The 71,892-nt window shown below is 47.6% G+C and overlaps 1 protein-coding gene across 3 annotated transcripts; it reads left to right on the plus strand.

The window, feature by feature from the left end:
- Positions 1-17,351: 17,351 nt before the first annotated feature.
- HMGN3 (high mobility group nucleosomal binding domain 3) lies at positions 17,352-37,314 on the plus strand. Of its 3 annotated transcripts, none has more exons than XM_073589697.1 (6): positions 17,352-17,548; positions 21,937-21,987; positions 22,418-22,447; positions 27,655-27,705; positions 36,151-36,264; positions 36,372-36,772. In XM_073589697.1, the coding sequence occupies exons 1-6, from the start codon at positions 17,534-17,536 to the stop codon at positions 36,513-36,515; spliced, it is 405 nt and encodes a 134-aa protein (XP_073445798.1). In that variant the 5' UTR covers positions 17,352-17,533; the 3' UTR covers positions 36,516-36,772. The 3 variants fall into 3 exon arrangements, with proteins under 3 accessions (XP_073445798.1, XP_073445799.1, XP_073445800.1); XM_073589698.1 differs by lacking the exon at positions 36,372-36,772 and adding an exon at positions 36,779-37,314 and having other exon boundaries at positions 17,369-17,548; XM_073589699.1 differs by lacking the exon at positions 36,372-36,772 and adding an exon at positions 36,779-37,314 and having other exon boundaries at positions 17,381-17,548; positions 36,151-36,223.
- The last annotated feature ends 34,578 nt before the right edge of the window (positions 37,315-71,892 follow it).

The following is a 71,892-nucleotide window of genomic DNA, read 5'->3' on the forward strand; positions in this document are numbered from 1 at the left end:
CCGCAGCGCTTTACAGTTTGCATACATTTTCATCACTGTCCCCGATGGGGCTCACAATCTAAATTCCCTATCAGTATGTCTTTGGAGTGTGGGAGGAAACCGGAGTGCCCGGAGGAAACCCACGCAAACACGGGGAGAACATACAAACTCCTTGCAGATGTTGTCCTTGGTGGGATTCGAACCCAGGACCCCAGCGCTGCAAGGCTGCAGCGCTAACCACTGAGCCACCGTGCTGCCATCTTTCATCTTTCAGATCTTTCAGATCCAGGCCTGCCATCATACAATTGGGAAAGAGGAGCTTAATTGCGGATCTAATAGACTCCATCTTAAAACTATGATTTGTTATAAAGGTATTCAGTTTCTTCAGGTTAATTATCGTCCTGAAGGAGCCATCGGGTTTAGGTATCAGAAAGAGAGGGGAGTAAAATCCTCTCCCTTCCTGTCCTTTTGGCACCTGGACCAAGACTTTTTTGTCCAGAAGACTGAAAATTTCAGTCTCTAAGGCCCGCTTTTGGACTGGGGAGTTAAGGGATGTTACAATGACTGAGTTACGGGGCACATGATGGAAATTTAATTTTAGTCCTTCTCTAATAATGCCCAGGACCCAAGGGCTGGTCGTGATTTTCTCCCATTCCTGAAGGAAAACTTTTAGTCTCCCTTCCACTGGAGGGACTGGTTCTCTAGGTCCGATCTCTGCGGAAGGAGGATCCCCTAAACATAGCACCTTTTCCTTTTCCTTCTTTCGTGGCCCAGCGGTTCTGATTTTCTGTTGTTCTTCCCCTACCAAATGGTCGTCTTCTGAACGCTCTCCTATAAAATGGGAGAGAGGGGTTAGGGAACCCTTTTTTCCTTTCTTTTGCTTTAGCAAGGATTTCGTCCAACGCTTTTCCAAACAAAAACTCACCCTCACAAGGTATGGCACAGAGCTTTGCCTTGGATTGGGTGTCACTTCTCCAGCTTTTAAGCCATAGGCTTCGTCTGGCGTTATTAAGCAAGCCTGCTGTTCTGGCTGCCATGCGTAGTGAATCGGCTGATGCGTCTGCTATGTATGCCGCTGCGCCACGAATCAGTGGTATGGCTGCTCGTAGCTTGTCTCTGGAGACTTTTTGTTCCACTTGTTGGTCTAGCTGATCAAGCCAGACCAGCATAGAGCGAGCTGTGCACGTACTGGCTATTGCCGGCTTAAACGTGCCCGTGGCTGCCTCCCATGCTCTCTTTAGTGAGGCCTCCGCTTTCCGGTCCAGTGGGTCTTTTAGAATCCCTGCGTCTTCTACTGGTAAGGCCGACTGCTTTGAGGCTGAGGCAACTGCCGCGTCGACCTTCGGGACCTTAGACCACGTTAACAATTCCTCGTCGCTAAAGGGATACCTTCTTTTTGAAGCCGAGGGAAGATAACCTCTCTGATCATGCTTCTCCCATTCCTTTTTGACTAAGGCCTTTATTGCCGGTATAACGGGAAAAACCCTCTTCCTCCTATCTGTCAATCCCGCAAACATAATCTCTTGGGTCGTTTGCGGCTCCTTAGTGTCTGTGCAACCCATGGTGTTTCTTACAGATTTCACCAAGTTATCCATGTTTTCTAACGGAAAACATGAACGACCCTCCATATCAGAGGAAGAGGATGATGTAGACGTATTGGAGCTGTCAGAGACTACTGCTTCGTCTTCATCTGTATCTAAGCTAACTGCCGTTGGTCTGTTAGCCTTAGGTTTCTTGGATATGCCGCTTGACTGGGTTAGGGCTTGTAGTTCCTCCCTTATTATAGCCCTAATATCTGTGGCTGATGTTGAAGTCGGTTTTGTATTTTCGGAAATGCACTTTTTGCACAGCCTCTTTGTATAAGAGTCCGGTAAAGGACGTGTACAGAGGGCACATTCCTTGTTTTTTGATTTTTTCTTCCTTTTAGCCTATGATGGACATAGCGGAGGAGAGAGAGAGGGAGAGCGAGAGCGAGAGCGAGAGAGAGAGAGGTTCTTTAACAGCTTGATAGGCAGAGAGTCGTCCACTCACCCAGAGAAGCTGTAGGTACCGGTTCAGGAGGCTGAGAAGGGGTTCTTTTGGCATGACTTCTGTGGCTCCTATCCGAGGAGCCTCGCTGTTCCCTCTGCTGCCGTATCACCTGCTTGGGGATGCGTGTCCTGTCTTGGGGAAGACATGTCTGCACGCTCTATCATTATCCCCCTCGGTTTTTTATGCCACCCTTCAGTACCTGGTACCTCCCCCTCCCAGGTGCGCCTGCTTCCGGTGCATTCATTTAGCCTGCGCCCGGCCTGGAAACACCGTCCGGCGCCGCTATATATATATATATATTTTTTTTTTTTTCCCAGAGGGGGCGGGGAGTGCTCCTCGCTGACACCATAGCTGCCACTCCTCCAAGGTTTGCCAGAACTCCTCGCTGACACCATAGCTGCCACTCCAGGATTCTGACTGAGCTGCCAGGTACTCTCTCTAGCTCCTTCCTTCACCAAGGATGGTTAGAAAGCACCAATATCACCAACAGTGAATGAGAACACCTGACACACCTTTATAGTTAGGAGCCAGTCTCACACCTGTTACAGATTCCCGTGCAATAACACTCACCACCACCGGGGGCAAAATAGAACAAAAGACACCACTGCGTAATAACCCTAATGGCCACCGGGGCAAAACCAACTCTAAGCAACCAGCTCAAAGGAAAAAATAAGGTTACTTATTCAAAACCTGTCATATCAAACCTGGATCATGACATAGTGCTGGCTTCTTTCCCTTTTTTACTTGATGTGTGCAGACACAGTATGAGGAGTCAGAAGTATATGTGAGTAGGCAGTATAGAGAGAGGGTAAATATATGAGACAGTATAGGGAACAGGGGGATATGAGAGGAGACAGTATGAGGAGGGAGGGAAATAGTGTGAGGAGACAGTATGGGGGATAAAAGTGGGTGGGCACAGAATAGAGACTGAATAGTGTGGGGGGTGTAGCATGGGGGAACAGTGTAAGGGTACAGGCAGGAGGGGACAGTATACTAAGGAAGGGAAAGTGTGATGAGAGGGTACAGTATAGAGACTGGGACCTATAGGGAGGACACAGTTTGAAAGGACAGTGTGAAGCAGGGTCCAGTATGGAAAGGAGAGGTCAGTGTGAAGAGCAAGTACCATAAGAGGGACAGCGTGGGGTCATATTTTGTGCAGAGAATATAGTGAGGGGCAATTATTTATTCAGGGGCTGAGTATACAGCAGATATTTTTATTCAGGAGCATTATGACACTGCTGTCTTTAAGGGCATCATGTGGTGATTTGCTGCGGAAGACCAGAGAAGACGGAAGTCTGCAGAGACAGCTGTGAATGAGAAAAATCATCATGGGGTCTGGACAGGATGAAGAAAAGGAGAATGACTCCAGAGACAACGTCATCTATAAGGTACCTGGATATAAATATTATTTGTGATACTGACTAATTCTCATGTTTTTATTTATTAGGATCATGAAAACCTAGATACATTTCTGGTCCCCAGACCTTAATCCCATAGAAAACTTATGGAGGGAGTTGAAGCTCCGAGTTGCCAAGCAACAGCCTCAAAATCTTAATGATTTAGAGATGATCTGCAAAGAGGAGTGGACCAAAATTCCTCCTGACATGTGCGTTCATCAACCAAAAAAAAAAGTCTGACTGCTGTGCTTGCCAACAAGGGTTTTTGCCACCAAGTATTGTCTTGTTTGCCAGAAGGATCAATTCCTTAATTCTCACTGCAAAATGCAAATAAATTTATACAATGTGATTTTCTGGATTTTATTTTTGATATTCTATCTCTCAATGTTAAAATTAGACTGTTCATGTATTTGTCAGTGGGCAAACTTACAAAATCAGCAAGGGATCAAATAATAATTTCCTTCACTGTAAATCACATATTGCATTGAACTACTGTACCCAATTTATTATATATTTTAGAAGTCGATCCATTTGATACCGACTCCACGACCCTGATGGAATCCCCGGAACCATTGCAGAAACAGTGTTAACAGATCCTAAGGCTCCCTTAAAGAGAACCTGTCACCTGTTTTGGCCGCTATAAGATACGGTCAATGCTTTTCAAGGCTTATCTACAGCATTTTACAGCTGGTCTTGGTCTGGCACCTTCCATCTTCTTGCAATGCCTCCCCGGCCACATGCTCCTGCGCAGGCATACTTATCTGCCCTGTCGAGGGTAGAGCAAATTCCTGCAGTGCGCAGGCGCTGGGCCTCTCTGATCATTCCCGATGCCTGCAGACTGCAGTACTTTGCTCTGCCCTCAACAGGGCAGTACTTTGATCTGCCCTCAACAGGAAAGAGAAGTACGCCTGCGCAGGAATGTGATGCCGGGGAGCGATGAAGCAACAGGAGGGCGGCATCGCAAGAAGATAGGAAGCACTTGGCCCGGACCTGCAACACCCATCAGACCGGACCGCTCCTCCGGGTGAGTATAATTAAACCTATTATTCTTATCTTTCTGGGCAAACTGGGGGCTTATCTACAGTATTATAGAATGCTGTAGACAAGCTCTGAAAGGCAGTGGCCACATCTTATAGCGGCCAAAAGAGGTGATAGGTTCCCTTTAACACAGCATTTCTACCTACATTTGTTGGTCCCATCTGGATTCGGGCGTATGCACTGACAGTAAGTGTGTGCTTTGTCATGCATCACTTTCGGGCGTATACACATACAGGAGGCAGACACCCAAACGTCTACTACATGCGAGTTGCCACCTCCAGTGGGCATATATGCCCGAAAGTGATGCATGACAGAGTACACGTTGACTCCGTCAGCACATACCCCCAAATCTCGTTTGCAGGGGGATTTGGGCGTATGCCCTGCAAGCTCCAACACACTGTGTGAAGGGAGCCTTTCCCCTGACAAAGCCGTGGGTCCACAGCGATACACGTGAAGCTCACTCTTGCTCCTGCCACTGTCCTCCTGGGTATATCGCCATAGGTGCCGGTAGGTGTATATGTCGTCCCTCCTCACTTGAGGTGCGGCCAGTGTTCTCTTAACCCCTTACCTACAATTGACGTAATATTCCGTCCATGTGACCATGGACCTAATTACCATGGACGGAATATTACGTCATCGCGATCAGCGGCGCCCACGTGGTGAGCGCCGCTGATCGCGGCCGAGTGTCAGCTAATTATCATAGCTGACACCCGGCACAATGTGTCAGGGGCGGTCACGGACCGCCCCCGACACGTTAACCCCTTGCACACCGCGATCAAACGCGATCGCGGTGTACCGGGGGTTAAAGGGAAGCATCGGCAGGGAGGGGGCTCCCTCCGTGCTTCCCTGAGCCCCCCACGGCAGCGCAATGTGCAGCGCTGCTGCGGGGGACTCCCTTCCTCCAGGCCCCCGAATCCAAGCTGGCGACGGGGGCCTTCGGGGGCCTGAGGAAGCTGGCTTCCTCAGTGCCTGCAAAGCGCAGGCATGAGGAAGTCTGCAGCAGTGCCTGTGACAGATCGCTGATCTGTCACAGTGATCTGTGATGTGACAGATCAGCGATCTGTCACAGGACAGTGATGTCCCACCTGGGACAAGGTAATAAAGTAAAAAAAAAAAAAAAGTGTTAAAAATAATTTTAAAAAAATCGCTAAATAAATTAGTTAAAAAAAAAAAAATATATTCCCCAATAAATCCATTTTTTGAAAATAAAAAAAAAACAAAACAATAAAAGTACACATATTTGGTATCGCCGCGTCCGTAATGACCTGCCCTATAAAACTGTCCCATTAGTTAACCCCTTTAGCTAACTCCTTAAAAAATAAAAATAAAAAAAAGAAGCAAAAAATAATGATTTATTATCATACCACCGAACAAAAAGTGCAATAACGCGCGATCAAAAAGACGCATATAAATATCCATGGTACCGCTGAAAACGTCATCTTGTCCCGCAAAAAACGAGCCACCACACAGCATCATCAGCGAAAAAATAAAAAAGTTATAGCTCGCAGAATAAAGCGATACAAAAATAATTATTTTTTATATAAAATTGTTTTCATTGCAAAAAACCGACAAAACATAAAAAAACGACCTAAATGAGGTATCGCTGTAACCGTACTGACCCGAAGAATAAAAACGCGTTATCAATTTTACCGCACGCGGAACAGTGTAAACGCACCCCCCAAAAGAAATTCATGAAAAGCTGGTTTTTGTTCATTCTGCGTCCCAAAAATCGGAATAAAAAGCGATCAAAAAATGTCACGTGCCCGAAAATGGTACCAATAAAAACGTCAACTCGTCCCGCAAAAAATAAGACCTCACATGACTCGGTGGGTCAAAATATGGAAAAATTATAGCTCACAATATGTGGTGATGCAAAAACTATTTTTACAATAAAAAGCGTCTTTTAGCGTGCGACAGCCGCCAAACATAAAAACCGCCATAAATCGTAAATCAAACCCCCCGTTATCACCCCCTTAGTTAGAGAAAAATAATAAAACTAAAAGAAAATGTATTTATTTCCATTTTCCCGCTAGGGTTAGGGTTAGGGTAGGGTTAGGGCTAGGGTTAGGGTTAGGGCTAGGGTAAGGGCTAGGGTTAAGGCTAGGGTTAAGGCTAGGGTTAGGGTTAGGGATAGGGTTAGGGCTAGGGCTCAGATTAGGGTTAGGGGTGTGTTGAGGTTAGGGTTGGAGTTATAATTGGGGGTTTCCACTGTTTGGGCACATCAGGTGCTCTCCAAAGGCAACATGGCGTCTGATCTCAATTCCAGCCAATTCTGCGTTGAAAAAGTCAAATGGTGCTCCTTCCCTTCCAAGCTCTGCCATGTGCCCAAACAGTGTTTTACCCCCACATGTAGGGTATCAGCCTACTCAGGACAAATTACAAAACAACTTTTGGGGTCCAATTTCTCCTGTTACCCTTAGGAAAATAAAAAATTGGGGGCAAAGATATAATTTTGCGGAAAAAAATGTTTTTTTTATTTTCACGCCCAGGCGTTATAAACTTCTGTGAAGCACTTGGGGGTTCAAAGTGCTCTCCACACATCTAGATAAGCTCCGTGGGGGGTCTAGTTTCCAAAATGGGGTCACTTGTGGGGAGTTTCAATAGTTTAGGTACATCAGGGGCTCTCCAAACGCACATGACACCCGCATACCAATCCATCAAAGTCTGCATTCCAAAACGTCACTACTTCCCTTCCGAGCCCCGACGTGTGCCCATACAGTAGTTTTCTCCCACATATGAGATATCAGCGTACTCAGGACAAATTGGACAACAACTTTTGGGGTCCAATTTCTCCTGTTACCCTTGGGAAAATAAAAAAAATGGGGACTAAAAGATGATGTTTGTTGAAAAAATACGATATTTTTATTTTCACGCCCGGTCGTTATAAACTTCTGTGAAGCACTGGGGGGTTCAAAGTGCTCACCACACATCTAGATAAGTTCATTAGGGGGTCTAGTTTCCAAAATGGGGTCACTTGTGGGGGGTTTCCACTGTTTAGGTACATCAGGGGCTCTCCAAACGCAACATGACACCCGCAGACCATTCCATCAAAGTCTGCATTCCAAAACGTCAGTACTTCCCTTCCGAGCCCCGACGTGTGCCCATACAGTAGTTTTCTCCCACATATGAGGTATCAGCGTACTCAGGACAAATTGGACAACAACTTTTGGGGTCCAATTTCTCCTGTTACCCTTGGGAAAATAAAAAAATGGGGACTAAAAGATCATGTTTGTGGAAAAAATACGATTTTTTTATTTTCACGCCCGGTCGTTATAAACTTCTGTGAAGCACTGGGGGGTTCAAAGTGCTCACCACACATCTAGATAAGTTCATTAGGGGGTCTAGTTTCCAAAATGGGGTCACTTGTGGGGGGTTTCCACTGTTTAGGTACATCAGGGGCTCTCCAAACGCAACATGACACCCGCAGACCATTCCATCAAAGTCTGCATTCCAAAACGTCACTACTTCCCTTCCGAGCCCCGACGTGTGCCCATACAGTAGTTTTCTCCCACATATGAGGTATCAGCGTACTCAGGACAAATTGGACAACAACTTTCGGGGTCCAATTTCTCCTGTTACCCTTGGGAAAATAAAAAAATGGGGACTAAAAGATCATGTTTGTGGAAAAAATACGATTTTTTTATTTTCACGCCCGGACGTTATAAACTTCAGTGAAGCACTGGGGGGTTCAAAGTGCTCACCAAACATCTAGATAAGTTCCTTGGGGGGTCTAGTTTCCAAAATGGTGTCATTTGTGGGGGGTTTCTACTGTTTTGGTACATCAGGGGCTTTCCTAATGCGACATGGTGTCCGATCTCAATTCCAGCCAAAAACGTCAAATGGCGCTGCTTCCCTTCCGAGCTCTGCCATACGCCCAAATAGTGGTTTACACCCACATGTGGGGTATCAGCGTACTCAGGATAAATTGCACAATATCTTTTAGGGTCCTGTTACTTTTGGAAAAATAAGAATTGAGGGTGAAAAGATCATTTTTGTGGAAAAAATATGATTTTTTAATTGTACTGCTGTACGTTATAAACTTCTGTGAAGCCCTTGTGGGTTCAAAGTTCTCACCACATATCTAGATAAGTTCCTTGGGGGGTCTAGTTTCCAAAATGGGGTCACTTGGGGGGGTTTCCACTGTTTAGGTACATCAGGGGCTCGCCAAACGTGACATGGCGTCCGATCTGAATTCCAGCCAATTTTGCATTGAAAAAGTCAAACGGCGCTCCTTCCATTCTGAGCTCTGCCATGCGCCGAAACAGTGGTTCCCCCCACATATCAGGTATCAGCGTAGTCAGGACAAATTGCACAATAACTTTTGCAGTCCAATTTCTCCTGTTACCCTTGGTAAAATAAAGAAAATTGAACCTGAAGTATTTTTTTTGTGAAAAAAAGTTAAATGTTCATTTTTTTTTTAATATTCAAAAAATTCCTGTGACGCACCTAAAGGGTTAATAAACTTCTTGAATGTGGTTTTAAGCACCTTGAGGGGTGCAGTTTTTAGAATGGTGTCACTTTTGGGTATTTTCTATCATATAGACCCCTCAAAGTGGCTTCAAATGTGAAGTGGTCCCTAAAAATAAAATGGTGTTGCAAAAATGAGAAATCGCTGGTCAATTTTTAACCCTTATAACTTCCTAGCAAAAAAAAATTTTGGTTGCAAAATTGTGCTGATGTAAAGTAAACATGTGGGAAATGTTATGGATTAAGTTTTTTGTGTGCCGTATCGCTGTGATTTAAGGGCATAAAAATTCAAAGTTGGAAAATTGCGAAATTTTCAAAATTTTCGCCAAATTTCCGTTTTTTTTCACAAATAAACGCAAGTTATTTGAATGCAATTTTACCACTAACATGAAGTACAATATGTCACGAGAAAACATTGTCAGAATCACCAGGATCCATGAAAGCGTTCCAGAGTTATGACCTCATAAAGGTACAGTGGTCAGAATTGTAAAAATTGGCCTGGTAGTTAACGTGCAAACCACCCTTGGTAGTGAAGGGGTTAAGCACTGACAATTTTCTTTCACCACCTACTATCACGCAGAGGTGTGGCCAGTGCTCTCTCTCTTAAGCACTGACAATTTTCTTTCACCACCTACTATCCTCACCTAATTTCTATAGAAGGTAACCGAGAATATATCTTGGTATGTTTACGCCATTCTACATCGTAACTTTGCACCTTTTGGGTATTAGATTGGTTCACTACAGTATAGTATTTTCTATACCATATACACCAGGAGGCACTATCTACATGCCAGACATATGGACTTGTATCTGATTATATATCTTTGATATACATGTCTTAGTGCTATTAATAGAGTCCCAGTTAGCATTGTTGTATAGTCATTCATATAGTGGATGTGTCATCCGGTGCCACCCCCAGTTCCGGACATTCTTCGCCATTATATCACTGAGGTTATCTGCATAATATATTTGTTTGTGTACACTGTGGGTCTACTTCTTGACACACTGTTGCTTACTGAGTTTTTGAATATTCTTATGGTACATTTACCTGCTCTCTAGGTATATGGCTACAGACTATTATTGATTTTCTAGACGTTATTGCTATCTGCCATATAACTATACAAGCAACCTATTACAACTGTCCAACTGTCTGTATATACTCCTGTATTGTGGAGTTCATATTATTGCTTAGGGGATTGCTACAACATATAAAACTATTTAAAACCAATTACATATATAGTCCATGTTTCTATAATAAACTTTTTGTACATTTTATCTGCATTTGGGTGTGCTTGCGTAAGAAATGCACAAGGTGGAACACACCAGTCCCAGACATTGTGCTGAGCTTTGTACACGCAAGGGAATAGGAGAGAACGCCCACAGATCTAATATTGACGACCTATCCAACAAAGAGGTCAATTGTTTAAGGGGGTGTGTGTGTGGTAAACAAGTTATCTACTATTTGGTGGCGATAATTTGCTGATTGAAGTGGGTCCAGCCACAAAACAGGCAACTTTTATCCCCGAATGCGCAACTGTGGCACCATTCATTCTCTATGGGGCTACAGGAAGAAGACAAATGCAGCGCTTGGCAACAGGGCTGTGGAGTCGGAGTCGTGGAGTCGGTATAAAATGGTCTGACTCCTAAAATATATAATAAATTGGGTACAGTAGTTCAATGCAGAATGTGCTGAATATTTTTTCATAGGAATTTGGGAAAGTTATGAAATGTCCTATAAATGGCTGTTCTATTCCTGATCTAAGGCTACATTCACACACAGTGTTTTTGCTGCGTTTTTTGAGGATACGTTTTCCAGCTGCAAAAGCAGATCAGCTTTTTAAAAAACCGCATCACCTGAAAGGTTTTTGAGCTCATAATGTTTTCAATAGCAAAGGCAGATTAGAAATCTGCTCTATCCATTTATCCATATCTGTCTCTCCATATCTTATCTGTACCAAAAAGCACACAGACTAACACTCCTTTTTTTTTTCAGCACCAGCCAGGTACACCTCATAGCTGCCCAAAAGGACACCCAGGACAGGCATTGCTCGTCTTCAGTAACACATCAACATCGATTGATAGTTGGAATAAACAGACTGCATTCACCACATCTTAAGGTGCAGGCTTTATTTTCAAGTGTAGGGGTGTGCAGTATAAGGTTCTGCAGCAGCTGAGGTGTGCAGTATGAGATTCTGCAGAACAGTATGAGGTTCTGCCCCCCCTAGTTTTGATCCTGGCTAAAACCGTTTCTTATAGATATGGCGAACCCTCAGATAACCATAAATGAAGGTCAATGGACACAGGTGGCTGAATTGAAGGAATTGCTTAATTACCGTGACTAAAAAATTACAAGCTGAGGATTTAACTCCTGGCATTTTCATAAGGGACTGGAAGAACTTGCTATTTTGCCTGTCCCAAAGAGGAGATTTAATCGCAGATGGCATTTCTGCTTCAATGAAATGGAGAGGGACACAGCTATTGGAAAATAAAATTTTTCTGGCAGCTGTTTATGTGGACCCAAGTCATCGTATATTGCTTGATGATCAACAGCTTACTAAAGGAAAAGAAGCTCTGACTGAGGTAGCAGTTAGGATGAGTGGCCTATAGGAGGACTGCCAGGCGCAAGAGGACTTGGGTCCTGACAGTGCTACTGCTGCCATATCTTCATCCTCATCAGATGAGGAATTTGACTTTGACAAGTATTTGGATGATATGGAGCAGGCAAAGCGTTGCTGCAAGGAAAAAGATTTCACTCTGTCTCCTATAGCAAGCAGATTGACCATATTTCAGCAAAATGTTTCACTTGCTCTCAAAGAAAAAGAAAAATTAAACCGTTCATCAAAACTGACTGTGCATGAGGCAAATTCCTTTATACTTGGAAATCGTTAGAGATGTTGCCCATGTGGTTACGGCTTTGCCTCCAACCCAATTTAGTGTAGAGAGGTTGTTCTCTGGCCTTAAAATTATTAGGTCAGATTTTAGGTCACCTATGAAGGAGGATCTGATAGAGGCAATTCTATTTCTTAGAACAAATTCATAGACTGCACAAATGTTATTTAGTATGTTTTTGTTGAAAACTTTTTTGCCACTTACATAGTTTATTCCATAGTGTGTGTGTGTGTGTGTGTGTGTGTGTGTGTGTGTGTGTGTGTGTGTGTGTGTGTGTGTGTGTGTGTGTGTGTGTGTGTATATATACACACATACACACTATATATATATTACATAGTGTATTACATATTTACAATTTATTACAGGTTTTTGTGCTCTAAAGTTGCATTCCAATAAATATATATTATGTTCTATCTAAATATCTTGATTATTGTATCATACAAATGATTAAATGTCTGATGTTCACATTGTACTACAATAAATTTTTCACTTAAATATAAGCAATATATGTTGGTGTCGGAGTCGTGGAGTTGGTAGAAAGGAAATTGAGGAGTCTGAGACGCAGGTTTGGCTTACCGACTCCACAGCCCTGCTTGGCAACATGAGAATGAAAGGAACGACAACCAAGCATAAGCACTGTCGCTCCATCCTAAGGCGGCTTTTACACTTACCGTATTTGCAGGCCGATTTTGCAGCACCAATAGATTTCTATGGGGCTGCAAAATCGGCCCGCGAAAATTCGACGGTGCGCCGTACGGCAGTGATAAAAGATCGAGCTTGCTCGATCTTTTATACGGCGTACAGACACAGCCCCCATTATAAATCAACAGGGCCACAAAAACAAACGGAAGTTTGCTTTTGCGGCGCACCGTGACTTGCGGTTTTGTGGAACGCTTCCCCCCCCCCCCCCCCCCCCGATACAATTTCCATAGTATTGGAAGAAAAAAAAAAAATCAACGATCCGTAAACTTTTATGCAGTCCGTTATTGCGGGAGACCCCAAAAAATGTGGCGATACGGCACACATAAATGGGCCACAATAACGGACCGCAAAAAATGCGGTAAGGGTAAAAGTAGCCTATGTTCACGCGCAGGGGTGGATTAAGGGTAGCCAGGGCCCGGGGCAGTTCAGACTCTGTGGGCCCCCCTCGTCACGTGACGGGGGTCACGAATCGTAGAGCCACACTCTACATAGAGAATGGAGCCTCCAGCACCGACCTCCACCCGCAGAGCCGCACTCCACATAGAGAATGGAGCCTCCAGCACCGACCTCCACCCGCAGAGCCGCACTCCACATAGAGAATAATGGAGCCTCCAGCACCGACCTCCACCCGCAGAGCCACACTCTACATAGAGAATAATGGGGCCTCCAGCACCGACCTCCACCCGCAGAGCCGCACTCCACATACAGAATAATGGAGCCTCCAGCACCGACCTCCACCCGCAGAGCCGCACTCCACATAGAGAATAATGGAGCCTCCAGCACCGACCTCCACCCGCAGAGCCGCACTCCACATAGAGAATAATGGGGACTCCAGCACCGACCTCCACCCGCAGAGCCGCACTCTACATAGAGAATAATGGGGCCTCCAGCACCGACCTCCACCCGCAGAGCCGCACTCCACATAGAGAATAATGGAGCCTCCAGCACCGACCTCCACCCGCAGAGCCACACTCTACATAGAGAATAATGGGGCCTCCAGCACCGACCTCCACCCGCAGAGCCGCACTCTACATAGAGAATAATGGGGCCTCCAGCACCGACCTCCACCCGCAGAGCCGCACTCCACATAGAGAATAATGGAGCCTCCAGCACCGACCTCCACCCGCACTCCACATAGAGAATGGAGCCTCCAGCACCGACCTCCACCCGCAGAGCCACACTCCACATAGAGAATAATGGAGCCTCCAGCACCGACCTCCACCCGCAGAGCCGCACTCCACATAGAGAATAATGGAGCCTCCAGCACTGACCTCCACCCGCAGAGCCACACTCCATATAGAGAATAATGGGGCCTCCAGCACCGACCTCCACCCGCACTCCACATAGAGGATAATGGGGCCTCCAGCACCGACCTCCACCCGCAGAGCCGCACTCCACATAGAGAATAATGGAGCCTCCAGCACCGACCTCCACCCGCAGAGCCACACTCTACATAGAGAATAATGGAGCCTCCAGCACCGACCTCCACCCGCAGAGCCGCACTCCACATAGAGAATAATGGGGCCTCCAGCACCGACCTCCACCCGCAGAGCCACACTCCACATAGAGAATAATGGGGCCTCCAGCACCGACCTACACCCGCAGAGCCGCACTCCACATAGAGAATAATGGAGCCTCCAGCACCGACCTCCACCCGCAGAGCCGCACTCCACATAGAGAATAATGGGGCCTCCAGCACCGACCTCCACCCGCAGAGCCACACTCCACATAGAGGATAATGGGGCCTCCAGCACCGACCTCCACCCGCAGAGCCACACTCCACATAGAGAATAATGGAGCCTCCAGCACTGACCTCCACCCGCAGAGCCACACTCCATATAGAGAATGGGGCCTCCAGCACCGACCTCCACCCGCACTCCACATAGAGGATAATGGGGCCTCCAGCACCGACCTCCACCCGCAGAGCCGCACTCCACATAGAGAATAATGGAGCCTCCAGCACCGACCTCCACCCGCAGAGCCACACTCCACATAGAGAATAATGGAGCCTCCAGCACCGACCTCCACCCGCACTCCACATAGAGAATAATGGGGCCTCCAGCACCGACCTCCACCCGCAGAGCCACACTCCACATAGAGAATAATGGGGCCTCCAGCACCGACCTCCACCCGCAGAGCCGCACTCCACATAGAGAATAATGGGGCCTCCAGCACCGACCTCCACCCGCAGAGCCGCACTCCACATACATGGCTGCTCTCAGTGCTCTGTGCTGTGCGCACAGGACCTGTGATGAGGTCACAGGAGGGGAGGAGACAGGGGTCACATGATCGGGGGCCCTGACACCTTACCTCCTGTGATCTCATCACAAGCCTTTGCACGCTACCAGCAGCATCAGCGTTCACGCTACTTGTAGATGCTGCTGGTAGCAGAGCACATAATGCCGCCCCCACGGTCACTCACTTTTAGGTGGGGAGAAGATGGAGTGCCATTGCAGCAGCCAGCAGGAATGTGGTGGGGGCCCCCTTAGAAGCTCTTGTGGTGGGGGCCCCGGGGCTGAAGCCCCGCCTGCCCTGTCTATAATCCGGCCCTGCGCGGTGGCGGATTATAATGGGGCAATTTACTGGCCTGGGCTGTGGGCCCCTTAACCCCACTGGGCCCGGGGCAACTGCCCAAATTGACCTCATTATAATCCGCCACTGTTCACGCGTTGTGCTTTTCCAGTGGTTTTTATGCAAGTTTTCAGCAGCGTTTCACAGTACCAGCAAAGTCTGTGATTTCTAAAATCTCACGCACAGTTTTTTTTCCTGTTTTGTCAAAGAGCTGCGTTTTTGCAAAATACAGCATGCCATTTCTTTCAGCGGTTTTCACCCATTTCAATTAGCGCAAAAAAACGCAAGTACCAGGTTTTGCTGCATTTTTGGTGCTAAAACCTGATGAAGTTGAATCGATTTTTTTTTTTTTTTGCATACAACACTTAATCAGCATGCAAGAGACAAATGTACCCTGACAAAAACGCAGTAAAAAAAGAACAAAAAAAAAAAAATAGCAAAACCTGCTTTTTGTAACAGCTTAATCTAGGCATAAAAACAGCTGCAAAAACAACGCGTGAATCTAGCCTAAGGCGGGGGGTGCCCACGATCTTGAACTAGCAGCGCTTTGGATGCAGCGCATGTTTGCTTCGGAATGCTGCAGTCTAGAAAGGTGCGACGCATGTCTGTCGCCGCAGGTGAGCAGCATAAAAACCACAGCAATTCCTGATCACAGGCACGTACCCTAAGGGTATGTCTCCAAGGACAGTATTGGCAGCGCTTTGGACGCAGCTCCACCGAAAGCGCTGCCGGCTTTTGTACGTGCGGTGATTCCGCATGTACCATAGTGAACCATGCTGAATCATCCTATTCATAGACTGATATTTATCTTGCGGAGACTGAGCGTCTCCACAAGATAAATAGACATGCTGCAGTCTATAAAGACGCGCCGTATGTGCGTATACGCAGGTTTACCGCCTGCGTCTTTGAACACATAGTGGAGACGGGATTTACTAAATCTCCTCCACTATGCTGTAACATCTGGACGCTGCAGCTGTACACTGCATGCAATCAGCAGCAAATACTGAATGTGGAAACATACCCTAAGGCCTCTTTCACACTTCAGTTTTTTTGCATCAGTCAAAATCCGCCAAAAGGACGGATGCTGGATCCGTTTTAGAACTGATGACAACGGATGCCACCCATTCGTTTTTTTTGACGGATCAAAAGGAGGGGAGGGAGAGGGCTCCGTTTTGAAATCTTTGAGGATGGTGACGGAGAGCAACTTTTGGCGGATCCTCAAAAACAATGGATTCAACGGACAGCAATCCGTCACAATCCGCCATTAATGAAAGTCAATGGAGAAAAAAACGGATCCTCAAAAGAAAATTGAGGATCCGTTTTTTTCAAAACCTGGCGGATTGTGACTGATTGTAAAAAACTGAAGTGTGAAAGAGGCCTAAGGGGATAACATGCTCTGCCAAGTGACACAGGTCCAAGCAGGCAGACCACTATGAGCAACAAGTTAGCACCCATAACGTGTATATAAACAATCAGTATTCTGTGGACAATAAATTCTCCAAAACTTTACTAGGTTTAAACTGGATACGTCACGGACTAGAAATAACAATAGGTTATAGCATCGCAGGATCAGCTTCTCCTTCTTGTCGATCCCCACTCCTGACTAGCTATGGCTGTAAATGTATTGGACAACAGAATGTGAGGGGAAAAGAGCTAAGCGGGGCGAGCAGGAGCGGTACCGCGTGTCCCGCGATCTCCAGGGTATCAGCGTTACCGCTCGTGCGAAGTGTGGTGAACCCACTAACGACTATGGAGGTCGGGGGCTTCTAGGAGAAAACATCCCCCTCTTGGGCTTCTCTCAGCCGCCCATGCCCCACTACAGTGTAATGACACCAAACACACGGCCCCTCTGCCATACACGGCCGGGCTCACACACGGCCCCTCTGCCACACACGGCCGGGCTCACACACGATACATTGTGGTGGTTTCCGCATCTGCTGTAAAATGGCGGGTTATTACCTCAGGAATTAGCGCTCGTCACACAATTCAAAAATAAATAGCGCACTCCACAGAAGGGAGGAGCCAAGCGCACGCTACGCTCCTAACGGCTGAGAGGGGGGGAAAAAAAAAACCCGCCACGGACTGTGATTGGCAGCCGCTGGTTCACGCCCTGAAACTTCTCATTTGAACTGCTGAAGCCGAACCCGAAGCGCTTATTGGTCCGTAGAAAGGAGAAAGGCGGAGTCACAGGGCAGTAGTAAATCACCCGGGACGTATTAGGGCGGGTCACGCCCGTCTAGGGTCCGGCTTTAGGTGGTTTGCTCTGGGGGTGGGCGTGTCTTGTGGAATTTATAAACTGGGTTCCGCCAATGAGAACGCTGCAATGCAGAACGAACCAGGATTGGAGAGGGGGAGCCTGTAGTTGTGAGGAAAGCGGTTGTTAGGCTTCAGTCGCTGCGTTTCTTCCACAGACTCTGTTCTCTCATCTAAGTCCAGGCAAGACCGTCACCTAGCTCACAATGCCCAAGAGAAAGGTGAGTGTCCCCCGGCCTGCACGTAGCGCGGCCCCGGCCTTTCTCGCCGGTAATCCCCTTTCGCGCTGTTCCCGCTTCTTGCCGCGGTTTCCTCACACACCGCCGCTTTGCCCGCGCCTTCTCCTTCATAGCCCTGCTGGCCCCGGGGGGCGCTGTGGTGGGGGAGGGGTTCGCTCCTCCATATTTTTCTATTATTGGCGCCTCCTAGAAAGAGTGGAGAAGTGGCGTCCATGTTGTATCTTTCAGATGGCTGGAGTCACCGCAGGGCCGGGGCCCCGCATTCCTACACTGCCGCAAGCACGGAGGAGGCGGCGGCGGCCACCGAGCACGTTGTGTCTGTCATGGCCGCCGAGGCGATGGCCGTGCGTTCTCTGCACCGTGTGTGCGGACGGAGATGCGTCTATCTGCGGCCGGGGGGATAGAAAATCTATAGGCGTTATATTCTGCACGGCGGGGGGCGTACAATAAATAAAAAAAAAACATTATTTGTGTGTGTGGAGCTGGCTATTCCTAACATGAGATTTTTATTTTCTCCTGCATAGTAGTGAAACCTCCATCAGGAGACCACCTTATTTACAGACCAGTGCCCCCATGAGTTATGTGCACCAGCCCCATGTTTTTAGAAGGCCACTCTGCATCCTCTGGTCGTCCCCAGCGGACACGCGATACTCCCTCATTACTGTTGTCGCACAATTAGGCCTCGCGGTTTGGGACGTGTCAGGTTTTTTGGGACCTGTAGAAAATTCGAGCGACGACTCTTTCATATACTCTCCTATAGCTTGATGTGTGTGGACTCGGGGCTGGTCCTAGGGACATGGCATGTAACCGTTCTAGTGACCGCAACGTTCTCTCTGGGATTGTTCTGGTCATTTTTCTTTTTTTTTTTTTGGCGTGGTCTTTAAAACTGCCAATTTGGTGCTGAACAGTTGGCACGTGTGCTGGAGCAGGCATGTAATGCCCTCTATTGTTCACCAGGCTCTGACCCTCGGGCGGTAACGTCTGTCAACTTGTTACAGTTGAGTCGGAAAGCCAACACTTATGTATTGGAATATTTTAAATTATAGTCTGTAATTATGTGCCAAAATGTAAAATTTTAAAGTAATTTTCTTTATCTCCCCATCATCTTATTTTGTTCTATATTATAATTTGGACTTATCATTGTGTTATGGCCAGCGCAATGCACCTTTTGGGATGCTTCTGATTTTTCCATATTGTGGCTCATATTGGCACACACATCTAATACTTCAGGTTTTGCCAGAATTCTTACATAAAACATAATCCAACCTTTTTGCACGACATGTAATTGTGCAAACATCTTGCAGCTCTTGACATTTTAGCGCCAATCTTTGCCAGCCTGGCCAACATCTTCTGTAGCACTTGGTGGAGAGGGGTGAAGGTCGAGCGCAGCTGGCAAATTCTTCACAGAAATGTACTCGCTCATTTCTTGCAGAAGTCTGTGGCTGGAGAATGAACTTAGAATATCTATCAGTATAACCCTCTTGATGAATTTGGTGTATCCCAGTGCATAGCTCATCTGGACTTAGGGCGGAGAGACAAGGACGTTCTTTGCCATCGTACATCAATAAAGCCTTGGATTCTGTGTCAGCTTGTCACCTTTATAATTACCATTCCAGTAATATTTAGCTTAAAATTCCAGAGTTTTTGACAAGATATTGTTTGTAATTCCTGACAGTTTAATATTGCCGTTAAATTTCTTACATCATCGTTTTAATACAATAATTACTACCCAGTTCTGAGTCTAAAAAGCATTACGTCTCCTGCGTTGACGTATCGTAAAAGCAGAGCCACTGGCAGTCACAATTAAAAGTACACTTTCAGGTATATTCCTTTTTACTCTTTAGTCAGTGGAAACAAAGCATCCAGGCTCTGGGCTTTTCCAGCTAGCTGTGTGTGTGATTTAGTTGTACACCATATTCTTTTCATTGTTAAAGGCATACAACATTTCAGCACATGCTTACAAACAGCTGTCATCCCTGTGCTATAGGATGTCCACTTTAGCACCTGTTCTTGGCTTTTACAATATGACAATAGTAAATGGTTGTATCCCTGCAAATTTGTTTTTGGCTTATATGCCTAGCTGAATTAAAGGGAACCTGTCGCCAGGCTTGTCATATTGCAAATAAAACAAGAACTTTATTCAGCGCCTGTGCTGCATTCCAAAAAATGCTTGTATACCCCCCCAAAAAAAACAGTCTTCGTGTTGTGTGTAAATCGGGTCAGTCTGGTCCAATGGGTGTGGTTACGGGCCTCTCCATCCCTCCTTTGGCTAGTGCTTGCTGTCCTACTTTATTTGATGTTGAGGCTGTGTGCCCACTTAAGCTTTAAGGGTTTTGAAGCCTTTGTCCCGGTCAAAAGGCTTCAAAAACGCATAAAAGCATCCCATTCATTTTAAATGAATTCTGCACTTTTTGTGCACATTGATGCGTTTTTTTCCGCTCAAACGCAGCATGCTCATTAATTTTGCGGAAAAGTCTGCGTTTTTGCTATTTTCTGAGTCAGAAAACGCGTGGAAGTAAAACGCACGTTTTCTTGGAAGGTGTCCGGTTTTGAAGCAGAAATTTTCTGCATACTTGGGCACATAGCCTGAAAATTCCTTGCATCATCCACATTGCTGGGCAATTTCTGTGCACAGGCATAAGACTTAGCCCGCCATTGTGGACGAGGCAAGGCGTCATCCACCTCAAAGAAGGACGGCGAGTAGCAGTCGAGGGGAAGGATGTAGAGACATGTAACCACAGACTGAACTTGCCCGATTTCCTTACAGCACGTGAGAACCTAAAAAGGATATACAGAGGGAATCGGGGGTTGCCTAAGCATTTATGGAGTGCAGCACAGGCGCTCAATAAGGTGATTGTTTTAGTTGGTATATGACAACTGGTGACCGTTTCCCTTTTAACATTGCCTAGTGAAAAGTTACAGAAGCACATGGCATGTTTCTAATCCTTGTAATTCATAATACAGTGGGACAGGTGCAGGCAGCTCATTAATTTGAGCGTTGTCTTAAGCATATGTTTGAATGTGTCACATGGCTTGTGACACATTCTGAGATTGATCACATGGTCTAAAGATTGGCACCATCATGCATTTACTCCATTTCTCTACAACAAAGTTCCCCCAACGCCAGTCCTGATTATCTACTCTGAAATGTTTTCAGTATTACTGCTTAATTTCCCTGACTTTTGACTCCACAGCACCACCTCAGTACTGAGCATGCATATACTCATTTCAACTAAAAGCCTTAAATCAGGAACAGAACAGACCCTTGTAGGACACTTTACAACTTTTCCAAATTCTTATGAAAAGATTTTCCACTCTATACTTACTCCAATTCCACCAAAATAAGTGCTAACTCCTCAGCCCTGGTTTTCAGGGTTTTCTAAGTGTGGTACAAGTGATAGATCCCTTGAGCAGTACAAAGGAAATCCTGAAAATATGATGAGTCAGTGGCTCTTGAAGACTGGAGTTGGGGCACACTTCCCCCAAAGTATGAGTTAACCCCTGCAAAAAAATTTTTTCCCTTTTCTTGAGAAGAGTTCATGCCACTAAATACATCTATGCATAGAAAAGACTTGTTATTGTGGGGGTCCTATAGCTGGGACACCCATTAAACATTCAAACAGGACTTTGGTCCCCTAGTTGTTTTGGCACTGCAGTAGGCCTGCTTAACTATTTGCTTTGGTCATGGTCAACGAGCACGCCACTTGCCCATCCTTGGCAGGCCCATAGGCATTGAGTGGGAACTTATTGCTGGGGAATAAGTAAACACCTATCCACTTGATAATATGATTTATATATATCTTAGATTTACCCGATAGTTTACAAATATATAAAAAATGCACAAATTGTATAGTAAATCGGTGAATACATCTGCAGATCTACAGTCGTTGCTAGATGTGCTCGGCCACACGTTATCTGCTTGTTCCAAACATATAAGTTCACAAAAACTACCTTAGAAACCTGTAACTAAAGTTTTTCTTATAGATCTGTATGTAGTGTCTAAATATACACCTCTAAAGCCACCTTCTCCCTCCTCTAGCACCGTTTGGACACACCTCATTCAGAGTTTTCTTAATTTTCATGACTATGAAAATTGTAGATTCACTCTGAAGGCATCAAAACTATGAATTAACACATGTGGCATTATATAATTAACAAAAAAGTGTGAAACAGAAAATGTCTTACATTCTAGGTTCTTCAAAGTAGCCACCTTTTGCTTTGATTACTGCTTTGCACACTCTTGGCAGTGTATGGTGCGCACTGTGTGGGTTCAGAAGTCTTCAATCTTATAGTGATTGCAGACCTACAAATTATTTGTATGTTTAAAGGGGAGCAGCTCAAAATCTTCTTTTGGCTTTCTTGTGTTGCAGTCTCCAGAGGGTGCTGAAGCCAAGGATGCTGGCAAAGTAACTAAGCAAGAGGTAAGTATGTGAGGCTTCTTTACCTCCACTTAGCTAATAGATGTCTTCAACCTCGGTCTGCTGATATCATTTATCCACAATGGCTTTTTTTTTTTTTTTTTTTCTTATCATCTGGGAGAAGTGATATGGCTGTGTATGTCCCACAATAACGATTCTATTTGGGGGGAGGGTTGAACAGAGATCAGATGTGCTACAAATTAGCAATTGCAATGGGAGAGTGTGAGTACATATGGACCTTTTCCAAATACTTCGGCACAATATCACTTCCAGTGTGATTTGCATGTGACTTTTTATGACTGGTACATCAGTTCTCTTCAAAAAAGATGTATTATACAGTCATATCACCAATTATGCTGGAAAGTTATTGTTTTATATCCACTTATACAGTCTATCTTAATCACTTGCCCTTCTTTCTCCCTTTTTCCCCCAGCCAACTAGAAGATCAGCAAGATTGTCGTCAGTAAGTATTTAGATGAGGTCTTTTATATTTATCAGTACCAGCTGCTTGTATACGGCCCGCCATATCATCTTGTGCCGCCCGCAGACACAAGATGGACCCTTTAAGAGGTGCGGCGGTATTGTGCTCAGCAGGGCTGTATCTCTCTCCCCCCCCCCCCCCCCCCCAATCATACCTCCTCCAGCCGTGCCTGCGCTGCAGCTCCCATGGTCCTGCTCTTTCTGTGTCAGCACGGTCACGTGGTACCGCTCATTAACATCATGAATATGGACTCCACTCTCGTAGGCGTGCCGCCCATATTCTTGCCCCCTAATGAGCGGAAACACGTGACCACGCGCTCACACAAGCAAGAAGCAGCAGGGACCAAGCCACAGGTGAGCCAGGGAGGGGGAGAGAGATAGAGGCAGGGGGGGCAATGGGCACTTGGAGGGGTATATAATGAGCGGGGGCTGCACTGGGGAGATGGGCTGCAGTGTGCAGGGTAATCACGGTACCTCAGGCCCGTTGCTTGGGTGTCCTCCCGAGTATTTTGGCGTGCTCGGAGATTGTTTTCGTCACCTCAGCTGCATGATTTATGGCTGCTGGACAACCTGAATACATGTGAGGAATGCCTGTTTGTTAAGGAATCCCCACATGTATTCAGGCTGTCCAGCAGCTGCAAATGCATCGACAAACTAAATCTCCGAGCACACCAAAATACTCAGAGGACACCCGAGCAACGAGTATACTTGCTTATCAGTAATAATTTTATACGGCCCCCGAACGCTATTATAAAATTCCAAATGGCCCTCGGCAGAAAAAAACCTTTATACTGAAGGTTTCAGTGCAAGGCCTATACATCTGCATGTCTTTTTCACAAAACTGTCTTACAGATGTTTGCCTTTTATAGTGTCAATTAATTGGCCGTTAACTGTGGCTAAATTTATCTTTTAGAAAGGAAATAAATATATAATTTCATGTAGTCAGTTAATACTGGGCAGCAAGGTATTCACACTGCATGCCTTTTTATATCAACATATTTTTTTTTTATATATATATGTGATAGAAAAACAAACAATAGTAAATATGGCATTTTTCCAGGCTTTTACTTAAAGGGAATCTGTCACCCCTTTTTTGAGATCTCATATGATATCATTCAATTGTGTGTCACATAAGGATTCTCTTAGTACTTTTGCTTCCACCTGACCCTGCACCTTTCATGCATAAATACCTTTTTTATATCGGTTCAGATATATGTAAACTGCCACGGTCCGGTCCGATGGGCAGGGCTTTCACCTGCTCCCCTCCCTGCCTTCCTCTACACGAGAAGAAATGCGTAGAGCAAGACGGGGGGGGGGGGAGCAGGTAAATAAGCCCTGGACAGCGGCAGTTTACATTTTGAACCGATATAAAAAAGCATTTATGCATGAAAGGTGCGGGGTCAGGGGGAAGCAAAAGTACTAATAGAATCCTTATGTGACACACAATTGAATTATATTATATGATATCTCAAAAAAGGGGTGACAGATTCCCTTTAAGAAAAAGCATTGTGCAAAGGAATGACCATCCTCATGTTTTATGTAAAAACAGTTGCCTTTTGCTGTTTTTTGGGGTTTTTTTTTCCGCATTTTTGTCAGGGTACATCTGTCTTTTGTACATGGTGAAAGTTTAGTGCTTGGGTTTTGTCACCAAAAACGCAGCAAAACCTGATGCCTACATGCACTTGTCTGGTCCAGTTAAACAAAACTGGCTCAAGTTATAGTACAGCTGTGTGAATCTGGCCAAGGGGTAGGTTTATACCAGAGTATGTATTAAAAAATAAATCAGTTTCAGCCAGATAAATGGGACAATGTATTTTTCACTTATTCTTATCGTTTACTAGACCAGTTTCCTCTCTTACAGAAATGCAATGTATCCACAAAAATCAGATGCTATAACTGGCTCTGATTAATTTTTTTCCTATTTATTTTACGCACCCATAGACTTGAATAGGTGAGTCTCATCTGATTAAAGTGAACTTGTCACCTGTTTTGGCCGCTATAAGATGCGGCCATTGCCTTTCAGGGTTTATAGCTTTATTTTTGAAAAAATGTATAACCAGTAAGGTCAAAAAACAATAGTATTATCAAGGAGCCTTACAAAACTTAGGATATAAAACTAAACCTTTATTAAAGTCCTGATAAGACACCACTACCACACAGACAAATAACAGTGTCCCCTGCTAGACCCTGCATAAAGGGGTCCTGATATCAAAACTGCCTTGCAGCGGAGGTTGGCACCCTAAACACATGAGATTGGCGCCCCCGCTCCATGACGGCTGTACCCTAAATCTAGATAGCCCTGGATAAGTGCAGCAAACAATCATTCACTTAACCAGGAAAGGAGAGTATAGGGGTTGCCACGATGATAATTGTTAGGTATGCAACAATAGAAAAAAGTGCAAAAACAGTGCAAATGACGAGACAATAAAGTGACATGTGCAAACAGATGAGTACCTAACTAACTGTTCCCTGAATCTGTAAACCTTCCTGTCAGTGGAGGTTGGCACCCTACTGGTCAGCGGAATGGCGCCCCCTCTCCACGACGACTCGCCCTGATATTGCTAGTAACTTCACGTTAGGGTAAGGCAAAAAATTCTGGAAGGCATTATGACATAATGGATACTTAAGCAAAATATATAGATAACAGTTAAAAAAAAAAAGGGGGGGGTACTCAAGTTTTTGATGCAGGATAGAAAAACCTCAACACGTTTCTAACAGGATCATCAGGAGGTAAATAGATATCTAACTATCTACCTCCTGATGATCCTGTTAGGAGAAACGCATTGAGGTTTTTCTATCCTGCATCAAAAGAGTACCCCTTTTTTACTGTTATCTACACTCACTGGCCACTTTATTAGGTACACCTGTCCAACTGTGTGTTAAGACTTAATTTCTAATCAGCCAATCACATGGCGGCAACTCAGTGCATTTAGGCATGTAGACATGGTCAAGACAATCTCCTGCAGTTCAAACCGAGCATCAGTATGGGGAAGAAAGGTGATTTGAGTGCCTTTGAACGTGGCATGATTGTTGGTGCCAGAAGGGCTGGTCTGAGAATTTCAGAAACTGCTGATCTACTGGGATTTTCACGCACAACCATCTCTAGGGTTTACAGAGAATGGTCCGAAAAAGAAAAAAAATCCAGTGAGCGGCAGTTCTGTGGCCGGAAATGCCATGTTGATGCCAGAGGTCAGAGGAGAATGGGCAGACTGGTTCGAGCTGATAGAAAGGCAACAGTGACTCAAATTGCCACCCGTTACAACCAAGGTAGGCAGAAGAGCATCTCTGAACGCACAGTGCGTCGAACTTTGAGGCAGATGGGCTACAGCAGCAGAAGACCACACTGGGTACCACTCCTCTCAGCTAAGAACAGGAAACTGAGGCTAAAATTTGCACAAGCTCATCGAAATTGGACAGTAGAAGATTGGAAAAACGTTGCCTGGTCTGATGAGTCTCGATTTCTGCTGCGACATTCGGATGGTAGGGTCAGAATTTGGCGTAAACAACATGAAAGCATGGATCCATCCTGCCTTGTATCAACGGTTCAGGCTGGTGGTGGTGGTGTCATGGTGTGGGGAATTTTTTCTGGGCACTCTTTGGGCCCCTTGGTACTAATTGAGCATCGTTGCAACGCCACAGCCTACCTGAGTATTGTTGCTGACCATGTCCATCCCTTTATGACCACAATGTACCCAACATCTGATGGCTACTTTCAGCAGGATAATGCGCCATGTCATAAAGCTCGAATCATCTCAGATTGGTTTCTTGAACATGACAATGAGTTTACTGTACTCAAATGGCCTCCTCAGTCACCAGATCTCAATCCAATAGAGCATCTTTGGGATGTGGTGGAACGGGAGATTCGCATCAGGGATGTGCAGCCGACAAATCTGCGCCAACTGTGTGATGCCATCATGTCAATATGGTCCAAAATCTCTGAGGAATGCTTCCAGCACCTTGTTGAATCTCTGCCACGAAGAATTGAGGCAGTTCTGAAGGCAAAAGGGGGTCCAACCCCTTACTAGCATGGTGTACCTAATAAAGTGGCCAGTGAGTGTATATATTTTGCTTAATTATCCATTATATCATAATGCCTTCCAGAATTTTTTGCCTTACCCTAACGTGACGTTATTAGCAATATCAGGGCTCATTCAGGGTGAGTCGTCGTGGAGCGGGGGCGCCATTCTGGTGACCAGTAGGGTGCCAACCTCCGCTGACAGGAAGGTTTACAGATTCAGGGAACAGTTAGTTAGGTACTCATCTGTTTGCACATGTCACTTTATTGTCTCGTCATTTGCACTGGTTTTGCACTTTTTTCTATTGTTGCCTACCTAACAATTATCATTGTGGCAACCCCTATACTTCTTTCCTGGTTAAGTGAATTGATTGTTTGTTTGCTGCACTCATCCAGGGCTATCTAGGAGATTTAGGGTACAGCCGTTGTGGAGCGGGGGCGCCAATCTCGTATGTGTTTAGGGTGCCAACCTCCGCTGCAAGGCAGTTTTGATATCAGGACCCCTTTATGCAGGGTCTAGTAGGTGACACGGTTATTTGTCTTTCTGTGGTAGTGGTGTCTTTTATCAAAACTTTAATAAAGGTTTAGTTTTATATCCTATATTTTTAGTTTTGTAAGGCTCCTTGATAATAGTTATCTATAGCTTTCTATAATACTGTAGATAAGCCCCTCGGTCTGACATGAAACATAAGAGAAATAAGTTTAATTAAACTTGCCTGGGGGGGGGGCGCGGACCAGTGGGTGTCGCGGGTCCGGCTCCTCCCATCTTGTGTAAATAATAAAACTCAATTTTCTTATCTTTCAGGTTGGACTGGGGGCTTATCTACAGCATTATAGAATGCTGTAGATAAGCCCTGAAAGGCAGTGGCTGCATCTTAAATCTTAATCTTAGCAGCCAAAACAGGTGACAGGTTCCCTTTAATGGAAAAAACTAATGCATGCTGCTTTTTTTTTTTTTTTCCCCTAAATCTTCCCATGCAGATTTGATCAGTAAGTCATCTGCACTGCCCCACTGAATAACATTGGTTTAGCGCAGTCCCCCCCCCCCCCCCTGCAAATACAGTTGTACGATGAGTCCTTCCTGTGAAATTTGTGAGTTTTAGTACATGCGCCCTTGTTTTCTTTATTGTGATTAAATGTTGTATATTTCACCAAAAATGTTTTCTTGCTTATAGAAACCTGCCCCTCCTAAACCTGAAGCAAAACCAAAAAAAGCTGCAGCCAAGGTAAACCTTTTTTCTATAACTTAGTTTTTTACTGTTCAGTACTATAATGTACCATAATTTAATGACCTTAACCTTGATGGATATTTTCTTGAAGGGAATCTGTCACCAGTTTTGTAACACAGCGGTTAAAAATATCATGTTACTTCAGTGTCTATGCTACATTCCCTAAATTTTTATATAATTCCCTGACTCCTGTGTAGCCCCAAAAACATTGATTTCTCCAGCGCTGTATGCTAATCTGGTCCGATGGCTGTGGCTTCTGTCCTCTCCACCCCCTCGGATGCTGCTCGCTGTCCCTTACGTGGCGGACGCTTCCTGTGTCATCCTCATCTCACACCTTTGCAGTATGCTTTGTCCAACAGCGGGCAAAGTCGGAGTTGGGGGCGAGCTGTGGAGTCGGTATAAAATGGACCAACTCCTAAAATATATAATAAATTGGGTACAGTAGTTCAATGCAGAATGTGCTGAATATTTTTTCATAGGAATTTGTTTTCAATAGCAAAAGCAGATTAGAAATTTGCTCTATCCATCCATGTAGCCATGTCTGTCCGTCCATGTCAGTACCAAAAAGAATGAAAGCTGGGTAGTACACAGACTAAAGGGCCTGTCACATTAAGCGATATCGCTATAACGTCACTGGTTTTTGTGACGTTATAGCGATATCGCTATGTCTGATACTTACCTCCGACCGCTCCCCCGCTGGTTATCGCTGATCGCGCGAGAACGTTCTGGACCGTTTCTCGTCGTCCGCTTCCTGCTGTGACGATGCGGGCGGGAGGACGTCGGGATCGCCTCGTCTGACAGGTAAGTAGTGACCCCTGCGATGACGCTGGTGAGATCTGCCTGTGTGGCAGCTCACTAGCGACCACTTAAAGATGTACCAGCGATTCTGACCGCGTCATCATCGCTGGTCTGGATCGCTGGTACATCGCTAAGTGTGACAGTACCTTAACACTCCTTGTTTGTTTTTGTTTTTTTAGCACCAGTCAGGTACACCTCATAGCTGCCCAAAAGGACGCCCAGGACAGGCATTGCTCGTCTTCAGTAACACATCAGCATCAATTGATAGTTGGAACAAATAGACTGCATTCACCACATCTTAAGGTGAAGGCTTTATTTTCAAGTGTAGGAATGTGCAGTATGAGGTTCTGCAGCAGCTGAGGTGTGCAGTATGCGGTTCAGCAGAAGCTGAGGTGTGCAGTATGAGGCTCAGCCCTCCACACAGTTTTGATCCTGGCTATGCCCATGGTGTGAATGTATCCTGAGAATCTAGGCTTTGTCTTGGCTGAGAAGTCAGTGCTGCACTCCAGCACCAGTGAGGCTCCTCTATCTAAAATTATACAGTGGGGGAAAATATGTATTTGATACTGTCGATTCCCACCTACAAAGAATGGAGGTCTGAAATTTTATTCGGACTCCCATGACAGCACCACGAGAGAGGGGATCCGCCCTATAGGAACAGGAAACCTACAGATACAAAAAGGGCGGCACCTCTCCCACGCATCAGTTGGTTTCCTGTTCCTGAGGGGACGGGATCCTACAGAAGAACCGGATCCCAGGCCGGCCAGCCGATACCGGTAGCGAGGGGGTCTCCTACCTCGGCCTGGTGCGGATCTCCTGGAGGACGCCACGGTGGCCCAGGATGGGTGTCACGGCGGTGGCGTGTGCAGCAGGGAGCGGCGTCCGGAGGATGTCCGTCTCCGGAATTAGGCCGCCGCCGGTAAGTATATTTCCCCCCGGGGGTTCCCGGCTCCGGCAGCGCAGGTACGACGGCAGCGCTGTGCAGGGGGCTGCGACCGGGTGGCGCTGCTTCCGGGCGTCCCACGTGACTTCCGGTGTTTCCCGGGGTAGCGGTGACGTCAGGGGGCGGGCGGAGGATGCGCTTCCGGGTCAGCGCACCACTGCGCATGCGCGAGGATTCCAAAATGGCGGCGCCCATCGGAAACACCGATGGCGCCAGCTGGGGTAGGGAGCCTCGTTAAGGGGGGGGAGGGGCGCGGCATGGATACTGCTGACCGGAGGAGGGGTATTTAGGCGGGACCCTGGCAGGGTACCTTGCCTTGGCCACATTACTACATGCAGCAGTGGTAATGGAGAGTGATCGAGAGCAGCAGCGGCAAAAGCAAGGGCGACAGCAGCGGCAAACATCACTGCCGCCCCTGGATGACCTTCGGCAGGTCAAACAGAAAAAGAAAGTGTCCCGTGACAGTAATACGGGACGAAGTGACCAGTCCACTCGTAAGAGCTCTTCCAGGCAGACAGGAGCATCGACCGAAAGAAATCCCCCTCGTTCTCCGGTACTTGAGTGTGGCACTGGTAAGTGATCTTCGTGAAAGTTCACTCAGTGACGGGACCCCCCTTCTGTGTTTTTTTTTTTTTTTTTTTTTTCTAGGGGAAAAAAAGCTACAAGTAAAAATAAACATAGGGAATGCGCACTCTGTGCATGCCCATTACCGGACGCGTGCCTCAAAAGATTGTGCCCCCCCTGTATTCAGCAGACGGTGGCAGAAGAGTCGCCCGCAGTAGCGGCGCGTTTAAGGGACATTGTCAGGGCAGAAATGAGGGAAACCCTAAAGTCCTTGTCCCAGCCGCAAAGTCTAAAGGGCGAGGTCCCGGCGGAGTCTGATTCCTCGGTAGAGTGGAGAAAAAGCAGAGACTCCCAGGCTTCATCTCCCTCGTCCTCAGGAGAAGAGGACTCGGGGCGATTTTGTCTGCCTCTTGACTGGGTAGACAAGCTGGTCAAAGCAGTCAGAGGGACAATGGAGGTAGAGGAGCCTAAGCCCCATTTGTCCATGCAGGATGTCATGTTCTGTGGGCTGGAACAGAGGAAGCGGAGAGTCTTTCCGTTAAATCAAAAGATACAGGATCTGATCCACAGAGAGTGGAAAAAACCGGACAAAAGAGGGTCGCTACCACCAGCCCTCAAACGAAGATACCCCTTCGACGATCTGACAGTAAGTTCTTGGGACAGAGCCCCCAAATTAGACGCAGCCATTGCAAAGGCATCAAAAAAATCCTCGCTCCCCTTTGAGGACATGGGATCCCTTAAAGATCCCCTAGACAGGAAGGCTGATACTTTCCTGAAAAACACCTGGGAGATGGCGGCCGGGTCCTTAAGACCAGCAGTGGCTTCAACGTGCACGGCCAGGTCCATGATGGTCTGGTTGGACCAGTTGGAGTCACAACTAAAACAGGGTACATCAAGACAGACAATTCTTGGGGCCCTACCGACCATCCAGGAGGGAGCAGCCTTCCTAGCAGATGCCTCAGCGGATGCAGTGAGAATGGCCGCCAGAGCAGCAGGTCTCTCTAATGCAGCTCGCAGAGCCCTGTGGCTTAAGTGCTGGCAGGGAGACATCCAGTCCAGAGCAAAGCTCTGTGCGATTCCATGTGAGGGCGAATATTTGTTTGGAACTGTCCTTGACGAGCTGCTTGAGAAGGCGGGGGACGACAAGAAAAGATTCCCAAACCTTTCGTCAGCGTCCTACCGTCGTCCATTTGGTAGAAGGAGATTTGGCCAGGGGAGAAGTCGCAACTCTTCGCCTGTTAGAGATCGGCCCAGATGGGAAGACAGAAGGAGACGAGGTATGGGCTATATGTTCACACGCTCGTCGAGAGATCAAGAGACCAAATCAATGACTAGCAGTTCCCGTGGGGGGTAGACTGTCATCCTTCTTCCCGGCATGGTCACAGATTACGAATAGTGACTGGGTGCGTAAGGTAATATCCACCGGGCTTAGGTTGGAATTTACCCAGATCCCGCGGGACACCTTTAAACCCCCTTAAGATCTTCTCATCTCGAACAAGCGGCTTTAGAAGCGGAAGTCTTGAGCCTATGCCAGAAAAATGTCTTCCTAAAGCTAAGTTTTCTCTGCTATTGTTCATATGAGTTTTTGTCTGGTTTATTTAGTTTTTGTGTTCAGCCAGCCCTGGCTGGGACTGGGCTGAATCCCCATTTTGTCTCTGATCATTTGATCTCTTTTGCTCTGTCTTCAGAATATACCTGAGTGCTGATATAGGGAATTGAAGTCTAGTGACTTCAGGGCCTTTTTCTATCAGACGTGTTGGACATTCTTTTTGGCAGGGTTTTTTGCATGATTGCAGACAGCAGCTTTTCTTTCCTTTCTAGTTAGTAAGGGCCCCATCGTTTGCTCAGCCTATTTTTCTACTAGTGTCTGTGTTTTCATCTTGTTTCACCGACAATACATGTTGGGGGATGTCTATTGCTTTGGGGTCTCCTCTGGGGCAGTTTAGATTTTACCTTTCTTTCTTTAGGCTTTCATTCTCTGGCCGTGACGAGGCGTCTAGGACCACCGTAGGCACGCTCCACGGCTACTGCTAGTTGTTGTGGATAGGATCAGGGGTCTGCAATCCGCTAGTTACCAACCTCTCTGGTTTTCTGGGCTTAGCTTGCTTTTTGTTTTTTCCTCCTTGGTGACTCATTCATAACAGCTTCCTCCCAGAAGTTTTCAAAGCTGTGACTGAGAAAGATAGCAGCACCAAGAAACATGCGCCCAGCACTTCCTGCCAGGCAAAGGAGGAGGAAAGATCTCAAACATCATTAACAAGGTACTTTGTAAGTGACAAACTTACTGTAACAATGACAGCAGATATGCTTAAAAGACAGTTCATACAGTTTGTTGTGAAGGACTGTGTACCATTATTATTTGCATGACCAGCTTTTAATGGAGAAATGGCCTGCAAAGTTGGTGTTTCGCTAGAAAATTAGTATTGAAGCCCTTAAACAAAAGGAAGATCTGAAAAATACACTCAAAAGACCAATATAAGTACAGTTAAACTGATGAATGAGAGTAATGAACAACAGCTAGAAGAAAATTTAGGATTCAGTATGTTTGAGATGGAAGGTCACAGTACTGTTCATGTAACTGAGGAACAAACAGATAATGCAACAGAAGAACAGCAAAACTATACTGTAGAAATAAGTGATCTTGTTGAAGCTGCTTCAAAACACTTTCATATTCATCACATGTGCTGTGTTGTGCACACGCTGCAGCTGGCAATAAGTCTGCAAGAGGGACATGCTGGAAATCTGAAAGAGGAAAAAGTGAGGAAATTGTTTATTGCAGCCAGAACCCCTGAAATTGATTCCATCTTGAAGATGGGGCAATTGTCGATCGAGCCACTCGGTGGGGCAGCACTTATTTAATGATTGAGCGATTGCTTGAACTAAAACAGTTTCTTATAGATATGGCGAACCCTCAGGTAACCCTAAATGAAGGTAAATGGACACAGGTGGCTGAATCGAAGGAATTGCTTAATCACCTATTTACCATGACTAAAAAAATTACAAGCTGAGGATTTAACTCCTGCCATTTTCATAAGGGAGTGGAAGAACTTGCTATTTAGCCTGTCCCAAAGAGGAGGTTTAATCGCAGATGGCATTTCTGCTTCAATGAAGTGGAGACACAGCTATTGGAGAATAAAAAAATTTCTGGCAGCTGTTTATGTCGACCCAAGTCATCGTATACTGCTTGATGATCAACAGCTTACTAAAGGAAAAGCTCTGACTGAGGTAGATGTTAGGATGAGTGGCCTACAGGAGGCCTGCCAGGCGCAAGAGGACTTGGGATCCTGACAGTTCTACTGCTGCCATATCTTCATCCTCATCATATGAGGAGTGTTACTTGGACAAGTATTTGGATGAAATGGAGAAGGCAAAGCGTTGCCGCAAGGAAAAAGATTTCACTCTGTCTCCTATAGCAAGCAGATTGACCATATTTCAGCGAAATGTTTCACTTGCTCTCAAATAGAAAAATTCAACCGTTCATCAAAACTGACTGCCTGAGGCAATTCCTTTTATACTCGGAAATTGTTGGGAGATGTTGCCCATGTGGTTACGGCTTTGCCTCCAACCCAAGTTAGTGTAGAGACGTTGTTCTCTAGCCATAACATTATTAGGTCAGATGTGAGGTCATCTATGAAGGAGGATCTGATGGAAGCAATTCTATTTCTTAGGCTTTGTGCACACGCTGTGGGTTTTTTTTGCACGGATCCGCAGGTAAAACCGCGGGCTAATCCGCAGGAAAAGTGACCTGCTTTTTTCCTGCGGATTATCCTGCGGTTTTGCCCTGCGGTTTCACACCTCTACTATGTTGAAGGTGTGAAACCGCTGCTGAATCCGCCCAAACAATTGACCTGCTGCGGTTTGTAAACTGCGTGGGGAAAAACCGCAGCGTGAGCACAGCGGTTTTAAAATGCCATTGGATAGCATGGTACTGTACCATGTCAGCGGAACTGCTGCGTTTCCACAGGGCCTAAACCGCAGCAGAATCTGCAGCGTGTGCACATAGCCTTAGAACAAATTCATACACTGCACAAATGTTTAGTATGTTTTTGTTGATAACTGTTTTTTGCCACTTACATAGTTTATTACATAGTGAAAATGTGTGTGTGTATGTATGTATGTATATATATATATATATATATATATATATATATATTTGATATTACATAGTGTATTACATTTACAGTTTATTAGTTTTGTGTTCTAAAGTTGTAGTCCAATAAATATATATTATGTTCTATCTAAATATCTTGTTTCATAAAAGTGATTAAATGTCTGTTCACATTGTACTGCAATAAATTTTTCACTTAAATATAACCAATATATGTGGGAGTCAGTGTAAGGGAAATTGAGGAGTTTGGAGTCACAGGTTTGGCTTGCAGACTCCACAGCCCTGGTTGGGGGGGGGGGGGAATGGAGAAAGCCAAAGCCAATCCCATTTGACTGAATGCAAATGCTGAATAAGATATTTTTTTTGGCTGCTATGTGACAAAACTGGTGATGGGTTCCTTTTTAAATACAAGTAACATGTTAGGAATTGCTACAGTTGTGTATTCCAAGCAGTTGGGCAACTGCCACTGTTTAGGTCAGGTACGTAAGACAACACCCTATTTGTATCCCATCAGTGTCTTGCTTAAAGGGATTGACTAGTCAAAATCGATTAAGATTATGAATTCAACACCCCCCAGCGTACACTCTGTGCACTGCAGGAATTTCCTGGTTTTTGAGCAGGGACCTGAGGGTATGTATGAGATATACTTGCTCCTGGCCAGGACCTGTCTAGTGGGTGTGGTCTCTCACCACACAATTTTACTAAGCCATGCCCTGTCCAGTGAACAAATTTGTTGTAGTTACGTGGACACGAGGGTACGAAGCCTGTTACACATGATCCCAGCTCATTATACTACTTCATTGCTTTCTTGTCATCGCATAACCCTTGCAAATTTGTATTTCCTGAAGTAAACAATGAGTTTCCATTCAATGACAGGCAAGGGCTTAACCCCTTGACGGGGCCAAATTTTTAAGATCTGACCAGCGTGTGTGTGTGTGTATATATATATATATATATATATATATATATATATATATATATATATAGTAAGGCCCTATGCACATGTTGCAGATCCGCAGCAGATTCTCCTGCGTTGTACAGTAACATTCTAGCCTATGTAAAATAAACGCTGTGCACATTATGCGGAAAAATCCGGAGCAGATAAGCTGCGGGTTCATTTCCGCAGCATGTCAATTCTTTGAGCAGATTCAGAAACGTGACAACTAAAAATTGCAATTTTCACACTTTGAAAGAATATCCCTTTAATCCAAATAGTCATACCACAGCAAATCATTAATAAATAACATTTCTGCTTTAAATCGTAAATTTGTAAAATGTCTAATTGTTAGCATTTTAGGAGATTTAAAATTGGGTTTGGAGTGACCTTGGGGGTCCTGTATGTTGAACACCCCCCCCCCCCCCCCCCAAAAGAAAATTATGCTTTTTTTTTAAACAAAAAAAAAAACAGCATCCCTTGACATATTGAAAACTGCTGTCAGATAGCTTAACCCTTCAGGTGCTTTTCTGGAATTAAAGCAAAGTGATAACAGGAATGAAAAAATGTATTTTTACGACCTAAGTGTCATGTCTGAAAGTGTTACTACAGCTGGCAGACTCTAAAGCCACTATTGGTCATGAATTGCTATGGCAAACATCATGATCTCAGGTGCTGATGGGGATAAATAGGAAGCCCCCACACTCTTGACCATTTATAATGTGTAGTCACTATTGACAGCAGCATCTAAGGGGTTAAACAGGTATGGACAGTGACAACACTGATCGTGGCTGATGCATCAAGTTGTCAGCTATAGTGTACAGCCGACAGCTGCTGGATTGTCACTTGTATGGGGATGTTGTTCTCTATCTCAGATCAGTAAAAAGACGTATTGGCGGGCATTAAGTGGTAAAACTGAGTAATTTATACAGAACACATTGAAAAATTACATGGCTTTTTAAATTACTGCGACTTTACTTTATGGCACACCCCTTTTTTAATCAGTCTTGCGATGCGTGTTAAAAGTTTTGTCATCAATTTCTATATATATATTTTTTTTATTTATTTTTTTTATTTCCCCACGTTATTATAAAGAAGGAGCCAGGATCAAAGGGTAACAAAGGTGCTAAAGGGAAGAAGGAAGAAAAACAAGAAGCTGGAAAGGAAGGTACTGCTCCCTCTGAAAATGGTGAAAATAGAGCTGATGAGGTACTTTACAGAGAATGAATCAGTGGTGGTGTTTTTTTTTTTACAGTCGTACAACCATTGATTGCATGTTCATAATACTTTTTTTATTGACTAAAATGTTATTACAGATTCGCATCTCTCGCTCAACTGTTAATGTTTCCACATCCAGAGGTGCCATGCCCAGCACACTGTCAATAAAAGGGCAGATTGAAACAGTGAAGGTTAAGGGTACGGTAGAGCAATATTTTTGTGTGCAGTGCATAGAAAGCTAGTGGTGTGGTGCTTATTCTGTGTGGAAATAATAAAAAGCTTTCAGGTAAGGCTTCTTGTGTTTGTAGATTTTGAGAAAATTGAACAAAGGTATCCCTAGCAGGTCTTTTTACACATTCCATATTTTCTTCTAGAGAAAACTTCATTATTTTTTTTGGCTAACAATTTATAGACAACCACTAGCTGAGTAGATGAGGGTTGGGGTCTGTATTAGTATTGGTCAAACTATTCTGACTTTTATTTTTATTTTTGTATAATCTCCTAGGCACAGAAAACTGAAGCAGTGGATGACGAGAGCGAATGAAATGGTCATGGAAATTTTTCGTTGATTTTACGTACCTCTTGAAGAACTTTAAGAAAAAAAAACTATTTTTCTCAAGTATTTTGTAAATGCTAATTTTTTTAGGACAAGTGTAGTTTAACTTTTACATATATAATGTACATGAACATTTTCTTCATATTCATGCTTTGCTGATTATGATTTTTCCTCATTGTCTGCAAGTTTTAAGCAAAAAAAAAATAAACATTTTAGTGTTAGTGGGTATTTTTGAGGCTGTTTTACATATCTTATTGCTTTTAAAAACTAAAAAAAAAACTTGTGCATAGTGATTTTTGTTCGTTTTTTTTTTTACTGTGCATTTATGAAATTTTCCATGGCATTTTCTATAGCAATAATTAGTGTGGTGCTTTTGTACTTACGGTTTTGTGGTTTTGAAAATGACTAAATTGTTGTGACCATCTGCTGTTTTTATTTTGTTTTTCATTTAAGGTATAAAAATAAAAGGGTATTACCTTTTTTAACTGTGGTAAAACACTTTTTTTTTTTTTTTTTTTTTTTTTTTTTTTCCCCCTGACGTCCTATTATCAAAATTGAATGACAAGAATGAAGAACACATTTGTTAAACATTTGCTTTGACTGGCAAGGTGAAAACTGGTATCTGGTAAAATATTTGCAACTAATATTGAAAAGGAGGTTTTCAAATAAACAATAGGTAACAAAGTAGACTGCTATTCTAGGCGTTATATTTGTGAATTGCTGTGGGACTTTGCAGTCTCTGATAGAAACTTTCTTTGCGTAAAAAGTTACTGCTCATATGCCAATTTTAAAATGCTGTGCACATGAGAATTGTAAATGCAAATTGGGTATAAAAGGGCCTTTTCTGACTTGCTGGTTATACTGCGGCCTTGCTAAATGAGATGTACGGTAATTTTAGTTTGGGTAATCTTTTTGCATCATAATATTAAGCAATTAAGTGACCCTGCCTCCTGTGACCACCTCCCCCACAAGCTAAATTCAGACTACAACATGGACTCCCATTTGACACACAATCTTTTTGCTGCCAGTATGTCCCTCATGACAGAAGGTTTTCCTGTCCATGGCAGGTCAGACACAAGAGAGGAGTACACATTGTTGCAAAGATTTACCTGGGAGTTCGTAGATTGGAGAGGATCCATCTCTTCCTTCTGTTAAGTGGCTCTGGGCTGATACCTCACTGGGTGGGGAGGTCCCTCAGCCAGGCCAGTGGAGCAGGAAGTGGCTTCTTGCTCCACCGCTTCCCTCTGCCCCACTCAGATGGTTCAGAGCACATCTCATCACAAAAGGGCTGGATGAAAGATGGAGGGAAAAGTCAGGGGAAGAAGTGGGTTTGTATTCTGATCAGGATCTAGAAGGTGAGGAAAAACTCTCCCAGATCTGAGGGGAGAGAGTTCTTCATGATTTGTGAAGAGATCCCAAACATTTACATTCCTTTTCCCAGAGTGGCAAAGAAAACTTTACTTTGAAGATTTATCATGTCTCTGAGATGCTATGGATAGGCTGAGGGGGTTACTAAATGGGCTGAGAGGTTTCAGCTGCCATTATTAGTGCGAACATGGCTTCCACATCAATATCTAAGTTTGTGTGTCTGTTGGTTGATGAGCTAATAGTCCAATTAATATTAAACACTCAGACTTTCTTAGGCAGTGATTCTATGTTAAAAACTGACACAGTTCATGGCGGAATCTGAGTTTTGCAGCCAAAAGCCAATGTCTTGTCTAATTCAGTGAGGTGGGCCATCTGGCTAAAATCTTGGTCACGGCATAGTCACTCAAATAGCTCTGTTCCATCCTATTCTCAGGATTACATGTGGTCAGACCCATATTAGATTAAATACTAGAGAGGGCTGCTGATGAAAAAAGTTTGTTTTTTTTCCCTGAAAAACCTAGGAGACAACACTCTTTTTTAAGATCCTGTCCCAGAGACAGGATTTCAAGGGGAAAAAGTAAAACAGAAAGGTGGAGTTGCCCCAAGGGAGTTAAGGGTAGAGCTACCTAGTTTACTTCAGACCTATCAACTTGTCTTTGATGCCAGTGGAGTCAACCATAGGTGACGGTTACAGAATAGAATTTACCCAACCCATCTTGCATAGTTTTCACCTCATGGTAAATCAATCCTTTAAAGAGACTTCAGTGTAGTTGTTCTAGTACCCCCTTGAGAAACATTTCATGGAGAGGAATAGTGGCCCTAAGGAAACCTTTGGGAAAATTCCATACCTTTTATAAACCTAAAGTCCCTAAATCAGTGGGTCAGGTACAGAATATTAAAGTAATCCGCCACTTCAAACTCCAATGTCTAACGTTCCACCTGTCCTCGGCACCTCGTATTTATACAAAGATAACAGTAATGGTGGCCTTCTTGAGGAAGATGGGGATAATTGTCATCCCATGCTTGGACTATCTTCTTTTGGTCGTGGACTCTGCTACTCATCTCAATGAGCGCCTCATCGAGAAAAATCTAGGGTGGTTAGTCGGCAGGGAGAAGTCTGATTTACAGCCAGACACGCAAAGTATTTTTAGGGGTTCTCCTTGACTCCTCTCAGAATGTGCTCCCTACCCTTTATAAAAAGAGAAGAAATCAGAAACGATATGATCCTTCCAGAGAAAGTGTTGGTCAGCTACTTTGAGAATCCTTGGATTGGTGACCTCTTCCATCCCAAGATTGTTACACTCTCGCTTTGCGATATTGTGCATGCGTTGTATGTTCATCATATGTTTTTCTGTTTTCAATCAGATTGCCTGATTTACTAGAATGGATTTCAAAGCTATGGAATTGTTCCGGTGTCAGAAAACATCCAATAGGTTTAGGACAGGCGCCACCCAATCGGCTACTGATGCAGCTAAATCTGAAAGATCTATTTAACCCCTTCCCACCCAAGAGGTATCCATACATCTGTGACCTGGGCCGTATAGGTATGTCCCAGTGACTTTGCGTGTGCCTGCGATCGTTACCGGGTGTCAGCTGATACCCTGCATTTAATGCCAGGAACGGTCCCACACTGCTTTCAAGACTATCCCCTTAAATGGGTGAGCACTTAAAGGGAATATAGCTCCTCTGCCCTTGGATCGGAGACCCAGCAAATGCCATTGCTGTCCCGATCGTTGCCATAGTGACCTGATGTCATGACATCCAGGTCCCCAGAGCTAGCAAAGTTGCATGATCAGTAACTTTGTCAGTGCAGCACTGACAGCTTGCATAATAAAACAAAAAATCAAGATCTATTGTACCCATATGCAATTTTTTTCACAAAAATATTTCCCAGAGGAGCATTGCAGCTTTAAGTCTTCTCATCTTGGCATGCTTAACATGTCACTCTCCGCAAGGAGAAGCAATACTTGGATCCCAGTCAGATGCTCCTCGCCTCGCGCAGTCAAACCAGATCTCTCACACTGCACTGATGAGGGGCAGTTCCCCGAAACTCAGTGTCTGCAAATTAGGATAAAAGCCAAACCAGAATCTCAAGTCACGTGACAAGGCTTGTTAAAGGGTTGACATTGACTTATGATTGCTACTTCCAATAGGTGGCACTAGAGTTCTAGTCCTCTTTCGCTGTGATGATACAGTTTGTAAAGAGTTAGATGGAAACCCCAAAGTAAGTGCTTGGCTTAGAGTGCCGGGTAAATGTGATCCCAAAAATTATGTAAATTGTTTCCAATAAAAGCTTCAACTCAATCCACAAAAAAACAAGCCCTCACTCAGATCTGTCAGCTGTTAACGGACGTATAGGAGACTTCCACGTTACTGGTAGTACAAAAGCTCTGTAAAAACAAAAGGCTCCTCACCCCTCAAGAGAAATACAGCAAATTTTATGCCCCAAATGCAAACCCTCATTTCTGAGTCCCACAGTGTACCTAAACCACATATAGCGTCCACAAGTTGCATTTCTAAAGCGATGAAAGTGAATCTGCAGAAACATGAGCTAGGCATAACGTACTGGTGACTACAGCGCTACTGGTCACTGCAGCGGCAGTTTGCAATTTTCACTCTGCAACATTCATTGCTGCAAATTATGGTGCCACTTTTTACCCACTTGTGTGAAAATGTAAATCCTGGGGTTAAAACAAAAATTTTGGTGGTAAAATTTTTTTCTTCACTGCCCTATGATATAACCTGTGGTGTCAATGTTTACTACACCCCAGATAAATTCTTTGAGAGGTGTAGTTTATAAAATGAGGTCACTTATGGGGAGTTCCGTTCTGGCAACTCGGGGGCTCTGCCAATGTGACATGGCACCTGCAAACCATAACAGTGAAATCTGCACTATAGTATGGCGCTCCTTCACTTCTGAGCTTTGCATTGTGCCTGAAAAATATTTCCCAAATACATGTAGGGAATTAGCACGCTCAGGAAAAAATAGACCTTCGTTTGTTGTAAAAAAAATAAATAAATAAATAAAAATTCCTATTGGCCCTTAGAAAATTAAAAACTTGGGGCTAAGACTGGTTTTACACTTACCGCATTTTTTGCAGTCCGTTATTGCCTCCTGTTTTTTTGCGGGAGGTATTGACACATTTTTAGTGTTGTACCACAGTAACGGGCCGCAAAAAAACTTTTGCGGATCGCTGTTTTTTGTTTTTGTTTTTCCCCCAACACTATGGAAATAGTATTAGAAAACAAAAACGGCGTTCTGCAAAACCAGAAGTGACGGCGTGCCACATAAACAAACTTCCATTCGTTTTTGCGGCCCCATTGATTTAAATGGGGGCCATGTCCATAAGCCGTATAAAAGATCGAGCAGGCTCAATCTTTTATCACGGCTGCAAGAACGGCCATACGGCGCACCATTGAATGGGGCCGCCAAATCGGCCTGCAAAAATAAGGTAAGTGTAAAACCAATCTAAAACAACATTTTAGTGGTAAAAATGTTATTTATTCTTAACTGCTCAATGGTATAAAAATCTGTGAGGCACATGTGGTGTCAATATGGTTACTGCACCACTTGATGAGTTCATTGGGGAGTGTAGTTTGTAAAATGAGTTCAGATACAGGTGCATCTCACTAAATTAGAATATCATCAAAAAGTTAATTTATTTCAATTCTCCAATGCAAAAAGTGAAACTCATATAGTCATTACATACAGAGTGATCTATTTCAAGTGTTTATTTCTGTTAATGTTGATGATTATGGCTTACAGCCAATGAAAACCCAGAAGTCATTATCTCAGTAAATTAGAATACTTAACACCATCTTGAAAAAATGATTTTAAAATCCGAAATGTTGGCCTACTGAAATGTCTGTTAAGTAAATGCACTCAATACTTGGTCGGGGCTACTTTAGCATCAATTGTTGCATTAATGTGGCGTGGCATGGATGCGATTAGCCTGTGGCACTGCTGAGGTGTTATGGAAGCCCAGGTTGCTTTGATAGCAGCCTTCAGCTCGTCTGCATTGTTGGGTCTGGTGCCTCATCTTCCTCTACAATACCCCACAAATTCTCTATGGGGTAAAGGTCAGGCGAGTTTGCTGGCCAATCAAGCGCAGTGATACTGTTGTTTTAAACCAGGTATTGGGACATTTTGCAATGCGGACAGGTGCCAAGTGCTGCTGGAGAATGAAATTTCCATCTCCAAACAGCTTGCCGGCAAACAACTGACATGTCCTGGCTTAGAGGTGGTCTCACCGCCGGAGCCCACATCAAAGCGTGGGATACTGACATTGGCGTAAGAGTACGTCCGATGTCAGTAGGGGATTAAAAGCTGCCATTTTGACATCAACCAGCCACATGGGAATTGAAGGCATCCTCACTGGGTCCATCTTCTGCTTGTTATTCAGAGAAAAACATCCGTGAGGCAGGGAGGTTCCTGGGAACGGATCATTGATACAATCATTGGAGATGTGTGGAGAAATCGTCACGGTTTCCCTTTGTTTGGAGACAGCCCACAATGACTACGACTAGCAGACCAGGTGGAGAAGATGGAGACACTGCTGACTGACCTTGATGTATGGCAACCAGACGCCTCTTATGATTCATTTGTTCCCAACAAAGCACCTCAATGGGTCTCCAGACCAGAACGGGCAGTAGAGTTCTCTGCTCGGTATTACCTATGGGCGTACCAGACAGCATGTGGAAGGCGATCTTCACCATGTGTAAGGCCGGGGTCACACTGGCGAGGAATACGGATGAGTGAGAGGCGTTAAAAGCACGCATTACACACGGACCAATGATTCTCTATGGGTTTGCTCCCAACAGCCGTATATTTCTCGGGCGTATTATACGGTCCGTGCCAATCGCAGCGTATTGCGATTGTCGGCGTACTACACCCATAATACGCCAATGCAAGTCTGGGTGCACAAAAAATATGGATTACACACGTGTGACTTGCGAGACATACGCAGGTCTTTTGGCTGGTGACAGGAAATTGCCCAATCCATAATCAGGAAGCCTAGACATGCAAATCACCACAAATCGCGCTCCAGACATCCAGGAAGTCAGCCTCCACGGAGTACAGCAGCGTCATGGCGCCATATTTCCTAAATGTGGAGATGCTCATTGTACTGGTACAGGAGCGGCCAGAACTGTGGAACCAACGGGATGCCAATTATGAAAACCGGGCAAGTAAGGAGGCGTCATGGAGGCGCATATGTCGCCAGATGTTCCATGACTTTGGTGATCGGCCACGTGAGGAGCAGCAGAAACTGAGTAAGTACAAGGCCCAAAAATGATTAAAATTACCTCACAACGCCAACCAAGTTATTAAGTGTAGTTACTTGATACATGAACTATTCAGACCCTGTGTATCTGGCCTGGATGGGCCAATTAGATATGCCACCCTGGCTAGAAGGCACACCCCAGAAGGCCACATGCCTAGACTACTGGTAGCAAATGTGACCGATCAAATATGTGAAATTGATAATATTTCCTGTCACATTGCAATGGAAGATGTTATGAAACGCTGGCGCAGCATCCGGGATCAGTACCGGCGGGAACGTCAGCAGCGGTCCAGGAGTGGGGATGCGGGCTACGTAAAAAGAAAATACGTATGTTATGACCGCCTCTCCTTCCTCGCCCCAATTCTGGATCTGAGACCGTAAGAAGATACCTCACACCACATTGCACCCATACTTTTTACAGGGCCAAAAATATTGATGTATTTTTGGCTCTGTTCTACTTCATAACAACTCAATCCAACCTTATGGATCGAGGAACGGGCTCAGAGACAGGCCATTATTGATCCTGTAGGGGATGAGGTGGCTGGCCCATCTTCTCCCCCAACAAGAAGCATGGTTGAGTCATCACAAGAGAACCCATTGCCTGCCCAACAAACACCACCACCAGGACCGTCTGCTGCTGGGCCATCACCCATACTGGAGGAGCAGGGCAGCCCAACTGCCCAGATCTGGGGCTCCCCACAGGCTGCTGTAACATCCCGGCGAGGACGAAGAAGGCGGCAGATGGCTGTTCAAGATACCAGGACCAATGTGGACACTGGGGTCTTAAATTACCTATCTAGAGTCAATGCAGATGATGGGGAGGAGGCCTACTCACGTAGCCTTGCCCTTTATCTCCGTGCCCTTTCCCGTGAGGTGAGGCTCCGTATTCAAGGATGTTTTCAGATCCTGCTTGATGCAAGCACACCCCCCAATACCCCATATGAGCTTTTTGAATATCTGGAGAGGTGGCAGCTTTCCCCCAGAAATCTTATGCGCATGAGACCACCCACACAGATGCTTGCTCAAGCAGGGTCTGAACATCCTCCAATACGTGGCCCTACACCTCACCCCCTTCCTCCCCCTACCCAACCTTCCCTACAGCAGCAACATATGTCTGCCTCTAGCCAACCCCAACAATATGGCCACTTTCCCCACCCAGTGTTGGAGGCTGGTCCCAACCTGGTTGGGGACAACTTGGCTATATTAGTGGATATGAGACACGGGCCTACCCGCCCCAACAAGAAGCCCCTCAGCAGTATTACTCTGGCCACTACCCCCAACAATCACAGGAGGAAGGTCAGTACCAACATCATGGGCAACAGTATGCCCCCACACAGGGCGATGATGCTCAAAATAGTCAGCAGCAACCACAGGCTGCTCTTTCGCCTTCTTCCAATTTATAAGTGGCTGCAAACATGCAAATTGCTGATGCATACTGTACATCAGTGTCCATAAGCGGACTGATGGCAGGAGATGTCCAGTGTGTTACAACTGGTGCTAAAAATCACAATCCTAAGTAAAAAAAAAAGAGGTGCTCTACATCATCAAAATGATGTAAAAACTATAAAACGAACATTTATTATGTAGGTTTTGAAAGCATATTAATAAACCACCATGACAGGCAAGGCTACCTTACGCGTTTCTGAGACATATTACATGTCTGTAAGAAATACAATATTTCACCGCGCTATACTGGTAAAGTCAAAAGATCAAAATAGACTACTCACTTGATAATACATAGAAAAGCCGTGCTGTCCATATAAAATTTGTGGGCAACTAACTTTCTTTCCAAATCAAGGCAAACAGCCTCAAGAACATCACGCTCTATGTATTATCAAGTGAGTATTGTAATGTGATCCTTTGAGTTTCCCTGTATAGTGCGCTGAAATATTGTCTTTTTTGCAGACATGTAATATGTCTCAGAAACGCGTAAGGTATCCTTGCCTGTCATGGTGGCTTATTAATATGATTTGAAAACATAAGAAATGTTTGTATTATATTTTTTATATCATTTTGATGATGGAGACCTCTTTTTGACTTTGGAATACAATTGTCTAATGTTGTAATTGCATTATATCTTTTGTTGGATATGTTTGTAAAGTTTATTTTGCAACAATGTTCAAATCTGCAAAATGGCCAATTTGGACCATTGCCCAAGTTTTACATAGGGAAAGAATTGTAAAAATTGGTCTACTACACTTTACGTCTCTGTCTCAATTCTCAAAAACCGTATCAACATACGCTTACTAATGCAATTAAACAGTCATCAGAAGGGGTAGAAATATATATTTTTGGACACACATCAAACAAAAATTTACAACATAGAGACAGCATGCTCTTGCCAAGAAGTTTCCCCCTCAGGTGCCAGAAAGTAGTGAAAATATCACACACTTTGAGGCCAGAGAGCGGTCTACGTTGAGGGTTGATAGGTGGTCTCACCCTACGCACATTGTCCGGCCTACGCACAACACCAGCAGAGGAGGAACAATCATGTATCCTGGTGAAGTTATGAAGAACCACACAGGCTTTCACTACTTCATTAACATTTTGTTCACTCAGCTGAATGGCAGACTGAAGTACACGCCGTTTGGCACAAAGACTGCCAAAGGAACACTCCACCAGTCGCCGAGCACGTGATAGGCGCAAGTTAAAAATTCTGCGCCTGTGGTCAAGGTTGCGTCGGGGATATGGCCTCATGACTTTGCGTGTTAACTGAAACGCCTCATCTGCCACAAGGACATAAGGGACAGATTCTTGAGTGGAGCCTGGTAGCTGGCGTGGTGGTAGATCCAACTGGTTGGTGCGTAGCCGCCGAGCCACAATGGAAGTATTGAAGACTCTAAAGTCTCCCGTCCTTCCATAGGCCCCAATGTCAACAATTATAAACTTGTATTGAGGGTCGGCCAGAGCCAACAATACAACAGAAAAGTATTGTTTATAATTGAAGAATTGGGAGCCAGAGTTCGGCGGCTTACGCACCCGGATATGTTTGCCATCAAGGGCCCCAATACAATTTGGAAACTGGCATTCCTCCTCAAAGTCCCTTGATATCCTCAACCAGTCTTCCATCCTGGGCTCGGGCATGACTTGATGTAGTCTTGTCCAGATCTCACTACATGTTGACCTGACTATGCCAGAAATGGTAGATCTTCCAATCAGAAACTCATGGTGTAGGGCAGCATAAGACAGGCCAGTGGCCAGGAAGCTGAAGAACAACAGAAAAGGAATATTTTAGAATGCACACATTTATAAAACAAACAGGTCCAAACATAACAAACTTGGTAGGATTTCAGAGCAAATAACACACATCTTTGTTTGCACAAAGAGTTAGTGATATTCAGTACATAACATTCTGGTCTGTAAGTTGACACACATGTGGACTAAGATGAGGGCATAAAAGTTACTCCAAGAAGCAAAAAATACATACTTTGGCCACCACATCATGAACATAGAGAATATGGTTGTGTAGTACATACCGTATTGTGAGTAGAAGTCGCTCCTCTGCAGATATAGCTTTGCGCATCCTTGTGTCCTGAAAGGTTATCCCAGGGCGCACTGTCTCCAAGAGTCTATCAAATGTTGCAAGGCTCATGCGACAGTATTGGTAGAATTTACCCGGATGCTCCCGCAGAGAAGAATAGAGGCGGTGAAAATGACCTCTTGTGAGTTGTTGCCTCAAAAGTGGATGTACCCACATGCGTCTCCTCCGCGGATCCACTATCACTGGGTATGGTTGGCCAAAGCGGCGTGACAAAAGCCAGTTGAAGAGAACCTGCTCAGTTGTGATGAAACTCAGACTGTTTGCCATGTTGCACATACAACAGCAACACACCTATTGAAGGCAAGGTCACAAATGGACAGAATGGAGGCAGCCACCTGTTCCTGAGGCAATAAATAGGGTGTAGGCTAATGATTTAAATAGTTTGCAGGCCTCAACCGTTAAATGTCCATTTTGCAAGGCTGCGAGAAAATCATGGCATACGGATGCTGACATGCGCAAAATACGCGACCACACCTTGCTTACGGATGACATACGGAGCACTATTTAGGGGTCATTCATCCGTATTACGCATGTAAACTACGGACCGTATTTTGCGTCGGTTAGTGTGACCCCGGCCTTATGCTCCGACTTGGAGCCGTAGTTCTTCCTTACAGACTAGGCTGTTCTTGATTAGGGCTAGTTCTTCTACAGACAACACCCTAAACGGATTCTGGAGCTGTTAAACGTGAATTACACATTGACTCCGCATGGCTTGCAGCTTGAACACATTCGCTGAACCAAAGCTCACACAAGGTACAGAAACAGTCATAGACTTTAGTGGAGAGGGAGAACTCTCGCCAAGGCCAACCTCCTACTGGCCCAACGTTTTGGAGTTTCTTAAGCTTCTTAGTGTTAAAGCATGTCAATGTGGAATATATGATGGCAATACGGCTTTTGAATATTAGGAAAAAATATGAGACACTTTGCACACAATTTGGCCAAATCATGCCTGCCCATCAAGCAACGTCAAGGTGGTCCCAAAAACTGATGGGTCACTAACAATGTGAATACCTCTCTAAGGCTAATGTCTGAATTACTGGGTGAATGTCGACACCTCACTCAGCAAAACCTGCATTTATGGGTAGCTAGGAACCTGCTGTAATTAAAATCACCACATGTTGAAGGGCGGAGAGCTCGGTCAGTAAGCTAACATACAAATAACAAAAGACAATTGACATGCTTTAGCACGATTAGAGTGCTACTTTTTTGTACATTATATATGGAAGTAGCTGCTCCTGGTATGCACCTATTCAGACTAGTTGGATGTGCCAATCAGTCTTTTGTTTTTTGCTTGTTAGCTTACTGACTAAGCACTCCGCCCTTCAGCATGTGGTGATTTTAATTACAGCAGGTTCCTAGCTACCCATAAATGCAGGCTTTGTTGAGAGAGAGGTGTCCACATTCACCCAGGAATTCAGACATCAGCCTTAGGGTTCATACTCGCGAGAAATACGGACAAATGCAATTCAATAAAAAATCAGATTGCACTCGGTCCAATGTTATCTCATTTGCAAGTTTTTTCTCAGTGGAAATCGGACTGGGAAAAAATCAACAGCATGCTGCGTATTGCTACAATTCTCGGATGAGATTCGCCAATGTAAGTCAATGGTGCGAGAAAAAAATCCCAGCACTTGCACCATGCGAGTGCTGTACGATTTTTATGCACCAGTGTCCTTTGAAAAGTTCGGCTACTGTAAAATCACACTGACAGCTCAGAAAACATTACATATATATATATATATATATATATATATATATACATAGAATTCATATATTGCACAGTAAGACTGAACAAAAGACGTTAATTCATTTGTCGGCTTCTGTAAAATCATTGCAGAACCCGACAGGAGAGGAGACATGGTTTACATACAGTAAACCATTGCAGAACAGTTAGCTTTATATATGTCAGTGTGTAATAATTTTAATAGTATGTATGTGTTAAATTTGGTACCTGTATGTATTTACATAAAGAATGTATCCACAGAAAAAAATTGCATGGGCTTCTGTGCAATTTTCTCTGCCAGAGAGGGAAAGCCAGTGACTGAGGGCAGATATTAATAGCCTAGAAAGGGACCATTGTTATTGCCCCCCCGGCTAAAAACTATTGTAAGGTGACATTAAGCCTGGTTAATATTGGAGAGGTGTCAATAAAACACCTATCCATTATTAATTCAATAGTCGAAAGAGTTTAAAAAAACACATTAAGAATAAAGACTTTTGAAATAATTAAACACATTTTTGCCATCTTTATTAAACTCCCAATCCAAAAGCAACAATTTCCCATACCTATACACCGTACAGTCATGTCCCACACTGCAACCCATCTCAAGGGGTTAAATAGATTACAACCAGGAGCGGTGCTAATGCTACCGCATCGGCTGTAAACCACTGGGGAAAGAATGAAAAGCTGCATGCGCAGCCTCCCCGCCTGACACCGGACATGAACTCATTAGCGTGGGAAAGTTTCTGAACATTTTCCCACACTGTCAAGTTCACCTAAGGTCAGGCAGGGAGTCTGTGCAGCCTCAGTGATGTCTCTAGGCTATTAATATCTGCCCTCTAAATCACTGGCTTTCCCTCTCCGGTGGAGAAAATTGCGCAGGAGCCCACGCAATTTTTTTTCTGTGATAATATTCTTTCATTTAACACATACAGCTCCAAAATTTTACAAACACACTAATAAAATTAGTAGTAACTGACATATATAAATCTCCCTGATATGCAATGGTTTACTACATGTAAACCATGTCTCCTATACTGTCAGCTTTTGCAATTATTTTACAAAAGCCGACAAATGAATTAACGGCTATTCTGCTATCTATCTCTCAAATCTATAAATATATGTGTGTGTGACATATACAGTACAGACCAAAAGTTTGGACACACCTTCTCATTCAAAGAGTTTTCTTTATTTTCATGACTATGAAAATTGTAGATTCACTCTGAAGGCATCAAAACTATGAATTAACACATGTGGAATTATATAATTAACTAGATGTGTATTTCCTGAAGGAAGTACAGATAGTGCTTTGAAATGGTGCCCGGGCTGCCCCTTTAAGAGAGACTTGCCTGCTGCCCCTGCAAGACTTTCAACTCAGGATCCGTTTTAACTGTGGGTGCCTCTAAGGGGCCACTTTGGCCTGTGGGGCCCCTCAGGGTCTGATTTGGTGGGTGGGGCCCCTCAGAATCCGATTCGGTGGCCTGGGCTCCTCAGGGCTTGAATTGGTGGACGGGATCACTCAGGGTCTGATTTTGTGGGTGGGACCCCTCAGGGTCCAATTTTGTGGTCTGGGCCCCTCAGGGTCCGATTTGGTGGGTGGGGCCGCTCAGGGTCCGATTTGGTAGGCGGGGCCCCTCAGGGTCAGATTTGGTGGGCGGGGCCCCTCAGGGTCCGATTTGGTGGGCGGGGCCCCACAGAGTCCGATTTGGTGAGCAAGGCCCCTCAGGGTCCGATTTGGTGGACGGGGCCCCTCAGGGTCTGATTTGGTGGGCGAGGCCACTCTGGGTCCAATTTGGTGGGCGGGGCCACTCTGGGTCTGATTTGGTGGGCGGGGCCACTCTGGGTCTGATTTGGTGGGCGGGGCTCCTCAGGGTCCGATTTGGTAGGCGGGGACCCTCAGGGTCCGATTTGGTGGTCGGGGCCCCTCAGGGTCTGATTTGGTGGGGGGCCCTCAGGGTCAGATTGGGTGGACGGGGCCCCTCAGGGTCTGATTTGGTGGACGGGGCCCCTCAGGGTCCGATTTGGTGGGTGGGGCCCCTCAGGATCCGATTTGGTGGGTGGAGCCACTCGGTACGATTTGGTGGGCGGGGCCACTCTGGGTCTAATTTGTGGGCGGGGCCCTCATGGTCTGATTTGGTGGATGGGGCCCCTCTGGGTCTGATTTGGTGGGCGGGGCCCCTCAGGGTCCGATTTGGTGGATGGGGCCACTCTGAGTCCGATTTGGTGGGCGGGTTCACTCTGGGTCCGATTTTGTTTGCGGGGCCACTCTGAGTCCGATTTGGTGGACGGGGCCCCTCTGGGTCAGGATTGGTGGGCGGGGCCACTCTGGGTCCGATTTGGTGAGCGGGGCCACTCTGGGTCCGATTTGGAGACCAGGATGGCTCAGCCTATGATATGTAGGCCAGGGTCGATCAGCCTCCGATTTGGAGGCCGGGGTGGCTCAGCCTCCGATTTGGAGCCTGGGGTCACTCAGCTTTCGATTTGGCGCGCCGGCCCTTTAAGACTCATTTCGGTGCGCCGGCCCTTTAAGAATCACTTTGGCACGTCTGCCCTTTAAGAGCTAGTTTTGCCCACTGGGCTTCTAAATCCACTTTGGCGCACATTCTCTCTCAGGGGCATGCGTCGTGATGAAGCTAGATTTGCATTTGTCCTGTGGGTTTCGCTTTAAGAGCTGATATTATCTGCTAGAAACTCTTTCCTGGAGAGGTCATGTGAAGTTCGTAGGCGTTGGCATAGTAACTGGGTGTGCCGGCGCATATCAATGAGCTTAACTGCCATTTCAATCGCCTCAGGGCACGTTTTGACTGTGGCAACATTTTCCCATTGAAAAGCATTGCGACAGTGCATCCCAATGACGGGGAAAAAAATTTCAAATCCAAATTGTGCAAAAACTACAAATCCGATTGACACGAAAAATACTTAGCACACCACTCAAGGACGCTGGCTTCGAAACAACACCTCAACGGAGTCTGTGCGGAAATCAACTGAATAACTAGATGTGTATTTCCTGAAGGAAGTACAGATAGTGCTTTGAAATGGTGCCCGGGCTGCCCCTTTAAGAGAGACTTGCCTGCTGCCCCTGCAAGACTTTCAACTCAGGATCCGTTTTAACTGTGGGTGCCTCTCAGGGGCCACTTTGGCCTCAGGGTCCGATTTTGTGGGTGGGACCCCTCAGGGCCCAATTTTGTGGGTGGGGCCCCTCTGGGTCCGATCTTGTGGCCGGGGCACCTCAGGGTCTGATTTTGTGGGTGGGGCCCCTTAGGGTCCGATTTGTTGGACGGGGCCACTCAGGGTCCGTTTTGGTGGGCGGGGCCACTCAGGGTCCAATTTGGTGGGCGGGGCCACTCAGGGTCTGATTTGGTGAGTGGGGCCCATCAGAGTTCAATTTGGTCAGCGGGGCCCCTCAGGGTCCGATTTTGTGGGTGGGGCCCCTCAGGGTTCGATTTTGTGGTTGGGGCCTTTCAGAATCCGATTTGGTGGGCGGGGCCCCTCAGGGTCCGATTTGGTGGGCGGGGACCCCTCAGGGTCCGATTTGGTGGGCGGGGCCCCTTAGGGTCCAATTTGGTGGGCGGGGCCCCTCAGGGTCCAATTTTGTGGGTGGGGCCCCTCAGGGTCCGATTTTGTGGTTGGAGCCCCTCAGGGTTCGATTTTGTGGTTGGGGCCCCTCAGGATCCGATTTTGTGGCCAGGGTCCCTCAGGGTCTGATTTTGTGGCCGGGGCCCCTCAGGGTCCAATTTTGTGGGTGGGGCCCCTCAGGGTCTGATTTTGTGGTTGGGGCCCCTCAGGGTTCGATTTTGTGGTTGGGGCCCCTCAGGATCCAATTTTGTGACCGAGGCCCTCAGGGTCTGATTTTGTGGGTGGGGCCCCTCAGGGTCCGATATTGTGGTTGGGGCCCCTCAGGATCCGATTTTGTGGGTGGGGCCCCTCAGGATCCAATTTTGTGATTTGGGCCCCTCAGGGTTCAATTTTGTAGGCGGGGCCCCTCAGGGTCCGATTTTGTGCCCGGGGCCCCTCAGGGTCCGATTTTGTGAGGGGGCCCCTCAGGGTCCGATGTTGTGGCCGGATCCCCTCAGGGTCCGATTTTGTGGGTGGGGCCCCTCAGGGTCCGATTTTGTGGCCGGGGTCCCTCAGGGTCCGATTTTGTGGGTGGGGCCCCTTAGAGTCCGATTTTGTGGGTGGGTCCCCTCAGGGTCCAATTTGGTGGGCGGGGCCACTCTGGGTCTGATTTGGTGGGGCGGGGCCACTCTGGGTCCGATTTGGTGGGCGGGGCCACTCTGGGTCCAATTTGGATGCCAGGGTGGCTCAGCCTCCTTTTTGTAGGCCAGGGTCTATCAGCCTCCGATTTGGAGCCTTGGGTCACTCAGCTTTCGATTTGGCGCGCCGGCCCTTTAAGACTCATTTTGGTGCGCAGGCTCTTTAAGAATCACTTTGGCGCGTCGGCCCTTTAAGAGCCAGGGTGGCTCACTGGGCTTCTAAATCCACTTTGGCGCACATTCTCTCTCAGGGGCATGCGTCATGTGATGAAGCTAGATTTGCATTTGTGCTGTGGGTTTTGCTTTAAGAGCTGATATTATGTGGCAGAAGCTCTCTCCTGGGGGCGTCATGTGACATTCGTAGGCGTTGGCATAGTAACTGGGTGAGCCTGCGCATATCAATGAGCTTAACTGCCACCTCACGACTGTCCCATGTTTTCCCTATGGCAACATTTTCCCATTGAAATGCATTGAGGAAAATGTTTTTTCAAACGCAAATTGCGCAAAAACTCCAAATCCGATCTACATGAAAAATACTTAGCACACCACTCGTGGACGCTGGCTTCGAAGCGAGGCCTCAACGGAGTCTGTGCGTGTAGCGGTTCGGGTCGCATTAATTGCGGAAATCAACTGAATAGTAATAATAATACTAGATGTGTATTTCCTGAAGGAAGTACAGATAGTGGTTTGAAATGCTGCCCAGGCTGCCCCTTTAAGAGAGACTTGCCTGCTGCACCTGCAAGACTTTCAACTCAGGATCCATTTTAACTGTGGGTGCCTCTCAGGGGCCACTTTGGCCTCAGGGTCCGATTTTGTGGGTGGGGCCCTCGGGGCCCGATTTTGTGGGTGGGGCCCCTCAGGGTCCGATTTGGTGGGTGGGGCCCCTCAGGGTCCAATCTTGTGGCCGGGGCCCCTCAGGGTCCAATTTTGTGGGTGGGGCCCCTCAGGGTCCAATTTTGTGGCCGGGGCCCCTCAGGGTCCGATTTGGTGGGTGGGGCCCCTCAGGGTCCGATTTGGTGGGCGGGGCCCCTCAGAGTTCAATTTGGTCAGCGGGGCCCCTCAGGGTCCGATTTTGTGGTTGGGGCATTTCAGAATCCGATTTAGTGGGCGGGGCCCCTCAGGGTCCGATTTGGTGGGCAGGGCCCCTCAGGGTCCGATTTTGTGGCCGGGTCCCCTCAGGGTCTGGATTTGTGGGTGGGGCCCCTCAGGGTCCGATTTTGTGGGTGGGGCCCCTCAGAGTCCGATTTTGTGGGTGGGGCCCCTCAGGATCTGATTTTGTGGGTGGGGTCCCTCAGGGTCCGATTTTGTGGCCGGGGCCCTGAGGGTCCAATTTTGTGGGTGGGGCCCCTCAGGGTCCGATTTTGTGGGTGGGGCCCCTCAGGATCCGATTTTGTGGTTGGGGCCCCTCAAGGTTCAATTTTGTAGGTGGGGTCCCTCAGGGTCCGATTTTGTGGCCGGGGCCCCTCAGGGTCCGATTTTGTGGCCGGGGCCCATCAGGGTCCGATTTTGTGGTTGGGGCCCCTCAGGGTCCGATTTTGTGGGTAGGGCCCCTCAGGGTCCGATTTTGTGAGTGGAGCCCCCTCGGTCCATTTTGGTGGGCGGGGCCACTCTGGGTCCGATTTAGTGGGCGGTGCCCCTCATGGTCCGATTTGGTGGGCGGGGCCCCTCATGGTCCGATTTTGTGAGTGGAGCCCCCTGGGTCCATTTTGGTGGGCGGAGCCCCCTGGGTCCATTTTGGTGGGCGGGGCCCCCTGGGTCCGATTTGGTGGGCAGGGCCCTTCTGGGTCCGATTTGGTGGGCGGGGCCCTTCAGGGTCCGATTTGGTGGGCGGGGACCCTCTGGGTCCGATTTGGTGGGCGGGGCCCTTCAGGGTCCGATTTGGTGGGCGGGGTCAATCTGGGTCCGATTTGGTGGGCGGGGCTCCTCAGGTTCCGATTTGGTGGGCGGGGCCCCTCAGGGTCCGATTTGATGGGCGGGGCCACTTTGGGTCCGATTTGATGGGCGGGGCCCTTCAGGGTCCGATTTGGTGGGCGGGGTCACTCTGGGTCCGATTTGGTGGGCGGGGCTTCTCAGGGTCCGATTTGGTGGACGGGGCCCCTCAGGGTCTGATTTGGTGGTTGGGGCCCCTCAGGGTCTGATTTTGTGGCTGGGGCCCCTCAGAGTCCGATTTTGTGGCTGGGGCCCCTCAGGGTCTGATTTTGTGGGTGGGGCCCCTCAGGGTGTAAATTGGTGGGCGGGGCCCCTCTGGGTCTGATTTTGTGGGTTGGGCCCCTCAGGGTCCTATTTTGTGGCCGGGGCCCCTCAGGGTCCGATTTTGTGTCCGGGGCCCCTCAGGGTCCGATTTTGTGGCCGGTGCCTCTCAGGGTCCGATTTTGTGGATGGGGCCCCTCAGGGTCCGATTTTGCAGCCGGAGCCTCTCAGGGTCCGATTTTGTGGTTGGGGCCCCTCAGGATCTGATTTTGTGGCCGGGGTCCCTCAGGGTCTGATTTTGTGGCCGGGGCCCCTGAAGGTCCAATTTTGTGGGTTGGGCCCCTCAGGGTCTGATTTTGTGGGTGGGGCCCCTCAGGATCCGATTTTGTGGTTGGGGCCCCTCAGGGTTCAATTTTGTAGGTGGGGTCCCTCAGGGTCCGATTTTGTGGCCGGACCCGTCATGGTCCGATTTTGCGGCCGGGGCCCGTCAGGGTCCGATTTTGTGGTTGGGGCCCCTCAGGGTCCGATTTTGTGGGTAGGGCCCCTCAGGGTCCGATTTTGTGGGTAGGGCCCCTCAGGGTCCGATTTTGTGAGTGGGGCCACTCAGGGTCCGATGTTGTGGCCGGATCCCCTCAGGGTCCGATTTTGTGGGTGGGGCCCCTCAGGGTCCAATTTTGTGGTCGGGGCCCCTCAGGGTCCAATTTTGTGGGTGGGGCCCCTTAGGGTCCGATTTTGTGGGTTGGGCCCCTCAGGGTACAATTTGGTGGGCGGGGCCACTCTGGGTCTGATTTGGTGGGCGGGGCCACTCTGGGTCCAATTTGGTGGGCGGGGCCACTCTGGGTCCGATTTGGTGAGCTGGGCCCCTCAGGGTCTGATTTGGTGGGCGGGATCTATCAGAGTCAGATTTGGTGGGCGGGGCCCCTCAGGGTCCGATTTGGTTGGCGGGGACCCTTGGGGTCCGATTTGGTGGGCGGGATCCCTCGGGGTTCGATTTGGTGGGCGGGATCCCTTGGGGTTCGATTTGGTGGGCGGGGCCCCTCAGAGTTCAATTTGGTCAGCGGGGACCCTCAGGGTCCGATTTTGTGGTTGGGGCCTTTCAGAATCCGATTTAGTGGGCGGGGCCCCTCAGGGTCCGATTTGGTGGGCGGGGCCCCTCAGGGTCCAATTTGGTGGGCGGGGCCCCTCAGGGTCCAATTTGGTGGGCGGGGCCCCTCAGGGTCCAATTTGGTGGGCGGGGCCACTCTGGGTCTGATTTGGTGGGCGGTGCCACTTTGGGTCCGATTTGGTGGATGGGGCCCTTCAGGGTCCAATTTGGTGGGTGGGGACACTGAGTCTGATTTTGTGGGTTGGGCCCCTCAGGGTCCGATTTTGTGGCCGGGGCCCCTCAGGGTCCGATTTTGTGTCCGGGGCCCCTCAGGGTCCGATTTTGTAGCCGGTGCCTCTCAGGGTCCGATTTTGCGGTTGGGGCCCCTCAGGGTCCGATTTTTGGGGCCGGGGCCCCTCAGGGTCCGATTTTGCGGGTGGATCCCCTCAGGGTCCGATTTTGCGGGTGGGGCCCCTCAGGGTCCGATTTTGCGGATGGGGCCCCTCAGGGTCTAATTTGGTGGGCGGGGCCCCTCAGGGTCCGATTTTGTGGCTGGGGCCCCTCAGGGTCTGATTTTGTGGCTGGGGCCCATCAGGGTCCGATTTTGTGACTGGGGCCCCACAGGGTCTAATTTGGTGGGTGTGGCCCCTCAGGGTCCGATTTTGTGGCTGGGGTCCCTCAGGGTCTGATTTTGTGGGTGAGGCCCCTCAGGGTCCAATTTTGTGGCCGGGGCCCCTTAGGGTCTGATTTTGTGACTGAGGCCCCTCTGGGTTCGATTTTGTGGCCGGGGTCTCTCAGGGTCCGATTTTGTGGGTGGGGCCCCTCAGCGACCGATTTTGAGGGTGGGGCCCCTCAGGGTCTAATTTGGTGGGCGGGGTCCCTCAGGGTCCGATTTTGTGGGTGGGGTCCCTCATGGTCTGATTTTGTGGGTGGGGCCCCTCAGGTTCTGATTTTGTGGTTGGGGCCCCTCAGGTTCTGATTTTGTGGCTGGGGTCCCTCAGGGTCTGATTTTGTGGGTGGGGCCCCTCAGGGTCCGATTTTGTGACTGGGGCCCCTCAGGGTCCGATTTTGTGGCCGGGTCCCCACAGGGTCTGATTTTGTGGGTGTGGCCCCTCAGGGTCCGATTTTGTGGCTGGGGTCCCTCAGGGTCTGATTTTGTGGGTGAGGCCCCTCAGGGTCCAATTTTGTGGCCGGGGCCCCTTAGGGTCTGATTTTGTGACTGAGGTCCCTCTGGGTTCGATTTTGTGGCCGGGGTCTCTCAGGGTCCGATTTTGTGGGTGGGGCCCCTCAGCGACCGATTTTGAGGGTGGGGCCCCTCGGGGTCTAATTTGGTGGGCGGGGCCCCTCAGGGTCCGATTTTGTGGGTGGGGTCCCTCATGGTCTGATTTTGTGGGTGGGGCCCCTCAGGTTCTGATTTTGTGGTTGGGGCCCCTCAGGTTCTGATTTTGTGCCTGGGGTCCCTCAGGGTCTGATTTTGTGGGTGGGGCCCCTCAGGGTCCGATTTTGTGACTGGGGCCCCTCAGGGTCTGATTTTGTGGTTGGGGCCCCTCAGGGTCCGATTTTGTGGCCGGGGTCTCTCAGGGTCCGATTTTGTGGCCGGGTCCCCTCAGGGTCTGGATTTGTGGGTGGGGCCCCTCAGGGTCCGATTTTGTGGGTGGGGCCCCTCAGAGTCCGATTTTGTGGCTGGGGCCCCTCAGGGTCTGATTTTGTGGCTGGGGCCCCTCAGGGTCTGATTTTAAGGGTGGGGCCCCTCAGGGTCTGATTTTGTGGGTGGGGCCCCTCAGGGTCCGATTTTGTGGCTGGGGCCCCTCAGGGTCTGATTTTGTGGCTGGGGCCCATCAGGGTCCGATTTTGTGACTGGGGCCCCACAGGGTCTGATTTTGTGGGTGTGGCCCCTCAGGGTCCGATTTTGTGGCTGGGGTCCCTCAGGGTCTGATTTTGTGGGTGAGGCCCCTCAGGGTCCAATTTTGTGGCCGGGGCCCCTTAGGGTCTGATTTTGTGACTGAGGCCCCTCTGGGTTCGATTTTGTGGCCGGGGTCTCTCAGGGTCCGATTTTGTGGGTGGGGCCCCTCAGCGACCGATTTTGAGGGTGGGGCCCCTCAGGGTCTAATTTGGTGGGCGGGGCTCCTCAGGGTCCGATTTTGTGGCTGGGGCCCCTCAGGGTCTGATTTTGTGGCTGGGGCCCATCAGGGTCCGATTTTGTGACTGGGGCCCCACAGGGTCTGATTTTGTGGGTGTGGCCCCTCAGGGTCCGATTTTGTGGCTGGGGTCCCTCAGGGTCTGATTTTGTGGGTGAGGCCCCTCAGGGTCCAATTTTGTGGCCGGGGCCCCTTAGGGTCTGATTTTGTGACTGAGGCCCCTCTGGGTTCGATTTTGTGGCCGGGGTCTCTCAGGGTCCGATTTTGTGGGTGGGGCCCCTCAGCGACCGATTTTGAGGGTGGGGCCCCTCAGGGTCTAATTTGGTGGGCGGGGCCACTCAGGGTCCGATTTTGTGGGTGGGGTCCCTCATGGTCTGATTTTGTGGGTGGGGCCCCTCAGGTTCTGATTTTGTGGTTGGGGCCCCTCAGGTTCTGATTTTGTGGCTGGGGTCCCTCAGGGTCTGATTTTGTGGGTGGGGCCCCTCAGGGTCCGATTTTGTGACTGGGGCCCCTCAGGGTCTGATTTTGTGGTTGGGGCCCCTCAGGGTCCGATTTTGTGGCCGGGTCCCCTCAGGGTCTGGATTTGTGGGTGGGGCCCCTCAGGGTCCGATTTTGTGGGTGGGGCCCCTCAGAGTCCGATTTTGTGGCTGGGGCCCCTCAGAGTCCGATTTTGTGGCTGGGGCACCTCAGGGTCTGATTTTGTGGCTGGGGCCCCTCAGGGTCTGATTTTAAGGGTGGGGCCCCTCAGGGTCCGATTTCGTGACCTGGGCCCCTTAGGGTCTGATTTTGTGACTGGGGCCCCTCTAGGTTCGATTTTGTGGCCGGGGTCTCTCAGGGTCCGATTTTGTGGTTGGGGCCCCTCAGGGTCTGATTTTGTGGCCGGGCCCACTCAGGGTCCGATTTTGTGGGTGGGGCCCCTTAGGGTCTGATTTTGTGGGTTGAGCCCCCTGGGTCCATTTTGGTGGGCGGTGCCCCTCATGGTCCGATTTAGTGGGCGGTGCCCCTCATGGTCTGATTTGGTGGGCGGGGCCCCTCATGGTCCGATTTGGTGGGCGGGGCCCCCTGGGACCGATTTGGTGGGCGGGGCCCCTCTGGGTCCGATTTGGTGGGCGGGGCCCTTCAGGGTCCGATTTGGTGGGCGGGGCACCTCTGGGTCCGATTTGGTGGGCGGGGCCCTTCAGGGTCTGATTTGGTGGGCGGGGTCAATCTGGGTCCGATTTGGTGGGCGGGGCTCCTCGGGGTCCGATTTGGTGGGCGGGGTCAATCTGGGTCCGATTTGGTGGGCGGGGCTCCTCAGGTTCCGATTTGGTGGGCGGGGCCCCTCAGATTCCGATTTGGTGGGCGGGGCCCCTCAGGGTCCGATTTGATGGGCGGGGCCCCTCTGGGTCCGATTTGGTAGTCGGGGCCACTCTGGGTCCGATTTGATCGGCGGGGCCCTTCAGGGTTCGATTTGGTGGGCGGGGTCACTCTGGGTCCGATTTGGTGGGCGGGGCTTCTCAGGGTCTGATTTGGTGGGCGGGGCTCCTCAGGGTCCGATTTGGTGGACGGGGCCCTTCAGGGTCCGATTTGGTGGGCGGGGCCACTCGGAGTCTGATTTGGTGGGCGGGGCCCCTCAGGATCCGATTTCGTGGGCTGTGCTACTCTGGGTCTGATTTTTTGAGCGGGGCCACACTGTGTCCGATTTGGAGGCCAGGGTGGCTCAACCTCCGATTTGGAGGCCGGGGTGGTTCAGCCTCCGATTTGGAGGCCGGGGTGGCTCAGCCTCCGATTTGGAGGCCGGGGTCACTCAGCTTTCGATTTGGCGCGCCAGCCCTTTAAGACTCATTTCGGTGCGCTGGCCCTTTAAGAATCACTGTGGCACGTCGGCCCTTTAAGAGCCAGGGTGGCTCACTGGGTTTCTAAATCCACTTTGTCGCACATTCTATCTCAGGGGCATGTGTCATGTGATGAAGCTAGATTTGCATTTGTGCTGTGGGTTTCACTTTAAGAGCTGATATTATGTGGCAGAATCTCTGTCCTTGGGATGTCATGTGACGTTCGTAGGCGTTGGCATAGTAACTGGGTCTGCCTGCGCATATCAATGAGCTCAACTGCCATTTCAATCGCCTCAGGGCACGTTTTGCCATTACCCATTGAAAAGCATTGGAGCCAGTGCATTCCAATGACAGGAAAAAAAATTTTCAAATGCAAATTGCGCAAAAACTACAAATCCGATCGACACGAAAAATACTTAGCACACCTCTCGTGGACGCTGGCTTCGAAACAACACCTCAACGGCGTCTGTGCGTGTAGCGGTTCGGGCTGTATTAATTGCGGAAATCAACTTAATAACTAGATGTGTATTTCCTGAAGGAAGTACAGATAGTGGTTTGAAATGGTGCCCGGGCTGCCCCTTTAAGAGAGACTTGCCTGCTGCCTCTGCAAGACTTTCAACTCAGGATCCGTTTTAACTGTATGTGCCTCTCAGGGGCCACTTTGGCCTCAGGGTCTGATTTGGTGGGTGGGGCCCCTCAGGATCTGATTCCTTGGCCTGGGCTCCTCAGGGCTTGAATTGTTGGCCGGGATCCCTCAGGCTCCTATTTTGTGGGTGTGGCCCCTCATGGTCCGATTTTGTGGGTGTGGCCCCTCAGGGTCCGATTTTGTGGGTGTGGCCCCTCAGGGTCCGATTTTGTGGGTGGGGCCCCTCAGGGTCTGATTTTGTGGTTGGGGCCCCTCAGGTTCCGATTTTGTGGGTGGGGCCACTCTGGGTCTGATTTGGTGGGCTGGGCCCCTCAGGGTTCGATTTTGTGGCTGGGGCCCCTCAGGGTCCGATTTTGTTGGTTGGGCCCCTCAGGATCCGATTTTGAGTGTGGGGCCTTCAGGGTCCGATTTTGTGGCCGGGGCCCCTCAGGGTCCGATTTTGTAGTTGGGGCCCCTCAAGGTCTGATTTTGTGGCCGGGGCCCCTCAGGGTCCGATTTTGTAGTTGGGGCCCCTCAGGGTGCGATTTTGTGGGTGGGGCCCCTCAGGGTCCGATTTTGTGGGTGGGGCCCCTCAGGGTCCAATTTGGTGGGTGGGGCCCCTCAGGGTCTGATTTGGTGGGCAGGGCCACTCTGGGTCTGATTTGGTGGGCAGGGCCACTCTGGGTCCAATTTGGATGCCAGGGTTGCTCAGCCTCCATTTTGTAGGCCAGGGTCTATCAGAATCCGATTTGGGGCCTTGGGTCACTCAGCTTTCGATTTGGCGCGCCGGCCCTTTAAGACTCATTTTGGTGCGCCGGCTCTTTAAGAATCACTTTGGCGCGTCGGCCCTTTAAGAGCCAGGGTGGCTCACTGGGCTTCTAAATCCACTTTGGCGCACATTCTCTCTCAGGGGCATACGTCATGTGATGAAGCTAGATTTGCATTTGTGCTGTGGGTTTTGCTTTAAGAGCTGATATTATGTGGCAAAAGCTCTGTCTTGGAGAGGTCATGTGACGTTCGTAGGCGTTGGCATAGTAACTGGGTCTGCCTGCGCATATCAATGAGCTTAACTGCCATTTCAATCGCCTCAGGGCATGTTTTGTCTATAGCAAAATTTCCCCATTCAAATGCATTGAGACAGTGCATTCCAATGACGGGAAAAAAAATTTTCAAACGCAAATTGCGCAAAATCTACAAATCCGATCGACACGAAAAATACTTAGCACACCTCTCATGGACGCTGGCTTCGAAACGACACCTCAACGGAGTCTGTGCGTGTAGCGGTTCGGGCCGCATTAATTGCGGAAATCAACTGAATAATAAGAAGAAGAATAAGTTAGCAGCGTTCGGATTACAATATAGTGGTTTTTTCAAACCACTATAATAATAATAAGAAGAAGAATAAGTTAGCAGCGTTCGGATTACAATATAGTGGTTTTTTCAAACCACTATAACTAGATGTGTATTTCCTGAAGGAAGTACAGATAGTGGTTTGAAATGGTGCCCGGGCTGCCCCTTTAAGAGAGACTTGCCTGCTGCCCCTGCAAGACTTTCAAATCAGGATCCGTTTTAACTGTGGGTGCCTCTCTGGGGCCACTTTTGCCTGTGGGGCGCCTTAGGGTCTGAATTGGTGGGTGGAGCCCCTCAGGGTCCGATTTTGTGGCCGGGGCCCCTCAGGGTCCGATTTGGTGGTTGGGGCCCCTCAGGCTCCGACTTGGTGGGTGGAGCCCCTCAGGGCCCGATTTCATGGCTGAGGCCCCTCAGGGTCTGATTTGGTTTGCGGGGCCCCTCAGGGTCCGATTTGGTGGGCGGGGCCCCTCAGGGTCCGATTTGGTGAACGGTGCCCCTCAGGGTCCGATTTTGTGGCCGGGGCCCCTCAGGGTCCGATTTTGTGGGTGGGGCCCCTCAGGGTCCAATTTGGTGGGTGGGGCCCCTCAGGGTCTGATTTGGTGGGCAGGGCCACTCTGGGTCTGATTTGGTGGGCAGGGCCACTCTGGGTCCAATTTGGATGCCAGGGTTGCTCAGCCTCCATTTTGTAGGCCAGGGTCTATCAGAATCCGATTTGGAGCCTTGGGTCACTCAGCTTTCGATTTGGCGCGCCGGCCCTTTAAGACTCATTTTGGTGCGCCGGCTCTTTAAGAATCACTTTGGCGCGTCGGCCCTTTAAGAGCCAGGGTGGCTCACTGGGCTTCTAAATCCACTTTGGCGCACATTCTCTCTCAGGGGCATACGTCATGTGATGAAGCTAGATTTGCATTTGTGCTGTGGGTTTTGCTTTAAGAGCTGATATTATGTGGCAAAAGCTCTGTCTTGGAGAGGTCATGTGATGTTCGTAGGCGTTGGCATAGTAACTGGGTCTGCCTGCGCATATCAATGAGCTTAACTGCCATTTCAATCGCCTCAGGGCATGTTTTGTCTATAGCAAAATTTCCCCATTCAAATGCATTGAGACAGTGCATTCCAATGACGGGAAAAAAAATTTTCAAACGCAAATTGCGCAAAAACTACAAATCCGATTGACACGAAAAATACTTAGCACACCTCTCATGGACGCTGGCTTCGAAACGACACCTCAACGGAGTCTGTGCGTGTAGCGGTTCGGGCCGCATTAATTGCGGAAATCAACTGAATAATAAGAAGAAGAATAAGTTAGCAGCGTTCGGATTACAATATAGTGGTTTTTTCAAACCACTATAATAATAATAAGAAGAAGAATAAGTTAGCAGCGTTCGGATTACAATATAGTGGTTTTTTCAAACCACTATAACTAGATGTGTATTTCCTGAAGGAAGTACAGATAGTGGTTTGAAATGGTGCCCGGGCTGCCCCTTTAAGAGAGACTTGCCTGCTGCCCCTGCAAGACTTTCAAATCAGGATCCGTTTTAACTGTGGGTGCCTCTCTGGGGCCACTTTTGCCTGTGGGGCGCCTTAGGGTCTGAATTGGTGGGTGGAGCCCCTCAGGGTCCGATTTTGTGGCCGGGGCCCCTCAGGGTCCGATTTGGTGGTTGGGGCCCCTCAGGCTCCGACTTGGTGGGTGGAGCCCCTCAGGGTCCGATTTCATGGCTGAGGCCCCTCAGGGTCTGATTTGGTTTGCGGGGCCCCTCAGGGTCCGATTTGGTGGGCGGGGCCCCTCAGGGTCCGATTTGGTGAACGGGGCCCCTCAGGGTCCGATTTGGTGGGTGGGGCCACTCTGGGTCCGATTTGGTGGGCGGGGCCCCTCAGGGTCCGATTTGGTGGGCGGGGCCCCTCAGGGTCCGATTTGTTGGGCTGGGCCCTTCAGGGTCCAATTTGGTGGGTGGGGCCCCTCAGAGTCCGCTTTTGTGAGCGGGGTCCCTTAGGATCCGATTTGGTGGGCAGCGTCACTCTGGGTCCAATTTTGTGGCGGAGCCCCTCAGGGTCCCATTTGGTGGGCGGGGCCCCTCAGGGTCCCATTTGGTGGGCAGGGCCCCTCAGGGTCCCATTTGGTGGGCAGGGCCCTTCAGGGTCCAATTTGGTGGGCAGGGCCCTTCAGGGTCCGATTTGGTGGGCGGGGCCCCTCAGGGTTCGATTTGGTGGGCGGGGCCCCTCAGGGTCCCATTTGGTGGGCGTGGTCCCTCAGGGTCCGATTTGGTGGGCGGGGCCCCTCAGGGTCGGGTTTGGTGGGCGGGGCCCCTCGGGGTCCGATTTGGTGGGCGGGACCCCTCAGGGTCCGATTTGGTGGTTGGGGCCTTTCAGAATCCGATTTGGTGGGCGTGGCCCCTCAGGGTCCGATTTGGTGAGCGGGGCCCCTAAGAGTTCAATTTGGTGAGCAGGGCCTCTCAGGGTCCGATTTGGTGGGCGGGATCTCTGAGTCTGATTTGGTGGACGGGGCCCCTCAGGGTCCAATTTGGTGGGCGGGGCCCCTCAGGGTCTGATTTGGTGAGCGGGTCCCCTCAGAGTTCAATTTGGTGAGCGGGGCCCCTCAGGGTCCGATTTGGTCCTCAGGGTCCGATTTGCTGGGCGTGGTCCCTCAGGGTCTGATTTGGTGGACGGGGCCCCTCAGGGTTGGGTTTGGTGGGCGGGGCCCCTCAGGGTCCGATTTGGTGGGCAGGACCCCTCAAGGTCCGATTTGGTGGTTGGGGACTTTCAGAATCCGATTTGGTGGGCGTGGCCCCTCAGGGTCCGATTTGGTGAGCGGGGCCCCTAAGAGTTCAATTTGGTGAGCAGGGCCCCTCGGTCCGATTTGGTGGGTGGGGCCCCTCAGGGTCCGATTTGGTGGGCGGGGCCCCTCAGGGTCCGATTCGGTGGGCGGGGGCCACTCTGGGTCCGATTTGGTGAGCGGGTCCCCTCAGGGTCCGATTTGGTGAGCGGGGCCCCTCAGGGTCCGATTTGGTGGGCGGGGCCCCTCAGGATCCGATTTGGTGGGCGGGGCCCCTCAGGATCCGATTTGGTGGGCGGGGGCCACTCTGGGACTGATTTGGTCAGCTGGGACCCTCAGGGTCCGATTTGGTGGGCGGGGCCCCTCAGGGTCCGATTTGGTGGGCGGGGCCCCTCAGGGTCTGATTTGGTGGGCGGGGCTCCTCAGGGTCCGATTTGGTGGCGGGGCCCCTCAGGGTCCGATTTGGTGGGTGGGGCCCATCAGGGTCTGATTTTGTGGCCGGGGCCCCTCCGGGTCCGATTTTGTGGCCGGGGCCCCTCAGGGTCCGATTTTGTGGGTGGGTCCCCTCAGGGTCCGATTTTGTGGGTGGGACCCCTCAGGGTCCGATTTTGTGGCCGGGGCCCCTCAGGGTCTGATTTTATGGCCGGGGCCCCTCAGGGTCCGATTTTGTGGCCGGGGCTCCTCAGGGTCCGATTTTGTAGGTGGGGCCCCTTAGGGTCTGATTTTGTGGGCGCAGCCCCTCTGGGTCCAATTTGGTGGGCGGGGCCACTCTGGGTCCGATTTGGTGGACGGGGCCACTCTGGGTCCAATTTGGAGGCCAGGGTGGCTCAGCCTCCTTTTTGTAGGCCAGGGTCAATCAGCCTCCGATTTGGAGCCTGGGGTCACTCAGCTTTCGATTTGGCCTGCAGGCCCTTTAAGACTCAGTTTGGTGCGCCGGCCCTTTAAGAATCACTTAGGCGCGTCGGCCCTTTAAGAGCTAGTTTGGCTCACTGGGCTTCTAAATCCACTTTGGCGCACATTCTCTCTCAGGGGCATGCGTCATGTGATGAAGCTAGATTTGCATTTGTGCTGTGGGTTTTGCTTTAAGAGCTGATATTATGTGCCAGAAACTGTGTCCTGGGGGCGTCATGTGACGTTCGTAGGCATTGGCATAGTAACTGGGTCTGCCTGCACATATCAATGAGCTTAACTGCCATTTGAATCGCCTCAGGGCATGTTTTACCTTCCCATTGAAAAGCAGTGAGACAGTGCATTCCAATGACGGGAAAAAAAAATTTTCAAACGCAAATTGCGCAAAAACTACAAATCCGATTGACACGAAAAATACTTAGCACATCTCTCGTGGACGCTGGCTTCGAAACGACACCTCAACGGAGTCTGTGCGTGTAGCGGTTCGGGCCGCATTAATTGTGGAAATCAACTGAATAATAATAAGAAAAAGAAGAAGTTAGCAGCGTTCGGATTACAAGATAGTGCTTTCTTCAAAGCACTATAACAAAAAAGTGTGAAACAACTGAAAATACTGTATGTCATATTCTAGGTTCTTCAAAGTAGTCACTTTTTGCTTTGATTACTGCTTTGCACACTCTTGGCATTCTCTTGATGAATGTCAAGAGGTAGTCACCGGAAATGGTTTTCACTTCACAGGTGTGCCCTGTCAGGTTTAATAAGTGGGATTTCTTTCCTTATAAATGGGGTTGGGACCATCAGTTGTGTTGTGCAGAAGTCTGGTGGATACACAGCTGATAGTCCTACTGAATAGACTGTTAGAATTTGTATTATGGCAAGAAAAAAGCAGCTAAGTAAAGAAAAACGAGTGGACACCATTACTTTAAGAAATGAAGGTCAGTCCGAAAAATTGGGAAAACTTTGAAAGTGTCCCCAAGTGCATTAGCAAAAACCATCAAGCGCTACAAAGAAACTGGCTCACATGAGGACCGCCCCAGGAAAGGATGACCAAGAGTCACCTCTGCTGCGGAGGATAAGTTCATCCTAGTCACCAGCCTCAGAAATCGCAGGTTAACATCATCTCAGATTAGAGACCAGGTCAATGCCACACAGAGTTCTAGCAGAAGACACATCTCTACAACAACTGTTAAGAGGAGACTTTGTGCAGCAGGCCTTCATGGTAATATAGCTGCTAGGAAACCACTGCTAAGGACAGACAACAAGCAGAAGAGACGTGTTTGGGCTAAAGAACACAAGGAATGGACATTAGACCAGTGGAAATCAGTGCTTTGGTCTAATGAGTCCAAATTTGAGTTCTTTGGTTCCAACCACCGTGTCTTTGTGCGACGCAGAAAAGGTGAATGGATGGACTCTACATGCCTGGTTCCCACCGTGAAGCTTGGAGGAGGAGGTGTGATGGTGTGGGGGTGCTTTGCTGGTGACACTGTTGGGGATTTATTCAAAATTGAAGGCATACTGAACCAGCATGGCTACCACAGCATCTTGCAGCGGCATGCTATTCCATCCGGTTTGCATTTAGTTGGACCATCATTTATTTTTCAACAGGACAATGACCCCAAGCACACCTCCACACGTCCTGTGTAAGGACACGCCTCCCAACGAAGCCATAGGCGACACGCGCATCGAGGCTCCCGGTGTCCCACACGTGCCCTCTGTGTTAGACCTCGCTGCATTATGACTGAAGGTAATTCTGATATTAATGCATCCATCCTCCTTTTATGACGGTCGAGCGGCCACTATACTTTATTATGGAAGCTTCACTCTGGCAAGTATACGCCATTTAGGAGTAGTTAGAGACTAACATGGGACCTTACATAAGCAGTTGTGAAATTTAGGGCGCTGTGAGACTATCGTTTCCCTGATAAATGTCTATACGTTGTACTCTTTTGGTGGAGTGTATATATCTGTTATGCAATATATCTGTATGTTCAGTCATGACTTGCATTTTTTGATGCATATCATCTCTGTAAACCATAGCGCTAACTGAACATATGCATATTACCATTGGGTGATCTTATGGACTCCTCCCATTTGACAAAATAAGACATTTAATATTCACCTGTTTTACTACCTCAGCAGCTTTCTGTAGTGCTATGCATGCTGTCACTTTAATGTTTATTGCTATTTAATAAAAAAAATTCTATTTGATATTCTCAACAATTTTGTCTTGAGCCTCTATGGTGTATCAAGGTATCTAATGAAAAAAAAATATATACATTGGCAATATTACAGTGAATGATATGGATATCTAATCAATGGGGTATTAATAAAAACCCCTTCTTTCATTCACTTTAACCCCTTCACCCCCAAGGGTGGTTTGCACGTTCATGACCGGGCCAATTTTTACAATTCTGACCACTGTACCTTTATGAGGTTATAACTCTGGAACGCTTCCATGGATCCCGGTGATTCTGACAATGTTTTCTCGTGACATATTGTACTTCATGTTAGTGGTAAAATTTCATTCAAATAACTTGCGTTTATTTGTGGGGAAAAACGGAAATTTGGCGAAAATTTTGAAAATTTTGCAATTTTCCAACTTTGAATTTTTATGCCCTTAAATCAAGAGATACAGCACACAAAAAACTTGATAACTAACATTTCCCACATGTTTACTTTACATCAGCACAATTTTGGAACCAAAATTTGTTTTGTTAGGAAGTTATAAGGGTTAAAAGTTGACCAGCGATTTCTCATTTTTACAACACCATTTTATTTTTAGGACCACATCACATTTGAGGTCACTTTGAGGGGTCTATATGATAGAAAATACCCAAAAGTGACACCATTCTAAAAACTGCACCCCTTAAGGTGCTCAAAACCACATACAAGAAGTTTATTAACCCTTTAGGTGCATCACAGGAATTTTTTTGAATATTTAAAAAAAAAAATGAACATCTAACTTTTTTTCACAAAAAAAATACTTCAGGTTCAATTTTTTTTATTTTACCAAGGGTAACAGGAGAAATTGGACTGCAAAAGTTATTGTGCAATTTGTCCTGAGTACACTGATACCTGATATGTGGGGGGAACGACTGTTTTGGTGCATGGCAGAGCTCAGAATGGAAGGAGCGCCGTTTGACTTTTTCAATGCAAAATTGGCTGGAATTCAGATCGGACGCCATGTCACGTTTGGAGAGTCCCTGATGTACCTAAACAGTGGAAACCCCCTACAAGTGACCCCATTTTGGAAACTAGACCCCCCAAGGAACTTATCTAGATATGTGGTGAGAACTTTGAACCCACAAGGGCTTTACAGAAGTTTATAACGTACAGCGGTACAATTAAAAAATCATATTTTTTCCACAAAAATGATCTTTTCACCACAATTTTTATTTTCCCAAGGGTAACAGGACCCTAAAAGTTATTGTGCAATTTGTCCTGAGTACGCTGATACCCCACATGTGGGGGTAAACCACTATTTGGGCGCATGGCAGAGCTCGGAAGGGAAGCAGCGCCATTTGACGTTTTTGGCTGGAATTGAGATCGGACATCATGTCGCGATTGGAAAACCCCTGATGTACCAAAACAGTGGAAACCCCCCACAAATGACACCATTTTGGAAACTAGACCCCCTAAGGAACTTATCTAGATGTGTGGTGAGAACTTTGAACCCCCAAGGGCTTCACAGAAGTTTATAACATACAGCCGTACAATTAAAAAATCATATTTTTTCCACAAAAATCATCTTTTCACCTTCATTTCTTATTTTTCCAAGGGTAACAGGACCCTAAAAGTTATTGTGCAATTTGTCCTGAGAATGCTGATACCCCACATGTGGGGGTAAACCACTATTTGGGCGCATGGCAGAGCTCGGAAGGGAAGCAGCGCCATTTGACGTTTTTGGCTGGAATTGAGATCGGACACCATGTCGCGATTGAGAAACCCCTGATGTACCAAAACAGTGGAAACTCCCAACAAATTACACCATTTTGGAAACTAGACCCCCTAAGGAACTTATCTAGATGTGTGGTGAGAACTTTGAACCCCCAAGGGCTTCACAGAAGTTTATAACATAAAGCCGTACAATTAAAAAATCATATTTTTTTCACAAAAATGATCTTTTCACCCTCAATTCTTATTTTTCCAAGGGTAACAGGACCCTAAAAGTTATTGTGCAATTTGTCCTGAGTACGCTGATACCCCACATGTGGGGGTAAACCACTATTTGGGCGCATGGCAGAGCTCGGAATGGAAGCAGCGCCATTTGACGTTTTTGGCTGGAATTGAGTTCGGACACCATGTCGCGATTGGAAAACCCCTGATGTACCTAAACAGTGGAAACCCCCCACAAATGACACCATTTTGTAAACTAGACCCCCCAAGGAACTTATCTAGATGTGTGGTGAGCACTTTGAACCCCCCAGTGCTTCACAGAAGTTTATAACGCCCGGGCGTGAAAATAAAAAATTCGTATTTTTTCCACAAACATGATCTTTTAGTCACCATTTTTTTATTTTCCCAAGGGTACCAGGAGAAATTGGGCCCCAAAAGTTGTTGTCCAATTTGTCCTGAGTATGCTGATACCCCATATGTGGGAGAAAACTACTGTATGGACACACGTCGGGGCTCGGAAGGGAAGTAGTGACGTTTTGGAATGCAGATTTTGATGGAATGGTCTGCGGGTGTCATGCTGCCTTTGGAGAGCCCCTAATGTACCTAAACAGTGGAAACCCCCCACAAATGACCCCATTTTGGAAACGAGACCCCCTAAGGAACTTATCTAGATGTGTGGTGAGCACTTTGAACCCCCAAGGGCTTCACAGAAGTTTATAATGCCCGGGCATGAAAATAAAAAAATCGTATTTTTTCCACAAACATGATCAATTAGTCCCCAATTTTTTCATTTTCCCAAGGGTAACAGGAGAAATTGGATGCCAAGAGTTGTTGTCCTATTTGTCATGAGTACGCTGACACCCCATATGTGGGAGAAAACTACTGTATGGACACACGTCAGGGCTCGGAAGGGAAGTAGTGACGTTTTGGAATGCAGACTTTGATGGAATGGTCTGCGGGTGTCATGTGCGTTTGGAGAGCCCCTGATGTACCTAAACTATTGAAACTCCCCACAAGTGACCTCATTTTGGACACTAAGCCCCCCACGGAACTTATCTAGATGTGTGGTGAGCACTTTGAACCCCCAAGTGCTTCACAGAAGTTTATAACGCTCGAACGTGAAAATAAAAAAAAAAATTTCCACAAAAATGATATTTTTGCCCCCAATTTTTTTTTTTTCTAAGGGTAACAGGAGAAATTGGACCCCAAAAATTGTTTTGCAATTTGACCTGAGTAGGCTGATACCCTACATGTGGGGGTAAAACACTGTTTGGGCGCATGGCAGAGCTTGGAAGGGAAGGATCACCATTTGACTTTTTCAACTCAGAATTGGCTGGAATTGAGATCAGACGCCATGTTGCATTTGGAGAGCCCCTGATGTGCCCAAACAGTGGAAACCCCCAATTCTAACTCCAACCCGAACCCCAACACACCCCTAACCCTAATCTCAGCCCTACCCCTAACCCTAGCCCTAACCCTAGCCCTAACCCTACCCTAACCCTAACCCTAGCCCTAACCCTAACCCTAATGGAAAAATGGAAATAAATACATTTTTTTTATTTTATTATTTTTCCCTAACTAAGGGGGTGATAACGGGGGGTTTGATTTACTATTTATGGCGGTTTTTATGTTTGCCAGCTGTCGCACGCTAAAAGACGCTTTTTATTGTAAAAATAGTTTTTGCATCACCACATATTGAGAGCTCTAATTTTTCCGTATTTTGATCCACTGAGTCATGTGAGGTCTTATTTTTTGCGGGACGAGTTGACGTTTTTATTGGTACCATTTTCGGGCACGTGACTTTTTGATCGCTTTTTATTCCGATTTTTGGAACGCAGAATGAACAAAAACCAGCGTTTCATGAATTTCTTTTGGGGGGGTGCGTTTACACCGTTCCGCGTGCGAT

This window comes from Dendrobates tinctorius, unplaced genomic scaffold, assembly GCF_039654945.1.
Source record: "Dendrobates tinctorius isolate UK_male_01 unplaced genomic scaffold, ASM3965494v1 ptg000111l, whole genome shotgun sequence".
NCBI classification, from domain to species: Eukaryota; Metazoa; Chordata; class Amphibia; order Anura; family Dendrobatidae; genus Dendrobates; species Dendrobates tinctorius.

Coding starts and splice junctions, on each gene's coding strand:
- HMGN3 (XM_073589697.1), top strand. Junction 22,448..27,654: donor GATCAGCAAGATTGTCGTCA/GTAAGTATTTAG, acceptor TCTTGCTTATAG/AAACCTGCCCCTCCTAAACC. Junction 36,265..36,371: donor GTGAAAATAGAGCTGATGAG/GTACTTTACAGA, acceptor ATGTTATTACAG/ATTCGCATCTCTCGCTCAAC.